The 61,783-nt window shown below is 44.2% G+C and overlaps 3 protein-coding genes and 1 long non-coding RNA gene across 4 annotated transcripts; 1 reads left to right on the top strand and 3 right to left on the bottom strand.

Annotated features, from left to right (window-relative positions):
• Window positions 1-13,639: 13,639 nt before the first annotated feature.
• Window positions 13,640-27,003, bottom strand: LOC136451253 (aquaporin TIP4-3-like). Its single transcript, XM_066451971.1, is given in 5 exon segments — window positions 13,640-13,858; window positions 13,861-13,887; window positions 13,890-14,081; window positions 24,747-24,908; window positions 26,967-27,003. Coding segments are annotated over 5 exon segments (621 nt in total). The 3' UTR covers window positions 13,640-13,655.
• A 2,788-nt stretch (window positions 27,004-29,791) lies between these two features.
• LOC136451254 (aquaporin TIP4-3-like) lies at window positions 29,792-42,832 on the bottom strand. Its single transcript, XM_066451972.1, is given in 5 exon segments — window positions 29,792-30,010; window positions 30,013-30,039; window positions 30,042-30,450; window positions 42,383-42,454; window positions 42,743-42,832. Coding segments are annotated over 5 exon segments (801 nt in total). The 3' UTR covers window positions 29,792-29,807.
• Window positions 42,833-42,861: 29 nt separating this feature from the next.
• On the top strand, window positions 42,862-43,354 carry LOC136553276 (uncharacterized). Its single transcript, XR_010783106.1, has 3 exons — window positions 42,862-42,950; window positions 43,025-43,150; window positions 43,241-43,354. It is a non-coding gene; the product is annotated as an uncharacterized lncRNA (long non-coding RNA).
• Window positions 43,355-49,942: 6,588 nt separating this feature from the next.
• LOC136451255 (aquaporin TIP4-3-like) lies at window positions 49,943-53,245 on the bottom strand. The gene is given in 4 exon segments (XM_066451973.1): window positions 49,943-50,161; window positions 50,164-50,190; window positions 50,193-50,552; window positions 53,191-53,245. Coding segments are annotated over 4 exon segments (645 nt in total). The 3' UTR covers window positions 49,943-49,958.
• Window positions 53,246-61,783: the final 8,538 nt, after the last annotated feature.

Below are 61,783 nucleotides of genomic sequence, written 5' to 3' on the forward strand. Positions count from 1 at the left end.
GGGCAGAAAAAGTTGGGTACCATACTGGAATTGCTGCAATGGAAGGCAAAGAATGGTGTATCTGACAAGGGATTTGGGGAGTTACTGAAAATCCAAAAGAAGATGCTTCCGAAGGATAACGAATTGCCCGCCACTACGTACGAAGCAAAACAAGTAGTCCGCCCTTTGGGATTAGAAATCCTGAAGATACATGCATGTCCTAATGACTGCATCCTCTACCGTGGCGAGGAGTACGAGAAGTTAGATGCATGCCCGGTATGTCATGCATCGCGGTATAAGATCAGGCGAGATGACCCTGGTGATGTTGAAGGCGAACGTCCCACGAAGAAAATCCCTGCCAAGATTATATGGTATGCTCCTATAATACCACGCTTGAAACATCTGTTCAGAAACAAAGACTGTGCAAAGTTGTTGCGATGGCACAAAGAAGACCGTAAGGTAGACAATATGTTGAGACACCTTGCTGATGGGTCCCAGTGGAGAGCAATCGATAGAGAATTCCCGGAGTTTGCAAATGATGTAAGAAACTTAAGGTTTGCTTTAAGTACGGATGGTATGAATCTTTTAGAGAGCAGAGCTGTAGTCATAGCACTTGGCCTATTACTCTATGTATCTACAACCTTCCTCCCTGGTTATGCATGAAGCGTAAGTTTATTATGATGCCAGTGCTCATCCAAGGCCCAAGGCAACCTGGCAACGACATCGATGTGTACCTGAGACCACTAGTTGAAGAACTTCTACTTTTGTGGAACAGACTAGGTGTACGTGTGTGGGATGAGCACAAACAGGAGCACTTTGACCTACGAGCATTATTGTTTGTAACAATCAATGATTGGCCTGCTCTAAGTAATCTTTTAGAACAATCAAACAAGGGATATAATGCATGCACGCACTGTTTCGATAACATTAAAGGTATATTCTTGAAAAAATGTCGAAAGGTCGTGTACCTTGGCCATCGTCGATTTCTTCCTACGAATCACCCCCTAAGAAAGAAATGTAAGCATTTTAAAGGTAAGGCAGACCACCAGATCAATGTCTTATCAGCTTTGAGTTGGTGTTCCCTCCTTCCTTCTTTAATATCATGACACACCTCTTAGTTCACCTGGTCAAGGAGATTAGCATTCTCGGTCCTATGTTCCTGCACAACATGTTCCCCTTCGAGAGGTTCATGGGAGTCCTAAAGAAATATGTTCACAACCATGCTCGATCAGAAGGAAGCATCGCCAAGGGCTATGGAACAGAGGAGGTCATTGAGTTTTGTGTTGACTTTATTCCCGACCTTGACCCGATTGGTGTTCCTGAATCGCGACACGAGGAGAGACTAAGTGGAAAGAGGACACTAGGGAAGAAACCATATATTGGTATGCAGGACAATTATTTTAATAAAGCACACTACACAGTTCTACAAAACTTCTCTTTGGTGGATCCGTATATCGAGACAAATAAAGAGTTGCTCCGATCTGAGTTTCTAGGGAAGTCTGAAGCTTAGATTACGCGTCAGCACATGGAAACTTTCAGCGACTGGTTGCGAAAAGAATGTCAGGGTGATAAGAGTATTGATGAGCAACTTTATTTGTTGGCTAGGCAGCCATCATGGCATATCCTCACATACAAAGGGTATGAGATAAATGAGAATACATTTTACACACTAGCCTAAGATAAAAGGAGCACCAACCAAAACAGTGGTCTCCGCATAGATGCCACCGACCCTAATGGAAATAAGCAAACATATTATGACCGCATAGAGGAGATATGGGAACAAAACTATGCACCTATTTTTAAGGTACCTTTGTTCAAGTGCCAATGGATAAAGGCGACTGGAGGCGGGGTAGCAGTCGACAACCAGTATGGAATGACAATCGTGGACCTCAACAATATTGGGTACAAAGACGAACCGTTTGTCCTTGCCAAGGATGTGAATCAGGTGTTCTATGTTAAGGACATGTCTACAAAACCAAAGAGAGGGAAAAACAACAATAACCCAATCAATGAGCCAAAGCGCCACATAGTTCTTTCAGGGAGAAGAAACATCGTCAGAATTGAAGACAAGTTAGACATATCAAAAGATTATGAAAAGGATGACCGAATTCCACCCTTCACAGTGAACAAAGACCCAAGTATCCAGCTAAATGATGAGGACACTCCATGGTTACGGCGCGATCATAACCAAAGGATATATGTTAAGAAGAAGTTCACTACTGTGCCCGCTTGATATATATAGTGATGTATTAGACCTATTATGTTATAATTGTGACTTTAGATTTTTTTGTCGTGTTTTCATATTTTCTACGGTTTAAATGAATTTTCTGCTAGACGGTGGATTTCCCGTGGAGAATGTGTGATGAAAAACCAATTGATGAACGTTAATAAGATGTGAAAACTAATTTCCTGTCGAAAAGCAACAGTTTTAATGATTTTAATTAAGTAGTATATTTTTGCATGGGGCAAATTGTACATATTATTTACACTATATCAAATATTTATACAGTAAAACAAAAGAGTTTAGTTTATAATTTTTTGTTGTGTATAATAATGCAAAATCAAGTCCAAGATTTTTTTTTATAATTTTTTTGGATAATATTTTATTTATTAGGCAATTAATAACTCTCTGCATATTTATATAAAAGAAATATATAAAAAAGGAAAAAACTTATGGAAATTGGTGAAAGCCAACTGCAGCCCCCCTTTACTCCTGGGTGGATCAACCACCCGGGACTAAAGGTGGAGCTGCAGTTTTCACGGACCGCCAAAATGCCATTTACTCCCGGGTCGTGGCTACACCCAGGACTAAAGCTCAGACCTTTAGTTCTGGTTCTAACTATCGCCTGAGACTAAAAAATCTTTAGTCCCAGTTGGTAGCTCCAACCGAGACTAAAGGTCCCCCTTTATAAACCACGCCCTAGTTCTCTTCCTCTCTGTCTCCGTCATGCCGTCGCCTCATCTTCTCCACCAGATTGATCCAACAGCGCCGCCGCCCCCAGGCGACCACCCTAGCCTCGCCTCGTCACGCGCGCACGCTGTCACCGGCCCCACGCGCACGCGCGCTTCTTCTCCGGCCGGCCAGCGCGCCTTGCTTGTCCTCGCTGGAGCGCGCGCCGTCCTCGTCTTCGGCCCCCACCTCGCTCGTGCTCAGCGGAGCACGCCGAGCCTTCCCCAGGCTGCCTCACCGAAGCTCATCCGAGCCTTCCCCGCGCGCGCTGCCTCACCGGAGCGTGGCCGAGCCTTCCCCGCGCGCGCTGCCTCACCGATGAGATGAATTCTGGTTGTTAAAAAGATGACATGGGAAGCTATAGTTATTATTTTCATGTTGTCCCAGATATGGAGAAAATATCAAAGTCAAGATTTGGATGGTACATCCAGGCTTTTCTCGACGTGCTGCATACCGAACTCATTTGGACCGCTTCCTTCAGTGTTATGCCTGCTATAATCCATGATACAATGTCCTGACAGTAAGGTTTTGAAAAAAAAATCAGCATACATCCCCTCAAAACATAAAGGATATAGAGTTCATGTTGAGATTTTACATACCTTAGGAAGTGACAAGAAATTAAGCCCATGTAATTCTGTCTATTTACTAAGTGTCAATCTTTTTTTCTTCGCTGGACAACCGGAGCACGCCCAAGCCTTCCCCACGCTGCCTCACTGCAGCTAGGTACAAATGGAAACCAAGGAAAGATGTTGTCTGTTCACAAGTTTTGGCTGCTGACATGTTTTGGAAACCAAGAAAAGATTATGCTATTTTCTCTTATATGTGCCTGTCAGTAGCATTTGTGTCATGTTACATTTGTGTCATGTTACGTCAACCAAAATAATGGACATGATTATGCTATTTTTTATCTCTTGTATATGTGCCTGTCAGTAGCATGAATCAATCATGAATGAACCGTCAAACAAGGCAACCCAAACGACGCTCAGCGCTGGTGAAACCCCGTCGGATCGGATCGACAAAGCGGTGACTTACGTGATCTTATAATTAATTTTTCCATGAAATGAAAAACTTAGAAAATAGTTAGAAAATTATAGAAAATCCGTACTAGTTGAACTTGCGGACCATGTTCATCTCGACTAGCATGTTCTCTGTCGAGCGGTAACGGACGTCAAGGAGGAGCTTTGATTCTACGAGGGAGAGCGACAACGGTCGTGGAAGACCGTGTTCCCTTTCTCGTAGAATCGGAGCTCTTCCTTGGCCAAGTACGGTGCCGTCCGGTGGAGAAATACTCGCCGAGATAATCACATAAGCAAGGTCAACTAGTACGGATGGTTATTTATTGAAACATGTTTTTGAGCTATAATTTGATGGATATTTGATAACTTCAGACCTACAAATGTCATCTACAAATGTTACTATCCTCGGCAATCTAAACACCCGCGAGCTCGCCGATATCAAGCAGGTCACTTAGAATTAATTTTTTCCATGAAATGAAATACTTAGAAATCATGCCTTTTATTTTTTAGAATTAATTTTTCCATGAAATGAAAAACTTAGAAAATAGTTAGAAAATTGTAGAAAATCCGTACTAGTTGAACTTGCGGACCGAGTTCATCTCGGCTAGCATGTTCTCTGCCGAGCGGTAACAGACGTCAAGGAGGAGCTTTGATTCTACAAGGGAGAGCAGCAACGGTCATGGAAGACCGTGTTCCCTTCCTCGTAGAATCAGAGCTCTTCCTTGGCCAAGTACGGTGCCGTCCGGTGGAGAAATGCTCACCGAGATGATCACGTAAGCAAGGTCAACTAGTACGGATGGTTATTTATTGAAACGTGCTTTATTTTTTATGGATATATCTAGTTGAGTAAAAGCTAGATGGCTGCCCCGAGAGACAACATAGATGAAGAAATGATGAATATTATCAATATCGGCACTCAATTTGTAAATGGTGACCAGTAGGATGTAAATGACGGGAGTCAATACCTGGCTCTTGAAGATAACCAAAAAAATATTGTGCAAGAAAATACTGGCGAGGTATATATATTTATATATATATTTGAATATCTATCATCTATTATGTGTACACATGATATTTATTTATTCTTTTTTTATACGTAGCCCTGTGGATCGACGACCACAACGGCGAAAAGCAAAAATATTCAAGGCCCAAAAAAGCCATTGAAGGGGCGCTACATAATATTGAAATTCAATATCGAGACAGGCGAACCACTTGGTCCACATGTAAGGAAATTCGTGCAACACTGTGGGTATCTTGTAAGGGACAGACTTCCGATTAGTGCCCATGAATGGAAGCAAAAGATCAATGAGCCTCATGTTAATTTTGTCTCTGATCTTGATAAGAATTTAATTTGGGATGATATCCTTCAACATTTCACGTTGCAAGTGGATGATTATGATGATATCAACGATGATAAATTGAAGGAGCTAGTTTGAAAGTGGGCTATGAAGAAGATGGCCACACAATTCCAGACTTGGAAGAAATCCCTATACATGAAATACGTCAAGAAGAACCTAACGCCCAATTTCAGTACTTGGGGCCCGCTCGCGAAGTTGAGGCCCTACTGGAATGATTTTGTATAGTACAAGACATCGAAAGAGGGTGAGGAACAGGTGAGAAGGAACCAAGAGAATGCCCGACAGAAGGTATACCACCATGGCATGGGATCTAGTGGCTACGCGACTGTCATTCCCAAGTGAAAAAATGGAAGCGGATATTCTTGCCAAGGGTATCACACCAGAATCACTCAATTGGCCCAAACGTGCGAAAAATTAGTTTTTCACTCATAGGGGAAGACTGGACCTAGAGACCAAGAAGCTGATTCATGGCCAAAAACTCAAAAGAGCAACACAAAGATTTTCTTATGCTCTACAAGCTAAAGCTATTGGTGCGTTCAAGCCCAATAAAGAGAAGGATGAACTGACGTATACCATCGGGACTGCTGAACACAGTGGCCGAACGAGAAGTTTAGGATGGAACATTTCTTGGGAGCATGGTTTCCCTAACGACAGAGATACCTACAGAAGCCGGTAGAGAAGGAAGGATGAGGAAGCAGCGCGGATCAGCAGGTTGGAGGAATATGTTCGTGAGTCACGGAAGGCGTTGCTTCAAGCACAGGAGCGCGAAAAAAACATGCAAGCTAGAATGCAAGACGAAATCATAAAGCAAGTGCAAATAGCAATGAGTGCCCAAAGGCAGGCATCAGATCCAGGAATCAACATTAATATTAGCCCCCCTGATCAGTTGAAAAGCAGCTGCGCTTCCACGGAGTTGTCAAATCAAGATGACGTAGTGCTACGTTTCCCTATGGATGACATCACTGCACCATTTACATCATGTGAGCTACATATTCCAAAAGAGAATGCCACAATCATGGTGGCTCTTGGTGTTTTTTCTCCTCTAGATCCTACCAAGACACCAAAAATCCATGGGGCAATAATACCATATGGATATGTTAGCGTCTCAGTGGATAGAGTTAACAACGGTTTTAGTAATCTGGCTCTTGACATTCCAGGAGGTGATGGGGAGAAGACTCTAGGAGAAGCAGAGAAGACATTCATACTATGGCGCAAGCGCTACGTCATTATTCCCGGGGTCTCTAGTCCACCGCCGCTTCCTCAATTGCCAGACAATAGGTGCGAACAAAAGTGAACGAAATTTTTTTTACTAATTTTCTATTGACATGCATGATTAAAAATAATAATTTTTTATACCTAATTATTCTTTTTTTTACTCACACAGCAGGGTCTTCGCCAACCTAAGTCCAATTATTCAATATCTAGATCATCATAGTGCTCCGGGCAATCAGGTGGCAACGCCGCCACCGCCACCACCTCCAAGGAGGTCTCCAACGCCTCAAGGAGGTCTCCAATGGCTCCAAGAAGGCCTCCAACGGCTTTCCCGCCTTCCTTGATGACTAAGAAGAAGCCAGCTCCTAAGAGGTCCGCTCCGCAAATGAAGCCGTTGGCCCACCAGCCGATAAAGAAGAAAGCCTCATCTAATCCAGTTATTCCCCAAAAACTTTCTTACGAGAAAAGTGAAAAGGAATTAAATGCTGCAGTACAAAAAGATGTGGATAGTTTTTTTTTGAAAAAGTGAAAAAGCAACGAGAAGCGAGGGAGAACCCTGAGAAACCGTACTTCTACCTACCTCTAGATCTTCTAAGAAAGAAGGTGGACCAGAAAAAGCGGAAATCTTAAAAGACCCTGCCAAAATTGGACTACGACCACTCTCTCACCAAGTCATTTGAGGCGGCACAGAAAAAGACTAGACCAGGGAAAGGTGTTGCACAACTCGGACAACAATCGCAACAATTAGTCCCCCCTCTTGTCATTCGTAATGAATATGGTTCGAACTTAGACTTAGTCGTCGATTTTGAGGAGCTGGCTCGGTTTTACGAGAAAACTGGTTTGGACCTTGCCCAAGTGCTCACTGAAGGACCATCTGCTCCGAAAGTGGATCTTTGCAAGAAATTCGAACATGGAAAGAATCCATACAACTCTGAGACCTTAGGTGAACTAGGTACGTAAATGTACCTACTAAACAAGTGGTACATGGTGGCGTGTGAACGAGAAGATGCATTTGTTCCTGTCAGAGTTAGAAACCAACATTACTTCCGTGGCGATGATGTTGTATATGTTGAGTTTATAGAATTACACCAACTATGCCACCTGGACTCTCTCAACAAAAGTCTCATTAGCTGCTATTGTCTATAAGTGTGATGATTTTCTACTATTAAAGTATATATATATAAAGCTACATGTATATATATAAATTATATATCCTCACACTATATTTTTATATATGCAGATATGAGATGGCAGAACTTAGAAAGAGAAAGGCTAATGATGTTGGTTTCGTTGATCCAAATGTCGTATTCAAACACCCTAACCCCCCGCCTCAATGAAAAGCTAAACTCGAGAAAAATCTCATGAGGTTCTTAGTGAACCAACAAAACAAGGACATATTCTTCCCCTACAACTTCAAGTGAGTGTTAAATAATTAATTTCGATCATATGGACATTTGTTCAATTATTTGCTTACTAGCTAAGCTATCTCCCATATATATATATGTTGACTCTAGCTAATGTCGATCATATTTGTGTATAAAAACATGTGTTTTTTTGTGCGTTTATTTCTTTTTTCTGTGTGGATTAACACACAGAAAAATTCGTTTTAATCTGGGCGAACACAATTTTTTTTATGCGTGTGAGACCCATAGAAAAATTGTTTCTGACGGTGAACCCACAGAAAAATTTGATTTTTCTGTCATTATATTTCTGTGGGTACTTTTCTGACGGTATTCGTATTTTTCTGTGTGTTTTCGCACACACAGAAAAAAGCGAGATTCCAGTAGTGTTTAGTCCCGGTTGGTCTTATCAACCGGGACTAAAGGTAACCGGGACTAAATGAGAGGCTCTTTAGTCCCGGATTCGTGCTCCCGGTTAGGAAACCGGAACTGAAGGAGTTTACCAACCAGGTGTAAAGCCTGTTTCTGTATCAGTGACCACGCCCTGCACGGGGCCCACGCCCTCCGCCAGCGCGTGCACCGGGGTGGCCAGCCCGCCGGTGAGCCACCTGAGCAGGAAGCACGCCGCGGAGGAGCCCAGCATCTGGGCGGCGATGTACATGGAGGAACAAGGGAGGAACAGGAACGGAACAGCGTGATGTGGCCGCCGACGGCCAGCGACAGCGTCACGGCCGGGTTGACGTGGCCGCCGGAGATGTGGAACTCCGCCGTCGCGATCACTGACACCACCAGCGCCACCGCCGTCAGGTCGCCTCCGGCGTTGCCACCCTTCGTCGTCCCTCCTGTATCACACGCATGATGCACGTACGTATGGATTGGACCATCCAGCAACTAATGCACGGCGGCAAACAGGTAATTATAGCACATGCATGCATGCATGCAGCGGATCCATGAGTTGCTCTGCACGTGTACAGTTCTTCCGATCGGCGATTGATTTGGTCGACGTCGGTAGTTTTGCGTGTGCATCATGCATGCAATTAAAACCGGCGATCCAATCTCAGACAAAACACACTTATACCTGGGGTAGTACGATGGCAGTGCGGCACTAGTACATATGGGGGCCAACCGGCCAAGTTTGGGTGCTATCACATCCACGTGTTTCATCTAAATATGTTTTTAGAGCTTGTTTGGATGCACTTGAACAACGTCAATCCACTTTAAATTGAGGTAGTGTCAGGTATCGATATTAAGGATATCTAAAGCAAGGAAGTTAGCGCCCATGCTGACTTCTCCGGATAGCTCGAGACGTATTAAAAGGTCTCATCCGATCCCAAAGCAAGGCTCGGCTAGCTGCACGTACGGTAAATAAATGAAAATTACACCTCGATCGCTTAATATAATTCGACGCTGTGACTGAGAGTAACTTGTGCAGCAGGTACGCACGCCGCCAGCATGTGGCGCAACAGTAACACGCTACCTACTTAATTAGCCCGGCCGACCGGTTTTACCTTTTGCAAACTAGTGTCAAGCACACATCTCTTTTCCATCAGTTTCCATGCATTGCATTGTTTGGAACCGACCCGGCCGGGCAACCCAGATCCGTATGTATCGTTGAGTTGCATTGGGTATATAGAGGAACAAACACTTTTGCCTTTTGGGGGTCACGCCATGTTGGTCTCTGATCCAGTCCACTATAGTCGCTACTGTCAACAGTGGGTCGCTACTACAGAATCAATTTGTAGCAACAGGCCCTTTTTTTTGTAGGGGTGGCTCCATCAACAGCCGCCCCTACAGTGGTCGTGCCCGGGACCCGCTGGGCCAGCCGCCCCTACAAATCGAACAGTAGGGGCGGAATTTGTAGGGGCGGCTGGTGAATGAGCCGCCCCTACAAAGCCCTAGTACAAAGGCCCGTCGCCCCCCTTCTTCCTCCTCGGGCAAGTTACTGTAGCCCGAGAGAGGAAGGAAGGGGGCCTTGGGCACCTCCTAAAAATTGCTCTTTCAAAGGGGGAGGTTTTGATCTCATTTCCTTTGTGGAGAGGTCGTAGAAGGTAAAAAAAATGCTATTTCAAACATTTTTTTGGAAGTTTTAATGGTTGGTTAGTGAGTAATTAGGGTTTTGCTTTTCTCTCTCTCTATGGTGCTTGAGCCATTTATGAAGCAAATTAGACCAAAGTATTGAAGGTTCTAGGGTAAATTAGTTAGTGGAATAAGATTACACCCTTATTTAGTAGGTCTTGCTTGATTTCAGTGGTTTATTAGTTAGTTTAATGGATGTGCCATGTAGATCTAGACCTAGAGCTAGGGTTTGATTTTTTTATTATTAATTACATTTTTCAATGAAGGATAGTGTGTAAAATATTAATTGTTGCTAATTATTGTCTTTGAAATTGTTTGTTATTGTAACAAAGATATTAAATTAGAGAACTACATATCTATATTTTTAGTTAGGTCATTAATTGTTCTCTAGAATGGTTTTTCAGGAAACTACTAGTTATATATCTATGAACATTTAGTAGGGCTCTTTTCTGGCTCCAGCTCCAGCTCAATCCTGCGGAGGAGCCCTGTCAAACATTTTAGTACGAAGAGTCATTTGGAGCCGGTTTTCAGTAAAAAAAGAGTAGTCGGAGCCGTTTTAGAGGAAGGCTCCTTCAGAATAGCTCCCGCTCCTCCGAACAAGGTCTAAACATACCCCGTGCAAATAGTGGATATAAACATATAGGAAAAGTTATAGCTAGCAAGTACAAGAAGATATAATGATTTCATGGAATACATATAGTCGTATAGGCGTATAGCTATCAACAATTTGGAACAAAGCTTTGTGCCGCACAAACATATTTATGTAAATGGTATTATTAATATTCATAGAAATCCAGACCGGGTCAGAAATGTCAGACCATACCTTTCTGAACAGTGGGTTTTGCTGGTAGCTGCTGCATATATCCTAGTCGGGAAAGCCGTGTACATTCCCAAGCGGAGGTGTGTAGTTTTTACATGTATCCTCTCAGTTCCTTTTTACATTTCGTAGTAGATTAGTCATAAATCAAATACTAGTATCTTTAGCTATCAACCTTTAAAAAATGATGTCATTTCACGACAAATAAATTATATATATTATGAAAGTATTTCTCATAATTAGTATGCATATTTTTTTTTAAATTGATGATCAAAATTAGAAATGTTTGAGTTACTATAAAACTAATAGCATGTAAACAGAGGGAGTACGTACTTGTACCTTGTAGTACGTGGTAGAGACGTGTTTAATTAGATGCTTTGAGTGTAGGCCCGGCAGGTAACGCGGAGGTGTACCTAGGGTGCCCCACTGTACAAATCCTAGTACGCAGTGAGTAAATAAATAAATGGAATTAAAGGGCGAGATGGATGGAGCTAAACAACAGTCAACGGCCAGTGGTTTGAGCTTCGGATTTTCACTGCTATGCTCTTCTTCACTGTCGTGTAGTACGGAGTAAGCGAGAGTGATTGCTTGCATGCATCCATGTGCTGCAGCTGCAGCCTGCACCGCGTGCGGATTGGCCTATGGGCCTCGGGTAGCTGACACCCGACAGACGCGGCCGATACGTACGAGCCAGCCCACTCCGGGCACTTATCGGCTCCTGGAAGGCCGATAGGTATACCTATCGGTCGGCGGCCAGCCGATATGCCTATCGGCCAGCGGATAGCCGACATACCCCGCCAATACGTACGAGCCAGCGGGGGCGGGTGGCGGCGGAGCCCGCGCGCCTGAGCGTGTCGTCGGCGGTGCCCGGGATCGGGGTGGAGGTGCCGCTGCCGCCCATGCAGCAGAAGCAGGCCGCCGGCAGCTGCACTGCCGGCTCCGGTTCCCTCCCTCGCCCGCCGCCGTCTACCACTGCCTGGCGGCGCTGCACCGGCTGGAGGGCGACGTGCACGCGCTGGCCGTGGCGCGGGGCGTGCTGTTCACGGCGTCCGACAGCGGTCGCGTCCGCGCGTGGGTGGCGCCCGGTTGCTTCAACCGCGGCTACCTCGACGTCGGCCGCGGCCGCGTCCCGGCGCTGGCGGCCTGCGGGGGCACGCTCGTCACGTCCCACGCCCGCGACCACCGCGTCCGTGTCTGGACCGTCTGCGCCGCCGCCGTGTGCGACCACGTCCGCGCCAAGAAGGCGGCCACGCTGCCCGCCAAGTCGTCGCTCCTCCTCCAGAACCCGTTCGGCAAGCGGCGGCAAGCTTTATTACAGCAGCAAAATGATTAAAAGAAAGCTCTGCAGTGGTGTCGTCTACGATTTGAACTTTTTCTCAAATTAAATAAAAGACAGCATGATGTGTGGGACCAATGTAACACGTGGACCAAGACAATAAAATTAAATAGTATTAAATTGTGGCAAAAATAATAAAGGAAAAAGAAAAACCATACTCCCTCCGTCCCAGAATAATTGCATTTCTGGGACTGGGCACGGAAACCAACACTACATGCCAAATTACGAAAATGCCCTTGCAGGGAGGCGTCGGGTGCGTCGCCACACGAGTACGACCGAAGGATCTCGTGAACGAGTGAACAGGACCTTCTGGAGCCTCCCACGCTTTCTTCCTTTGTTTCATATTTTATTGGGCCCACACGCTGGGCAAACGTTGCAGCGCTGCAACGTGTATGCAGGTGCAGATGCAGTAACCTGTGGCTGCTCAGTCTGTCACGCCGATGAGATAGCTGGCCTGTTGCCGTATGTGAAGGTGTTCGATTATTTCGGGAAAAAATTTGAATGCTAGACGCGTGATTATTTCGGGACGAGTACCTCTGGATGGATTCCAGAAGCCTCTCAGCCACTCACGCGAACACTCTTTGCCGCAGCTGCACCTGTGCCAGACTGCCAGTGACGTCAGCTGCACCTTTTCAGGGCAGAATGGTAATTTCCCAGCCACAGTAATTTCTTAGATGCACGTTCAAGATTTAAGTGGGCAAAAATACTGTAGCCGACAAAAATACTAGCACGAGTTTTTGAGTGGAAACCAAGCTAAAAAGTGCCCCTAAAATGTGGTCGAGAAGTGTTTCTAAGCCCAGTAACCATATATGCTAAAATATGGCTCAACTACGTGTTAATGTGTCATATTTTTCACATTTTAACTACTCCCTCCATTCTCTTTTATAAGACACAGGTTAACATGGCACGGTCTTCCAAATTACGCTTTGATCATTTATTTATTTTTATTTTATATTATTTATACTTATAAATTTATGATAATTAGATAGTAGAATATTTAATTACAAATCTAACTATATCAAGTTTGTGTTATAATAATTTAAAATTATTAGTTAAATTATTGGTCAAACATTTTAAAGTTTGGATCTCGATATGTGTGTGCCCTTATAAAAAATAATGGAGGTAGTAAAACATATTTGCTCTATGTGTCCATTTTAGCTAGCTAAAACAAAAAAAAAGTGCTCCTGTACCTTGTCTGTAAGACTGTAATTAAGCATGTATTAACGTGTATGCTTGGATTCGCTCAACCATGCAATTACTGGAAGTCTGGAACACACGTAGACCCACACGAAATTTTGCAGTTTCATGAGAAGAAGAAGCCTTCTCAAAGCTCAAACAAAAGAAAAGATGAAGAAAATCAAAGAAGAAACCCAAGCTCGCGTAAGTACACACACAAAAGACTGGACCGGCCGAGACAGCATGCATGCATGCATGCATGTAATAGGTTGGTCTCAATCACAATCAGTCGCCAGCTCAAATCAAATCACCCTCCAATGCATGATGCATGCTGATCATGGGTCGTCCTGGGGCAGCAGCTCGTGCGTGCGAGCGGCCGCCATGAAGCAGCACTCGTACACGAGCACGGCGAGCGGGCCGACCCAGTACACCCAGTGATGCGTCCAGACGCCCGTGGCGACGGCGGGCCCGAAGAACGACCTCGCCGGGTTCATGGACGCGCCGGACAGGACGGCACCGGCGACGGAGTTGGCCCCAGGCCGGTGAGCAGCGGACCGGCGACCGGGGCTTCCGCGGGTCAAGGATGGTGGCGTAGATGACGAGGAGGAGGCTGAAGGTGAAGACGGTCTCCGCCACCACGCCCTGCACGGGGCCCACGCCCTCCGCCAGCGCGTGCACCAGGGTGGCCAGCCCGCCGGTGAGCCACCTGAGCAGGAAGCACGCCGCGGAGGAGCCCAGCATCTGGGCGGCGATGTACAGGGAGGAACAGGAACGGAACAGCTTGATGTGGCCGCCGACGGCCAGCGACAGCGTCACGGCCGGGTTGACGTGGCCGCTGGAGATGTGGAACCCCGCCGTCGCGATCACTGACACCACCAGCGCCACCGCCGTCAGGTCGCCTCCGGCGTTGCCACCCTTCGTCGTCCCTCCTGTATCACACGCATGATGCACGTACGTATGGATTGGACCATCCAGCAACTAATGCACGGCGGTAAACAGGTAATTAAAGCACATGCATGCAGCGGATCCATGAGTTTGCTCTGCACGTGTACAGTTCTTCCGATCGGCGATTGATTTGGTCGAAGTCCGGAGTTTTGCATGTGCATCGTGCGTGCAATTAAGACCCGCTATCTATATTGTGAGGCAAAACACACTTACACCTGGGGTAGTACGTACGATGGCAGTGTGGCACTAGTACATATGGGGGCCAACCGGCCAAGTTCGGGTGTTATCACACCATGTATTTCATTTTCATCTAAAATATGTTTTAGAGCTTGTTAGGATGCACTTGCGCCACATCAATCCACTTCAAATTGAGGCAGATACAAGTGCATCCAAACAAGCTCTTTTGTGGTGAATGTAACCGATCATGTTTGATCCAAGTGCATCCAAACAAGCTCTTTGTGGTGAACGTAACTGTTTATGTTTGATCTAGAATGCAGAGCTATTGGGTATGGTTTTTATGGACTAATATGTCCACAATACGTATGGATAGACCGGATCAAACGTTAGGTCTGGTCAGGTTCAGGTTGAGGCACGGAAAATGGTTGAGGTCGAGTATGACTATTCCTCGGATTCCCGCCCCCCCCCCCCCCCCTTTGGGTCAGGTTTTTTGGGTTGGGCCACGATCCAAAATCATGGCCTAAACTGACATGATGCGCTAGTGGATCGGGCCAGATATTGGATTTTTTTAGTCAGGTCGGGTTGGGTTGGTTGGTTGGGGTGGCCCATGAATATGTCTACTTAGGTAGTTGCTATATTTCACATGAATAAATTTTTTGGCAACAATCTTAATTATATTACACAGTCATTTAGTATATAACTATAATTAAAATGACATCTCACAAGCGACAATTCATAGTTTTTTTTTCTATAGCCAAACAATAACAAAATTGCATATTGCCTAAAAAACAACAAAAATCAAGAACCTATGATATAGGAGAAGTGTGGTTTATAGATTGCCTTTTCACTCAGTTCTGGACGTTCTTAGGAGAGAAAGAGAGAGCACCTCCCGCGAGCTTTGGGGCCTGCAATGATTGGCCCAAAACTTTTGGAACCCACGACACTTTGACTTAGTTAGTACTATAATTGAGATAGGCAAAAAAGAACATGTACATCAAAATTACTGGGGCGTTTTCTTTCATTTACGTTGTGAACTGAAAATTGGACGATTTCAGGGTAGAACTAAGGCTCTATTTAGTAGGGCTCTTTTCTGGCTCCAGCTCCAGCTCAATCCTGCGTAGGAGCCCTGTCAAACGATTTAGTCCGAAGAGTCATTTGGAGCCGGTTTTCAGTAAAAAAAGAGTAGCCGAGGCCGTTTTAGAGGAAGGCTCCTCCAGAACAGCTCCCACTCCTCCGAACGAGCCCTACTAAACAAGGTCTAAACATACCCCGTGCAAATAGTGAATATAAACATATAGGAAAAGTTATAGCTAGTAAGTACAAGAATATATAATGATTTCTTGGAATACGTATAGGTGTATAGCTATCAACAATTTGGAACAAAGTTTTATGCCGCACAAACATATTTATGTACACAGTACTGATGGAAATGGTATTATTAATATTCATAGAAATCCAGACCGGGTCAGAAATGTCATACCATACCTTTCTAAACAGTAGGTTTTGCTTGTTGCTGCTGCAAATATCCCAGTCGGGAAAGCCGTGTACATTCCCGAGCGAAGGTGTGTATTTTTTACATGTATCCTCTCAGTTCTTTTTTACATTTCGTAGTAGATTTGTCATAAATCAAATACTCGTATCTTTAACTATCAACCTTTAAAAAATGATGTCATTTCACGACAAATAAATTATATATATTACGAAAGTATTTGTCATAATTAGTATGCATATTTTTTTTTTGAAATTGATGATCAAAATTAGAAATGTTTGAGTTACTATAAAACTAATAACATGTAAACAGAGGGAGTACGTACTTGTACATTGTAGTACGTGATAGAGACGTGTTTAATTAGATTCTTTGCGTGTAGGCCTGGCAGATAACGCGGAGGTGTACCTAGATAGCCCACTGTACAAATCCTAGTACGCAGGAAGTAAATAAATAAATGGAATTAAAGGGCGAGACGGATGAAGCTAAACGACAGTCAACGGCTAGTGGTTTGAGCTTCAGTGCTTCACTGTGCCGCTGTTAAAACCTCTGCACTGCTCTTCTTCGCTGAAGAAATAAAGGCCATGGTAATCGCCTATCGGTCATTGGATAGCCGACATCCCCGCCGTACGTACGAGGCAGCGCACTCTGGGTACTTGTCGGCTTCTGGATGGCCGATATGTGCCCTATCGGTCAGCGGATGGCCGAGAGCCTGCGCCGGCAGGAACGAGCCAGCCCACTCCGGGTGCTTGTCGGCGCCTGGAAGTCCGATAGCTGCCCCTACTAGGTTTTCTGTTCTTTTTAATCAAATACTACATTTACAACTAATCATTAAAAAATATTATTTAAAAAAAATCCACAATAAGCTAGCTACTGTAGCTTGTACTAGGTGACTGCACTGAATCCCTCCGCGTGGCTGCGAAACTTGAATGCCTTGCGCAGGATGCAGGTCGATCGCCGGCGCCATCGCCGCCGGCCGGCTGGTCATCGCTACCTCGGGCACTAGCACCTACTGCAGGTTAATTTCATCGCCGTGCATTGTGTGGTGTGATGCTGGCCACGGCAGCAGAAACGACAGTGTCGTCGACACGGGCAGGCAGCAAGAGGCGGCGGCGATACGGCCGGCGGGCGATCGACTTGTGATTGGAGAACACCGTGCATGATCCATCTCGTTGTCGCGAATTAATTAATCAGCAGGTGCAGGCCTTGTACCAATGCAACAAACATTGCCGTATGCCTCTGCAATCTGCAGGCACTACGATCCACGAGGAATTCAGGCCGGATGCACGTAGCCGTACAACGTGCTCTCTGTGTTACTGTTTATGCATGCATCGACGATGTGCGCGTGGCAAATAGCAATGATCAGTCAGGTTTACTTCTGTGTACTAGCAAGCTATTAGTTGGTGTTCCCTCCTTCCTTCTTTAATATCATGACACACCTCTTAGTTCACCTGGTCAAGGAGATTAGCATTCTCGGTCCTATGTTCCTGCACAACATGTTCCCCTTCGAGAGGTTCATGGGAGTCCTAAAGAAATATGTTCACAACCGTGCTCGATCAGAAGGAAGCATCGCCAAGGGCTATGGAACAGAGGAGGTCATTGAGTTTTGTGTTGACTTTATTCCCGACCTTGACCCGATTGGTGTTCCTGAATCGCGACACGAGGAGAGACTAAGTGGAAAGGGGACACTAGGGAAGAAACCATATATTGGTATGCAGGACAATTATTTTAGGCAGCTTTATATACTGGTTGCGAAAAGAATGTCAGGGTGATAAGAGTATTGATGAGCAACTTTATTTGTTGGTTAGGCAGCCATCGTGGCATATCCTCACATACAAAGGGTACGAGATAAATGAGAATACATTTTACACACTAGCCTAAGATAAAAGGAGCACCAACCAAAACAGTGGTCTCCGCATAGATGCCACCGACCCTAATGGAAATAAGCAAACATATTATGACCGCATAGAGGAGATATGGGAATAAAACTATACACCTACTTTTAAGGTACCTTTGTTCAAGTGCCAATGGATAAAGACGACTGGAGGCGGGGTAGCAGTCGACAACCAGTATGGAATGACAACCGTGGACCTCAACAATATTAGGTACAAAGACGAACCGTTCGTCCTTGTCAAGGATGTGAATCAGGTGTTCTATGTCAAGGATATGTCTACAAAACCAAAGAGAGGGAAAAACAACAATAACCCAATCAATGAGCCAAAGCGCCACATAGTTCTTTCAGGGAGAAGAAACATCGTCAGAATTGAAGACAAGTTAGACATATCAGAAGATTATGAAAAGAATGACCGAATTCCACCCTTCACAGTGAACAAAGACCCAAGTATCCAGCTAAATGATAAGGACACTCCATGGTTACGACGCGATCATAACCAAAAGATATATGTTAAGAAGAAGTTCACTACTGTGCCCGCTTGATATATATAGTGATGTATTAGACCTATTATGTAATAATTGTGACTTCAGATTTTTTTGTCGTGTTTTCATATTTTCTATGGTTTAAATGAATTTTCTGCTAGACGGTGGATTTCCCGTGGAGAATGTGTGATGAAAAACCAATTGATGAACGTTAATAAGATGTGAAAACTAATTTCCTGTCGAAAAGCAATAGTTTTAATGATTTTAATTAAGTAGTATATTTTTGCATGGGGCAAATTGTACATATTATTTACACTATATCAAATATTTATACAGTAAAACAAAAGAGTTTAGTTTATAATTTTTTGTTGTGTATAATAATGCAAAATCAAGTCCAAGAATTTTTTTTATAATTTTTTTGGATAATATTTTATTTATTAGGCAATTAATAACTCTCTGCATATTTATATAAAAGAAATATATAAAAAAAGGAAAAAACTTATGGAAATTGGTGAAAGCCAACTGCAGCCCCCCTTTACTCCCGGGTGGATCAACCACCCGGGACTAAAGGTGGAGCTGCAGTTTTCACGGACCGCCAAAATGCCATTTACTCCCGGGTCGTGGCTACACCCAGGACTAAAGCTCAGACCATTAGTTCTGGTTCTAACTATCGCCCGAGACTAAAAAATCTTTAGTCCCAGTTGGTAGCTCCAACCGGGACTAAAGGTCCCCCTTTATAAACCACGCCCTAGTTCTCTTCCTCTCTATCTCCGTCATGCCGTCGCCTCTCTTCTCCACCAGATTGATCCAGCAGCGCCGCCGCCCCCAGGCGACCACCCTAGCCTCGCCTCGTCACGCGCGCACGCTGTCACCGGCCCCACGCGCACGCGCGCTTCTTCTCCGGCCGGCCAGCGCGCCTTGCTCGTCCTCGCTGGAGCGCGCGCCGTCCTCGTCTTCGGCCCCCACCTCGCTCGTGCTCAGCGGAGCACGCCGAGCCTTCCCCGGGCTGCCTCACCGAAGCTCATCCGAGCCTTCCCCGCGCGCGCTGCCTCACCGGAGCGTGGCCGAGCCTTCCCCGCGCGCGCTGCCTCACCGATGAGATGAATTCTGGTTGTTAAAAAGATGACATGAGAAGCTATAGTTATTATTTTCATGTTGTCCCAGATATGGAGAAAATATCAAAGTCAAGATTTGGATGGTACATCCAGGCTTTTCTCGACGTGCTGCATACCGAACTCATTTGGACCGCTTCCTTCAGTGTTATGCCTGCTATAATCCGTGATACAATGTCCTGACAGTAAGGTTTTGAAAAAAAATCAGCATACATCCCCTCAAAACATAAAGGATATAGAGTTCATGTTGAGATTTTACATACCTTAGGAAGTGACAAGAAATTAAGCCCATGTAATTTTGTCTATTTACTAAGTGTCAATCTTTTTTTCTTCGCTGGACAACCGGAGCACGCCCAAGCCTTCCCCACGCTGCCTCACTGCAGCTAGGTACAAATGGAAACCAAGGAAAGATGTTGTCTGTTCACAAGTTTTGGCTGCTGACATGTTTTGGAAACCAAGAAAAGATTATGCTATTTTCTCTTATATGTGCCTGTCAGTAGCATTTGTGTCATGTTACATTTGTGTCATGTTACGTCAACCAAAATAATGGACATGATTATGCTATTTTTTATCTCTTGTATATGTGCCTGTCAGTAGCATGAATCAATCATGAATGAACCGTCAAACAAGGCAACCCAAACGACGCTCAGCGCTGGTGAAACCCCGTCGGATCGGATCGACAAAGCGGTGACTTACGTGATCTTATAATTAATTTTTCCATGAAATGAAAAACTTAGAAAATAGTTAGAAAATTATAGAAAATCCGTACTAGTTGAACTTGCGGACCGTGTTCATCTCGACTAGCATGTTCTCTGTCGAGCGGTAACGGACGTCAAGGAGGAGCTTTGATTCTACGAGGGAGAGCGACAACGGTCGTAGAAGACCGTGTTCCCTTCCTCGTAGAATCGGAGCTCTTCCTTGGCCAAGTACGGTGCCGTCCGGTGGAGAAATACTCGCCGAGATAATCACATAAGCAAGGTCAACTAGTACGGATGGTTATTTATTGAAACATGTTTTTGAGCTATAATTTGATGGATATTTGATAACTTCAGACCTACAAATATCATCTACAAATGTTACTATCCTCGGCAATCTAAACACCCGCGAGCTCGCCGATATCGAGCAGGTCACTTAGAATTAATTTTTTCCATGAAATGAAATACTTAGAAATCATGCCTTTTATTTTTTAGAATTAATTTTTCCATGAAATGAAAAACTTAGAAAATAGTTAGAAAATTGTAGAAAATCCGTACTAGTTGAACTTGCGGACCGAGTTCATCTCGGCTAGCATGTTCTCTGCCGAGCGGTAACGGACGTCAAGGAGGAGCTTTGATTCTACGAGGGAGAGCAGCAACGGTCATGGAAGACCGTGTTCCCTTCCTCGTAGAATCAGAGCTCTTCCTTGGCCAAGTACGGTGCCGTCCGGTGGAGAAATGCTCACCGAGATGATCACGTAAGCAAGGTCGACTAGTACGGATGGTTATTTATTGAAACGTGCTTTATTTTTTATGGATATATCTAGTTGAGTAAAAGCTAGATGGCTGCCCCGAGAGACAACATAGATGAAGAAATGATGAATATTATCAATATCGGCACTCAATTTGTAAATGGTGACCAGTAGGATGTAAATGACGGGAGTCAATACCTGGCTCTTGAAGATAACCAAAAAAATATTGTGCAAGAAAATACTGGCGAGGTATATATATTTATATATATATTTGAATATCTATCATCTATTATGTGTACACATGATATTTATTTATTCTTTTTTTATACGTAGCCCTGTGGATCGACGACCACAACGGCGAAAAGCAAAAATATTCAAGGCCCAAAAAAGCCATTGAAGGGGCGCTACATAATATTGAAATTCAATATCGAGACAGGCGAACCACTTGGTCCACATGTAAGGAAATTCGTGCAACACTGTGGGTATCTTGTAAGGGACAGACTTCCGATTAGTGCCCATGAATGGAAGCAAAAGATCAATGAGCCTCATGTTAATTTTGTCTCTGATCTTGATAAGAATTTAATTTGGGATGATATCCTTCAACATTTCACGTTGCAAGTGGATGATTATGATGATATTAACGATGATAAATTGAAGAAGCTAGTTTGAAAGTGGGCTATGAAGAAGATGGCCACACAATTCCAGACTTGGAAGAAATCCCTATACATGAAATACGTCAAGAAGAACCTAACGCCCAATTTCAGTACTTGGGGCCCGCTCGCGAAGTTGAGGCCCTACTGGAATGATTTTGTATAGTACAAGACATCGAAAGAGGGTGAGGAACAGGTGAGAAGGAACCAAGAGAATGCCCGACAGAAGGTATACCACCATGGCATGGGATCTAGTGGCTACGCGACTGTCATTCCCAAGTGAAAAAATGGAAGCGGATATTCTTGCCAAGGGTATCACACCAGAATCACTCAATTGGCCCAAACGTGCGAAAAATTAGTTTTTCACTCATAGGGGAAGACTGGACCTAGAGACCAAGAAGCTGATTCATGGCCAAAAACTCAAAAGAGCAACACAAAGATTTTCTTATGCTCTACAAGCTAAAGCTATTGGTGCGTTCAAGCCCAATAGAGAGAAGGATGAACTGACGTATACCATCGGGACTGCTGAACACAGTGGCCGAACGAGAAGTTTAGGATGGAACATTTCTTGGGAGCATGGTTTCCCTAACGACAGAGATACCTACAGAAGCCGGTAGAGAAGGAAGGATGAGGAAGCAGCGCGGATCAGCAGGTTGGAGGAATATGTTCGTGAGTCACGGAAGGCGTTGCTTCAAGCACAGGAGCGCGAAAAAAACATGCAAGCTAGAATGCAAGACGAAATCATAAAGCAAGTGCAAATAGCAATGAGTGCCCAAAGGCAGGCATCAGATCCAGGAATCAACATTAATATTAGCCCCCCTGATCAGTTGAAAAGCAGCTGCGCTTCCACGGAGTTGTCAAATCAAGATGACGTAGTGCTACGTTTCCCTATGGATGACATCACTGCACCATTTACATCATGTGAGCTACATATTCCAAAAGAGAATGCCACAATCATGGTGGCTCTTGGTGTTTTTTCTCCTCTAGATCCTACCAAGACACCAAAAATCCATGGGGCAATAATACCATATGGATATGTTAGCGTCTCAGTGGATAGAGTTAACAACGGTTTTAGTAATCTGGCTCTTGACATTCCAGGAGGTGATGGGGAGAAGACTCTAGGAGAAGCAGAGAAGACATTCATACTATGGCGCAAGCGCTACGTCATTATTCCCGGGGTCTCTAGTCCACCGCCGCTTCCTCAATTGCCAGACAATAGGTGCGAACAAAAGTGAACGAAATTTTTTTCACTAATTTTCTATTGACATGCATGATTAAAAATAATAATTTTTTATACCTAATTATTCTTTTTTGTACTCACACAGCAGGGTCTTCGCCAACCTAAGTCCAATTATTCAATATCTAGATCATCATAGTGCTCCGGGCAATCAGGTGGCAACGCCGCCACCGCCGCCACCTCCAAGGAGGTCTCCAACGCCTCAAGGAGGTCTCCAATGGCTCCAAGAAGGCCTCCAACGGCTTTCCCGCCTTCCTTGATGACTAAGAAGAAGCCAGCTCCTAAGAGGTCCGCTCCGCAAATGAAGCCGTTGGCCCACCAGCCGGTAAAGAAGAAAGCCTCATCTAATCTAGTTATTCCCCAAAAACTTTCTTACGAGAAAAGTGAAAAGGAATTAAATGCTGCAGTACAAAAAGATGTGGATAGTTTTTTTTCGAAAAAGTGAAAAAGCAACGAGAAGCGAGGGAGAACCCTGAGAAACCGTACTTCTACCTACCTCTAGATCTTCTAAGAAAGAAGGTGGACCAGAAAAAGCGGGAATCTTAAAAGACCCTGCCAAAATTGGACTACGACCACTCTCTCACCAAGTCATTTGAGGCGGCACAGAAAAAGACTAGACCAGGGAAAGGTGTTGCACAACTCGGACAACAATCGCAACAATTAGTCCCCCCTCTTGTCATTCGTAATGAATATGGTTCGAACTTAGACTTAGTCGTCGATTTTGAGGAGCTGGCTCGGTTTTACGAGAAAACTGGTTTGGACCTTGCCCAAGTGCTCACTGAAGGACCATCTGCTCCGAAAGTGGATCTTTGCAAGAAATTCGAACATGGAAAGAATCCATACAACTCTGAGACCTTAGGTGAACTAGGTACGTAAATGTACCTACTAAACAAGTGGTACATGGTGGCGTGTGAACGAGAAGATGCATTTGTTCCTGTCAGAGTTAGAAACCAACATTACTTCCGTGGCGATGATGTTGTATATGTTGAGTTTATAGAATTACACCAACTATGCCACCTGGACTCTCTCAACAAAAGTCTCATTAGCTGCTATTGTCTATAAGTGTGATGATTTTCTACTATTAAAGTATATATATATAAAGCTACATGTATATATATAAATTATATATCCTCACACTATATTTTTATATATGCAGATATGAGATGGCAGAACTTAGAAAGAGAAAGGCTAATGATGTTGGTTTCGTTGATCCAAATGTCGTATTCAAACACCCTAACCCCCCGCCTCAATGAAAAGCTAAACTCGAGAAAAATCTCATGAGGTTCTTAGTGAACCAACAAAACAAGGACATATTCTTCCCCTACAACTTCAAGTGAGTGTTAAATAATTAATTTCGATCATATGGACATTTGTTCAATTATTTGCTTACTAGCTAAGCTATCTCCCATATATATATATGTTGACTCTAGCTAATGTCGATCATATTTGTGTATAAAAACATGTGTTTTTTTGTGCGTTTATTTCTTTTTTCTGTGTGGATTAACACACAGAAAAATTCGTTTTAATCTGGGCGAACACAATTTTTTTTATGCGTGTGAGACCCATAGAAAAATTGTTTCTGACGGTGAACCCACAGAAAAATTTGATTTTTCTGTCATTATATTTCTGTGGGTACTTTTCTGACGGTATTCGTATTTTTCTGTGTGTTTTCGCACACACAGAAAAAAGCGAGATTCCAGTAGTGTTTAGTCCCGGTTGGTCTTATCAACCGGGACTAAAGGTAACCGGGACTAAATGAGAGGCTCTTTAGTCCCGGATTCGTGCTCCCGGTTAGGAAACCGGAACTGAAGGAGTTTACCAACCAGGTGTAAAGCCTGTTTCTGTATCAGTGACCACGCCCTGCACGGGGCCCACGCCCTCCGCCAGCGCGTGCACCGGGGTGGCCAGCCCGCCGGTGAGCCACCTGAGCAGGAAGCACGCCGCGGAGGAGCCCAGCATCTGGGCGGCGATGTACATGGAGGAACAAGGGAGGAACAGGAACGGAACAGCGTGATGTGGCCGCCGACGGCCAGCGACAGCGTCACGGCCGGGTTGACGTGGCCGCCGGAGATGTGGAACTCCGCCGTCGCGATCACTGACACCACCAGCGCCACCGCCGTCAGGTCGCCTCCGGCGTTGCCACCCTTCGTCGTCCCTCCTGTATCACACGCATGATGCACGTACGTATGGATTGGACCATCCAGCAACTAATGCACGGCGGCAAACAGGTAATTATAGCACATGCATGCATGCATGCAGCGGATCCATGAGTTGCTCTGCACGTGTACAGTTCTTCCGATCGGCGATTGATTTGGTCGACGTCGGTAGTTTTGCGTGTGCATCATGCATGCAATTAAAACCGGCGATCCAATCTCAGACAAAACACACTTATACCTGGGGTAGTACGATGGCAGTGCGGCACTAGTACATATGGGGGCCAACCGGCCAAGTTTGGGTGCTATCACATCCACGTGTTTCATCTAAATATGTTTTTAGAGCTTGTTTGGATGCACTTGAACAACGTCAATCCACTTTAAATTGAGGTAGTGTCAGGTATCGATATTAAGGATATCTAAAGCAAGGAAGTTAGCGCCCACGCTGACTTCTCCGGATAGCTCGAGACGTATTAAAAGGTCTCGTCCGATCCCAAAGCAAGGCTCGGCTAGCTGCACGTACGGTAAATAAATGAAAATTACACCTCGATCGCTTAATATAATTCGACGCTGTGACTGAGAGTAACTTGTGCAGCAGGTACGCACGCCGCCAGCATGTGGCGCAACAGTAACACGCTACCTACTTAATTAGCCCGGCCGACCGGTTTTACCTTTTGCAAACTAGTGTCAAGCACACATCTCTTTTCCATCAGTTTCCATGCATTGCATTGTTTGGAACCGACCCGGCCGGGCAACCCAGATCCGTATGTATCGTTGAGTTGCATTGGGTATATAGAGGAACAAACACTTTTGCCTTTTGGGGGTCACGCCATGTTGGTCTCTGATCCAGTCCACTATAGTCGCTACTGTCAACAGTGGGTCGCTACTACAGAATCAATTTGTAGCAACAGGCCCTTTTTTTTTGTAGGGGTGGCTCCATCAACAGCCGCCCCTACAGTGGTCGTGCCCGGGACCCGCTGGGCCAGCCGCCCCTACAAATCGAACAGTAGGGGCGGAATTTGTAGGGGCGGCTGGTGAATGAGCCGCCCCTACAAAGCCCCAGTACAAAGGCCCGTCGCCCCCCTTCTTCCTCCTCGGGCAAGTTACTGTAGCCCGAGAGAGGAAGGAAGGGGGCCTTGGGCACCTCCTAAAAATTGCTCTTTCAAAGGGGGAGGTTTTGATCTCATTTCCTTTGTGGAGAGGTCGTAGAAGGTAAAAAAAATGCTATTTCAAACATTTTTTTGGAAGTTTTAATGGTTGGTTAGTGAGTAATTAGGGTTTTGCTTTTCTCTCTCTCTATGGTGCTTGAGCCATTTATGAAGCAAATTAGACCAAAGTATTGAAGGTTCTAGGGTAAATTAGTTAGTGGAATAAGATTACACCCTTATTTAGTAGGTCTTGCTTGATTTCAGTGGTTTATTAGTTAGTTTAATGGATGTGCCATGTAGATCTAGACCTAGAGCTAGGGTTTGATTTTTTTATTATTAATTACATTTTTCAATGAAGGATAGTGTGTAAAATATTAATTGTTGCTAATTATTGTCTTTGAAATTGTTTGTTATTGTAACAAAGATATTAAATTAGAGAACTACATATCTATATTTTTAGTTAGGTCATTAATTGTTCTCTAGAATGGTTTTTCAGGAAACTACTAGTTATATATCTATGAACATTTAGTAGGGCTCTTTTCTGGCTCCAGCTCCAGCTCAATCCTGCGGAGGAGCCCTGTCAAACATTTTAGTACGAAGAGTCATTTGGAGCCGGTTTTCAGTAAAAAAAGAGTAGTCGGAGCCGTTTTAGAGGAAGGCTCCTTCAGAATAGCTCCCGCTCCTCCGAACAAGGTCTAAACATACCCCGTGCAAATAGTGGATATAAACATATAGGAAAAGTTATAGCTAGCAAGTACAAGAAGATATAATGATTTCATGGAATACATATAGTCGTATAGGCGTATAGCTATCAACAATTTGGAACAAAGCTTTGTGCCGCACAAACATATTTATGTAAATGGTATTATTAATATTCATAGAAATCCAGACCGGGTCAGAAATGTCAGACCATACCTTTCTGAACAGTGGGTTTTGCTGGTAGCTGCTGCATATATCCTAGTCGGGAAAGCCGTGTACATTCCCAAGCGGAGGTGTGTAGTTTTTACATGTATCCTCTCAGTTCCTTTTTACATTTCGTAGTAGATTAGTCATAAATCAAATACTAGTATCTTTAGCTATCAACCTTTAAAAAATGATGTCATTTCACGACAAATAAATTATATATATTATGAAAGTATTTCTCATAATTAGTATGCATATTTTTTTTTGAATTGATGATCAAAATTAGAAATGTTTGAGTTACTATAAAACTAATAGCATGTAAACAGAGGGAGTACGTACTTGTACCTTGTAGTACGTGGTAGAGACGTGTTTAATTAGATGCTTTGAGTGTAGGCCCGGCAGGTAACGCGGAGGTGTACCTAGGGTGCCCCACTGTACAAATCCTAGTACGCAGTGAGTAAATAAATAAATGGAATTAAAGGGCGAGATGGATGGAGCTAAACAACAGTCAACGGCCAGTGGTTTGAGCTTCGGATTTTCACTGCTATGCTCTTCTTCACTGTCGTGTAGTACGGAGTAAGCGAGAGTGATTGCTTGCATGCATCCATGTGCTGCAGCTGCAGCCTGCACCGCGTGCGGATTGGCCTATGGGCCTCGGGTAGCTGACACCCGACAGACGCGGCCGATACGTACGAGCCAGCCCACTCCGGGCACTTATCGGCTCCTGGAAGGCCGATAGGTATACCTATCGGTCGGCGGCCAGCCGATATGCCTATCGGCCAGCGGATAGCCGACATACCCCGCCAATACGTACGAGCCAGCGGGGGCGGGTGGCGGCGGAGCCCGCGCGCCTGAGCGTGTCGTCGGCGGTGCCCGGGATCGGGGTGGAGGTGCCGCTGCCGCCCATGCAGCAGAAGCAGGCCGCCGGCAGCTGCACTGCCGGCTCCGGTTCCCTCCCTCGCCCGCCGCCGTCTACCACTGCCTGGCGGCGCTGCACCGGCTGGAGGGCGACGTGCACGCGCTGGCCGTGGCGCGGGGCGTGCTGTTCACGGCGTCCGACAGCGGTCGCGTCCGCGCGTGGGTGGCGCCCGGTTGCTTCAACCGCGGCTACCTCGACGTCGGCCGCGGCCGCGTCCCGGCGCTGGCGGCCTGCGGGGGCACGCTCGTCACGTCCCACGCCCGCGACCACCGCGTCCGTGTCTGGACCGTCTGCGCCGCCGCCGTGTGCGACCACGTCCGCGCCAAGAAGGCGGCCACGCTGCCCGCCAAGTCGTCGCTCCTCCTCCAGAACCCGTTCGGCAAGCGGCGGCAAGCTTTATTACAGCAGCAAAATGATTAAAAGAAAGCTCTGCAGTGGTGTCGTCTACGATTTGAACTTTTTCTCAAATTAAATAAAAGACAGCATGATGTGTGGGACCAATGTAACACGTGGACCAAGACAATAAAATTAAATAGTATTAAATTGTGGCAAAAATAATAAAGGAAAAAGAAAAACCATACTCCCTCCGTCCCAGAATAATTGCATTTCTGGGACTGGGCACGGAAACCAACACTACATGCCAAATTACGAAAATGCCCTTGCAGGGAGGCGTCGGGTGCGTCGCCACACGAGTACGACCGAAGGATCTCGTGAACGAGTGAACAGGACCTTCTGGAGCCTCCCACGCTTTCTTCCTTTGTTTCATATTTTATTGGGCCCACACGCTGGGCAAACGTTGCAGCGCTGCAACGTGTATGCAGGTGCAGATGCAGTAACCTGTGGCTGCTCAGTCTGTCACGCCGATGAGATAGCTGGCCTGTTGCCGTATGTGAAGGTGTTCGATTATTTCGGGAAAAAATTTGAATGCTAGACGCGTGATTATTTCGGGACGAGTACCTCTGGATGGATTCCAGAAGCCTCTCAGCCACTCACGCGAACACTCTTTGCCGCAGCTGCACCTGTGCCAGACTGCCAGTGACGTCAGCTGCACCTTTTCAGGGCAGAATGGTAATTTCCCAGCCACAGTAATTTCTTAGATGCACGTTCAAGATTTAAGTGGGCAAAAATACTGTAGCCGACAAAAATACTAGCACGAGTTTTTGAGTGGAAACCAAGCTAAAAAGTGCCCCTAAAATGTGGTCGAGAAGTGTTTCTAAGCCCAGTAACCATATATGCTAAAATATGGCTCAACTACGTGTTAATGTGTCATATTTTTCACATTTTAACTACTCCCTCCATTCTCTTTTATAAGACACAGGTTAACATGGCACGGTCTTCCAAATTACGCTTTGATCATTTATTTATTTTTATTTTATATTATTTATACTTATAAATTTATGATAATTAGATAGTAGAATATTTAATTACAAATCTAACTATATCAAGTTTGTGTTATAATAATTTAAAATTATTAGTTAAATTATTGGTCAAACATTTTAAAGTTTGGATCTCGATATGTGTGTGCCCTTATAAAAAATAATGGAGGTAGTAAAACATATTTGCTCTATGTGTCCATTTTAGCTAGCTAAAACAAAAAAAAAGTGCTCCTGTACCTTGTCTGTAAGACTGTAATTAAGCATGTATTAACGTGTATGCTTGGATTCGCTCAACCATGCAATTACTGGAAGTCTGGAACACACGTAGACCCACACGAAATTTTGCAGTTTCATGAGAAGAAGAAGCCTTCTCAAAGCTCAAACAAAAGAAAAGATGAAGAAAATCAAAGAAGAAACCCAAGCTCGCGTAAGTACACACACAAAAGACTGGACCGGCCGAGACAGCATGCATGCATGCATGCATGTAATAGGTTGGTCTCAATCACAATCAGTCGCCAGCTCAAATCAAATCACCCTCCAATGCATGATGCATGCTGATCATGGGTCGTCCTGGGGCAGCAGCTCGTGCGTGCGAGCGGCCGCCATGAAGCAGCACTCGTACACGAGCACGGCGAGCGGGCCGACCCAGTACACCCAGTGATGCGTCCAGACGCCCGTGGCGACGGCGGGCCCGAAGAACGACCTCGCCGGGTTCATGGACGCGCCGGACAGGACGGCACCGGCGACGGAGTTGGCCCCAGGCCGGTGAGCAGCGGACCGGCGACCGGGGCTTCCGCGGGTCAAGGATGGTGGCGTAGATGACGAGGAGGAGGCTGAAGGTGAAGACGGTCTCCGCCACCACGCCCTGCACGGGGCCCACGCCCTCCGCCAGCGCGTGCACCAGGGTGGCCAGCCCGCCGGTGAGCCACCTGAGCAGGAAGCACGCCGCGGAGGAGCCCAGCATCTGGGCGGCGATGTACAGGGAGGAACAGGAACGGAACAGCTTGATGTGGCCGCCGACGGCCAGCGACAGCGTCACGGCCGGGTTGACGTGGCCGCTGGAGATGTGGAACCCCGCCGTCGCGATCACTGACACCACCAGCGCCACCGCCGTCAGGTCGCCTCCGGCGTTGCCACCCTTCGTCGTCCCTCCTGTATCACACGCATGATGCACGTACGTATGGATTGGACCATCCAGCAACTAATGCACGGCGGTAAACAGGTAATTAAAGCACATGCATGCAGCGGATCCATGAGTTTGCTCTGCACGTGTACAGTTCTTCCGATCGGCGATTGATTTGGTCGAAGTCCGGAGTTTTGCATGTGCATCGTGCGTGCAATTAAGACCCGCTATCTATATTGTGAGGCAAAACACACTTACACCTGGGGTAGTACGTACGATGGCAGTGTGGCACTAGTACATATGGGGGCCAACCGGCCAAGTTCGGGTGTTATCACACCATGTATTTCATTTTCATCTAAAATATGTTTTAGAGCTTGTTAGGATGCACTTGCGCCACATCAATCCACTTCAAATTGAGGCAGATACAAGTGCATCCAAACAAGCTCTTTTGTGGTGAATGTAACCGATCATGTTTGATCCAAGTGCATCCAAACAAGCTCTTTGTGGTGAACGTAACTGTTTATGTTTGATCTAGAATGCAGAGCTATTGGGTATGGTTTTTATGGACTAATATGTCCACAATACGTATGGATAGACCGGATCAAACGTTAGGTCTGGTCAGGTTCAGGTTGAGGCACGGAAAATGGTTGAGGTCGAGTATGACTATTCCTCGGATTCCCGCCCCCCCCCCCCCCCCTTTGGGTCAGGTTTTTTGGGTTGGGCCACGATCCAAAATCATGGCCTAAACTGACATGATGCGCTAGTGGATCGGGCCAGATATTGGATTTTTTTAGTCAGGTCGGGTTGGGTTGGTTGGTTGGGGTGGCCCATGAATATGTCTACTTAGGTAGTTGCTATATTTCACATGAATAAATTTTTTGGCAACAATCTTAATTATATTACACAGTCATTTAGTATATAACTATAATTAAAATGACATCTCACAAGCGACAATTCATAGTTTTTTTTTCTATAGCCAAACAATAACAAAATTGCATATTGCCTAAAAAACAACAAAAATCAAGAACCTATGATATAGGAGAAGTGTGGTTTATAGATTGCCTTTTCACTCAGTTCTGGACGTTCTTAGGAGAGAAAGAGAGAGCACCTCCCGCGAGCTTTGGGGCCTGCAATGATTGGCCCAAAACTTTTGGAACCCACGACACTTTGACTTAGTTAGTACTATAATTGAGATAGGCAAAAAAGAACATGTACATCAAAATTACTGGGGCGTTTTCTTTCATTTACGTTGTGAACTGAAAATTGGACGATTTCAGGGTAGAACTAAGGCTCTATTTAGTAGGGCTCTTTTCTGGCTCCAGCTCCAGCTCAATCCTGCGTAGGAGCCCTGTCAAACGATTTAGTCCGAAGAGTCATTTGGAGCCGGTTTTCAGTAAAAAAAGAGTAGCCGAGGCCGTTTTAGAGGAAGGCTCCTCCAGAACAGCTCCCACTCCTCCGAACGAGCCCTACTAAACAAGGTCTAAACATACCCCGTGCAAATAGTGAATATAAACATATAGGAAAAGTTATAGCTAGTAAGTACAAGAATATATAATGATTTCTTGGAATACGTATAGGTGTATAGCTATCAACAATTTGGAACAAAGTTTTATGCCGCACAAACATATTTATGTACACAGTACTGATGGAAATGGTATTATTAATATTCATAGAAATCCAGACCGGGTCAGAAATGTCATACCATACCTTTCTAAACAGTAGGTTTTGCTTGTTGCTGCTGCAAATATCCCAGTCGGGAAAGCCGTGTACATTCCCGAGCGAAGGTGTGTATTTTTTACATGTATCCTCTCAGTTCTTTTTTACATTTCGTAGTAGATTTGTCATAAATCAAATACTCGTATCTTTAACTATCAACCTTTAAAAAATGATGTCATTTCACGACAAATAAATTATATATATTACGAAAGTATTTGTCATAATTAGTATGCATATTTTTTTTTTTGAAATTGATGATCAAAATTAGAAATGTTTGAGTTACTATAAAACTAATAACATGTAAACAGAGGGAGTACGTACTTGTACATTGTAGTACGTGATAGAGACGTGTTTAATTAGATTCTTTGCGTGTAGGCCTGGCAGATAACGCGGAGGTGTACCTAGATAGCCCACTGTACAAATCCTAGTACGCAGGAAGTAAATAAATAAATGGAATTAAAGGGCGAGACGGATGAAGCTAAACGACAGTCAACGGCTAGTGGTTTGAGCTTCAGTGCTTCACTGTGCCGCTGTTAAAACCTCTGCACTGCTCTTCTTCGCTGAAGAAATAAAGGCCATGGTAATCGCCTATCGGTCATTGGATAGCCGACATCCCCGCCGTACGTACGAGGCAGCGCACTCTGGGTACTTGTCGGCTTCTGGATGGCCGATATGTGCCCTATCGGTCAGCGGATGGCCGAGAGCCTGCGCCGGCAGGAACGAGCCAGCCCACTCCGGGTGCTTGTCGGCGCCTGGAAGTCCGATAGCTGCCCCTACTAGGTTTTCTGTTCTTTTTAATCAAATACTACATTTACAACTAATCATTAAAAAATATTATTTAAAAAAAATCCACAATAAGCTAGCTACTGTAGCTTGTACTAGGTGACTGCACTGAATCCCTCCGCGTGGCTGCGAAACTTGAATGCCTTGCGCAGGATGCAGGTCGATCGCCGGCGCCATCGCCGCCGGCCGGCTGGTCATCGCTACCTCGGGCACTAGCACCTACTGCAGGTTAATTTCATCGCCGTGCATTGTGTGGTGTGATGCTGGCCACGGCAGCAGAAACGACAGTGTCGTCGACACGGGCAGGCAGCAAGAGGCGGCGGCGATACGGCCGGCGGGCGATCGACTTGTGATTGGAGAACACCGTGCATGATCCATCTCGTTGTCGCGAATTAATTAATCAGCAGGTGCAGGCCTTGTACCAATGCAACAAACATTGCCGTATGCCTCTGCAATCTGCAGGCACTACGATCCACGAGGAATTCAGGCCGGATGCACGTAGCCGTACAACGTGCTCTCTGTGTTACTGTTTATGCATGCATCGACGATGTGCGCGTGGCAAATAGCAATGATCAGTCAGGTTTACTTCTGTGTACTAGCAAGCTATTAGTTGGTGTTCCCTCCTTCCTTCTTTAATATCATGACACACCTCTTAGTTCACCTGGTCAAGGAGATTAGCATTCTCGGTCCTATGTTCCTGCACAACATGTTCCCCTTCGAGAGGTTCATGGGAGTCCTAAAGAAATATGTTCACAACCGTGCTCGATCAGAAGGAAGCATCGCCAAGGGCTATGGAACAGAGGAGGTCATTGAGTTTTGTGTTGACTTTATTCCCGACCTTGACCCGATTGGTGTTCCTGAATCGCGACACGAGGAGAGACTAAGTGGAAAGGGGACACTAGGGAAGAAACCATATATTGGTATGCAGGACAATTATTTTAGGCAGCTTTATATACTGGTTGCGAAAAGAATGTCAGGGTGATAAGAGTATTGATGAGCAACTTTATTTGTTGGTTAGGCAGCCATCGTGGCATATCCTCACATACAAAGGGTACGAGATAAATGAGAATACATTTTACACACTAGCCTAAGATAAAAGGAGCACCAACCAAAACAGTGGTCTCCGCATAGATGCCACCGACCCTAATGGAAATAAGCAAACATATTATGACCGCATAGAGGAGATATGGGAATAAAACTATACACCTACTTTTAAGGTACCTTTGTTCAAGTGCCAATGGATAAAGACGACTGGAGGCGGGGTAGCAGTCGACAACCAGTATGGAATGACAACCGTGGACCTCAACAATATTGGGTACAAAGACGAACCGTTCGTCCTTGTCAAGGATGTGAATCAGGTGTTCTATGTCAAGGATATGTCTACAAAACCAAAGAGAGGGAAAAACAACAATAACCCAATCAATGAGCCAAAGCGCCACATAGTTCTTTCAGGGAGAAGAAACATCGTCAGAATTGAAGACAAGTTAGACATATCAGAAGATTATGAAAAGAATGACCGAATTCCACCCTTCACAGTGAACAAAGACCCAAGTATCCAGCTAAATGATAAGGACACTCCATGGTTACGACGCGATCATAACCAAAAGATATATGTTAAGAAGAAGTTCACTACTGTGCCCGCTTGATATATATAGTGATGTATTAGACCTATTATGTAATAATTGTGACTTCAGATTTTTTTGTCGTGTTTTCATATTTTCTATGGTTTAAATGAATTTTCTGCTAGACGGTGGATTTCCCGTGGAGAATGTGTGATGAAAAACCAATTGATGAACGTTAATAAGATGTGAAAACTAATTTCCTGTCGAAAAGCAATAGTTTTAATGATTTTAATTAAGTAGTATATTTTTGCATGGGGCAAATTGTACATATTATTTACACTATATCAAATATTTATACAGTAAAACAAAAGAGTTTAGTTTATAATTTTTTGTTGTGTATAATAATGCAAAATCAAGTCCAAGAATTTTTTTTATAATTTTTTTGGATAATATTTTATTTATTAGGCAATTAATAACTCTCTGCATATTTATATAAAAGAAATATATAAAAAAAGGAAAAAACTTATGGAAATTGGTGAAAGCCAACTGCAGCCCCCCTTTACTCCCGGGTGGATCAACCACCCGGGACTAAAGGTGGAGCTGCAGTTTTCACGGACCGCCAAAATGCCATTTACTCCCGGGTCGTGGCTACACCCAGGACTAAAGCTCAGACCATTAGTTCTGGTTCTAACTATCGCCCGAGACTAAAAAATCTTTAGTCCCAGTTGGTAGCTCCAACCGGGACTAAAGGTCCCCCTTTATAAACCACGCCCTAGTTCTCTTCCTCTCTGTCTCCGTCATGCCGTCGCCTCTCTTCTCCACCAGATTGATCCAGCAGCGCCGCCGCCCCCAGGCGACCACCCTAGCCTCGCCTCGTCACGCGCGCACGCTGTCACCGGCCCCACGCGCACGCGCGCTTCTTCTCCGGCCGGCCAGCGCGCCTTGCTCGTCCTCGCTGGAGCGCGCGCCGTCCTCGTCTTCGGCCCCCACCTCGCTCGTGCTCAGCGGAGCACGCCGAGCCTTCCCCGGGCTGCCTCACCGAAGCTCATCCGAGCCTTCCCCGCGCGCGCTGCCTCACCGGAGCGTGGCCGAGCCTTCCCCGCGCGCGCTGCCTCACCGATGAGATGAATTCTGGTTGTTAAAAAGATGACATGAGAAGCTATAGTTATTATTTTCATGTTGTCCCAGATATGGAGAAAATATCAAAGTCAAGATTTGGATGGTACATCCAGGCTTTTCTCGACGTGCTGCATACCGAACTCATTTGGACCGCTTCCTTCAGTGTTATGCCTGCTATAATCCGTGATACAATGTCCTGACAGTAAGGTTTTGAAAAAAAATCAGCATACATCCCCTCAAAACATAAAGGATATAGAGTTCATGTTGAGATTTTACATACCTTAGGAAGTGACAAGAAATTAAGCCCATGTAATTTTGTCTATTTACTAAGTGTCAATCTTTTTTTCTTCGCTGGACAACCGGAGCACGCCCAAGCCTTCCCCACGCTGCCTCACTGCAGCTAGGTACAAATGGAAACCAAGGAAAGATGTTGTCTGTTCACAAGTTTTGGCTGCTGACATGTTTTGGAAACCAAGAAAAGATTATGCTATTTTCTCTTATATGTGCCTGTCAGTAGCATTTGTGTCATGTTACATTTGTGTCATGTTACGTCAACCAAAATAATGGACATGATTATGCTATTTTTATCTCTTGTATATGTGCCTGTCAGTAGCATGAATCGATCATGAATGAACCGTCAAACAAGGCAACCTAAACGACGCTCAGCGCTGGTGAAACCCCGTCGGATCGGATCGACAAAGCGGTGACTTACGTGATCTTATAATTAATTTTTCCATGAAATGAAAAACTTAGAAAATAGTTAGAAAATTGTAGAAAATCCGTACTAGTTGAACTTGCGGACCGTGTTCATCTCGACTAGCATGTTCTCTGCCGAGCGGTAACGGACGTCAAGGAGGAGCTTTGATTCTACGAGGGAGAGCGACAACGGTCATGGAAGACCGTGTTCCCTTCCTCGTAGAATTGGAGCTCTTCCTTGGCCAAGTACGGTGCCGTCCGGTGGAGAAATACTCGCCGAGATAATCACGTAAGCAAAGTCAACTAGTACGGATGGTTATTTATTGAAACATGTTTTTGAGCTATAATTTGATAGATATTTGATAACTTCAGACCTACAAATGTCATCTACAAATGTTACTATCCTCGGCAATCTAAACACCCGCGAGCTCGCCGATATCGAGCAGGTCACTTAGAATTAATTTTTTCCATGAAATGAAATACTTAGAAATCATGCCTTTTATTTTTTAGAATTAATTTTTCCATGAAATGAAAAACTTAGAAAATAGTTAGAAAATTGTAGAAAATCCGTACTAGTTGAACTTGCGGACCGTGTTCATCTCGGCTAGCATGTTCTCTACCGAGCGGTAACGGACGTCAAGGAGGAGCATTGATTCTACGAGGGAGAGCAGCAACGGTCATGGAAGACCGTGTTCCCTTCCTCGTAGAATCAGAGCTTTTCCTTGGCCAAGTACGGTGCCGTCCGGTGGAGAAATGCTCACCGAGATGATCACGTAAGCAAGGTCAACTAGTACGGATGGTTATTTATTGAAATGTGTTTTATTTTTTATAGATATATCTAGTTGAGTAAAAGCTAGATGGCTGCCCCGAGAGACAACATAGATGAAGAAATGATGAATATTATCAACATCGGCACTCAATTTGTAAATGGTGACCAGTAGGATGTAAATGACGGGAGTCAATACCTGGCTCTTGAAGATAACCAAAAAAATATTGTGCAAGAAAATACTGGCGAGGTATATATATTTATATATATATTTGAATATCTATCATCTATTATGTGTACACATGATATTTATTTATTCTTTTATTATACGTAGCCCTGTGGATCGACGACCACAACGGCGAAAAGCAAAAATATTCAAGGCCCAAAAAAGCCATTGAAGGGGCGCTACATAATATCGAAGTTCAATATCGAGACAGGCGAACCACTTGGTCCACATGTAAGGAAATTCGTGCAACACTATGGGTATCTTATAAGGGACAGACTTCCGATTAGTGCCCATGAATGGAAGCAAAAGATCAACGAGCCTCATGTTAGTTTTGTCTCTGATCTTGATAAGAATTTAATTTGGGATGATATCCTTCAACATTTCACGTTGCAAGTGGATGATTATGATGATATCAACGATGATGAATTGAAGGAGCTAGTTTGAAAGTGGGCTATGAAGAAGATGGCCACACAATTCCAGACTTAGAAGAAATCCCTATACATGAAATGCGTCAAGAAGAACCTAACGCCCAATTTCAGTACTTGGGGCCCGCTCGCGAAGTTGAGGCCCTACTGGAATGATTTTGTATAGTACAAGACATCGAAAGAGGGTGAGGAACAGGTGAGAAGGAACCAAGAGAATGCCCGACAGAAGGTATACCACCATGGCATGGGATCTAGTGGCTACGCGACTGTCATTCCCACAGTGAAAAAAATGGAAGCGGATATTCTTGCCAAGGGTATCACACCAGAATCACTCAATTGGCCCAAATACGCGAAGAATTGGTTTTTCACTTATGGGGAAAGACTGGACCTAGAGACCGGGAAGCTGATTCATGGCCAAAAACTCGAAAGAGCAACACAAAGATTTTCTTATGCTCTACAAGCTAAAGCTATTGGTACATCCAGGCCCAATAGAGAGAAGGATGAACTGACGTATACCATCGGGACTACTGAACACAATGGCCGAACGAAAAGTTTAGGATGGAACATTTCTTGGGAGCATGGTTTCCCTAACGATAGAGATACCTATAGAAGCCGGTAGAGAAGGAAGGATGAGGAAGCAGCGCGGATCAGCAGGTTGGAGGAATATGTTCGTGAGTCACGGAAGGCGTTGCTTCAAGCACAGGAGCGCGAAAAAACATGCAAGCTAGAATGCAAGACAAAATCATAAAGCAAGTGCAAATAGCAATGAGTGCCCAAAGGCAGGCATCAGATCCAGGAATCAACATTAATATTAGCCCCCCTAATCAGTTGAAAAGCAGCTGCGCTTCCACGGAGTTGTCAAATCAAGATGACGTAGTGCTACGTTTCCCTGTGGATGACATCACTGCACCGTTTACATCATGTGAGCTACATATTCCAAAAGAGAATGCCACAATCATGGTGGCTCTTGGTGTTTTTTCTCCTCTAGATCCTACCAAGACACCAAGAATCCATGGGGCAATAATACCATATGGATATGTTAGCGTCTCAGTGGATAGAGTTAACAACGGTTTTAGTAATCTGGCTCTTGACATTCCAGGAGGTGATGGGGAGAAGACTCTAGGAGAAGCAGAGAAGACATTCATACTATGGCGCAAGCGCTACGTCATTATTCCCGGGGTCTCTAGTCCACCGCCGCTTCCTCAATTGCCAGACAATAGGTGCGAACAAAAGTGAACGAAATTTTTTTCACTAATTTTCTATTGACATGCATGATTAAAAATAATAATTTTTTATACCTAATTATTCTTTTTTGTACTCACACAGCAGGGTCTTCGCCAACCTAAGTCTAATTATTCAATATCTAGATCATCATAGTGCTCCGGGCAATCAGGTGGCAACGCCGCCACCGCCGCCACCTCCAAGGAGGTCTCCAACGCCTCCAAGGAGGTCTCCAATGGCTCCAAGAAGGCCTCCAACGGCTTTCCCGCCTTCCTTGATGACTAAGAAGAAGCCAGCTCCTAAGAGGTCCGCTCCGCAAATGAAGCCGTTGGCCCACCAGCCGGTAAAGAAGAAAGCCTCATCTAATCCAGTTATTCCCCAAAAACTTTCTTACGAGAAAAGTGAAAAGGAATTAAATGCTGCAGTACAAAAAGATGTGGATAGTTTTTTCGAAAAAGTGAAAAAGCAACGAGAAGCGAGGGAGAACCCTAAGAAATCGTACTTCTACATACCTCTAGATCTTCTAAGAAAGAAGGTGGACCAGAAAAAGCGGGAATCTTAAAAGACCCTGTCAAAATCGAACTACGACCACTCTCTCACCAAGTCATTTGAGGCGGCACAGAAAAAGACTAGACCAGGGAAAGGTGTTGCACAACTCGGACAACAATCACAATAATTAGTCCCCCCTCTTGTCATTCGTAATGAATATGGTTCGAACTTAGACTTAGTCGTCGATTTTGAGGAGCTGGCTCGGTTTTACGAGAAAACTGGTTTGGACCTTGCCCAAGTGCTCACTGAAGGACCATCTGCTCCGAAAGTGGATCTTTGCAAGAAATTCGAACATGGAAAGAGTCCATACAACTCTGAGACCTTAGGTGAACTAGGTACGCAAATGTACCTACTAAACAAGTGGTACATGGTGGCGTGTGAATGAGAAGAGGCATTTGTTCCTGTCAGAGTTAGAAACCAACATTACTTCCGTGGCGATGATGTTGTATATGTCGAGTTTGTAGAATTACACCAACTATGCCACCTGGACTCTCTCAACAAAAGTCTCATTAGCTGCTATTGTCTATAAGTGTGATTATTTTCTACTATTAAAGTGTATATATATAAAGCAACATGTATATATATAAATTATATATCCTCACACTATATTTTTATATATGCAGATATGAGATGGCAGAACTTAGAAAGAGAAAGGCTAATGATGTTGGTTTCGTTGATCCAAATGTCGTATTCAAACACCCTAACCCCCCGCCTCAATGGAAAGCTAAACTCGAGAAAAATCTCATGAGGTTCTTAGTGAACCAACAAAACAAGGACATACTCTTCCCCTACAACTTCAAGTGAGTGTTAAATAATTAATTTCGATCATATGGACATTTGTTCAATTATTTGCTTACTAGCTAAGCTATCTCCCATATATATATATGTTGACTCTAGCTAATGTCGATCATATTTGTGTATAAAAACATATGCAGCAATCACTGAATATTGATGGTCATCGATATGGCCAATAGTCGGTTGAGCATCTTAGACTCGTTAAGAAAAGAGCAAACAGAGTACCAAGACATGATAGATATTATCCAAGGGTAATTTGGTCTCTCTAGCAACTATATATACCCCGATCTCTTAACTGCAACAATTATTAAAGGCCAAATTAATTTTTTATTTTATTGGGCGTAGTGTTTGGAAAAATTTCATTGAGGAACACCACATGAAACATTGCAAAGCGCCACTGGATGTAATCGCACACAAAGTAAGTACTAGCTATATATATATATATATATATATATATATATATATAAAATTCAATTAACACCATGCATGCTTTCAATTCACCAGATCTTTTTTCTCGTAAAAGTGGGTTCTGAGGCAAGAATAGGGGGAACAACTACTGCAGATACTATGTTTGCGAGTTCATCATGTCGTACGCAAAAAGAACTCATAAAGAGATCCTCAAAGTACGTTATATAAATATATTCATATATTCACAATTTCTTTTGTTGCTCATATATATAAGTAATCACGTGACCAACACACACATATATATATATTAATACTTTTCCTTTAACTTTTATTGAAGACTCTATGGTTGAAGGAAAAAGTCATATGACGTAACCAACTGAAAGTAATTCAAGAGACCATAGCAGGATTTCTTAATGACCAGGTCCTCAACCCCGCCGACGAGTTCTACAATAACGTCAACGAAACATGGAAACCAAACCAGATGGAGTGAATTTGTCATCCCAAGGATATGATAGAATATACAATGCAAGCTTTATTTATAATATATATATTATCTGTACATAAAATAACGTACAATATATGTATATGCATGTAATATATACGTTAGTTTCATACTTTAGTTTGTACAAAATGTTCGAACATTATAAACATGTAGAATACGTATATTAATAGCAGCGTAGAATGCGTATTCGAAAACCAAAACGAATCATCAATTGAAAATAGAAACAAAAAAGAGAAAAAAAAAAGAAACCTTAAGTCCCGGTTGGTAATACCAACCGAGACTAATGGGCCGCCCCACGTGGCCAGGCCAGGAGGCCTCTTTCACTACTGGAAACTCGAATTGTTCTGTGGGTGACGAATTTTTCTGTGCGTTTTTTTGGAACGCACAGAAAAATTGTAATTTTTCTGTGGGTTTCAAAATATCCCGACAGAAAAATACGAAAACCCACAGAATAATTGTATGATTTTTCTGTGCGTGACAATATACACACGGAAAAAAATCAGCACCCACAGAAAAATAAAATTTATTCTGTCGGTTATTTTAAAACGCACAGGAAAAAAGGTACACACGCATGGAAAAAAAACGAAGAAGCCCTAACCCTAACCCGCCGCGGACTCGCCCGCTCGGCTCCTCACGCACGCACACTCCCCTTCTTCTTTCCCGCCGCACCCTCCCCTCCCCTCCCTAGCCGGATCCCGCCCCTCCCCTCCCTCCCCTTCTTCCTCGGCGCGGTACCTTCTTCCCGAGATCCGGCGCTCAACTGTAGTGGTGTGATACTGGGATCCTTGCCAATAAGGTAAAACTCTAATCTTTTGACGCTTTGCAGTGATATAGAGGAGCTGGGAGTTATTTCTCACCAGGTATGCGCCCACCCCTTTGTTCTGCCTTCGACAATTATTGTCTAGTAACAGTTATTTCTCAATCTATCTTGGGTTAGCGTTTCACATTACTTAATTCTCTGTTGTACTGAAATGCTATGTATGTGTAGTCATTTCCATTGTCACAAGACCGTTACTGAACTGTACCTGCATCTATTTTTGTCTACAGATTTTTTTAGACATCTTTCTCATATAAGAAAACTTGCCCATTCTACCATGTTAGCTTTCTGTTATTGCATTCATGTGACAAACCACTCAAGATTACTCAACTTCTCACATGGAATATTATGGGTTCAACTTCTAGAAGAATGTTCTTCTCCTCTATTGTTAGTTCAAACCGTTGTCTCTTTCCATTGAGCAGTACCTTGTGAGTTCTCAGCAGGCACAGCATTCCAGCCATCCCAAGAATCTGATTGCTTAGCATCTGAATTGCCCACTGGTGTTGCAGCCAGATTACCCCAGAATCATTCGCAGCACTAGCATTTTGTTCCCAACTTGAGTTCATTGTTGTGCCATTTTCCCATGAGCTGTCTTTCTGAATGTTTTGCTCTCCAACTTAAGTATTATACAACACCTCAGAATATCTAATTAACCCAATCAAACTAGAATAGACACTGATCCTAAACAAGGCAAGATCTACCAATCCCCAGAAGTCCTCCAGGCATCACCATTGCTTACAGCATCATCTTTTTCAACAATGATTTCTAACGCCAGTCCTTGTTACCAGAATCAGTTGTCTCTTTCCATTGAGCAGTACCTTGTGAGTTCTCAGCAGACACAGCATTCCAGCCATCCCAAGAATCTGATAAGTCATTTCGGACTATGTACGTTATTTCCTCCACCAAATCTTGTTCCCTTCTTCCAAGTCAGTATTTCAATGCTACTTCTATTAATAACAGGTACCTATTGGTATCTCCCAGGACGAGAAACAGGTACCTGCAAGTTTCTGAAAGTTTTAGCAAGGATGTTTTCAATCTGGATTAATAACAGTGCACCTGAAACTTAGGTTGTCTGTCTTTTGAATAAAATGCAACTGCAAGCTGAAAGTCACTCATTGAAGGGGGAGCCTCGCATTTCAGTGTCTGTTCCTCCAACAAGAAGTGATATTCTGCATGCCCGTGATTTGTCGGAGGTATATCTGCTATTATCTAGCTGTTTCAACTGTTTTTGTAGGTTTGCTGTCATTGTTAACTGGTTTAATTTCTGTTTGGCTTCTACAAAGGACGTTGCTATAGCTTATGGATTCAACAATGTGCCAAAATCAAAGCCGAAGTGCATGGCAATAGGAGGAAGGCAACCATTAAACAGGTTCTCAGATAAAATTCGTGCCGAGGTACTTTAGGTATTTGATATGTCTTTTGTGGCATCTTGCTGATATTTGATGTCTTTGTGTTTTTATCTGTTCATCAGTTTTGGCACTTATATCTAGCATGAATCTTTTGATAGCTTTCGGAGTGAAACTCAATCAGCTGTAACTGAAAATCGTAACTTTTGATCATTTAATTTCTTGTGTGGTGCTGTACATTCTTCTGTCAATTAATAAAATGGATTGTAGTTTCAAAAAAATGATTGTACCAAAATGAATTAGAACAAAAGTACAAGATCAATTGGAATGCGCCTTATCTCAATGCTGCTAGACTCCATGCTGTTTACTCTTCTGTTACTTGATTCATTCACTTGCTTACCACATCCACTCAGTGAATTCTATCTATTTGCTCAGTTTTCATTTTCTTGAGGTTTACCTTGTAAAAAAATTATGTTCAGTCTGCAAGAATGCAGTGACCTGCAATCTGTGTTTGTGTTTTGCCTATACTTATCTCTTACTGCCATTTTCTATGCTTGTGTTCTCTTGGCTTAAACCTTTTTTTAGTTCAAAATAAACTCAATTTGGTTGCACTGCAGATAAATGCCGATGGCGTGAAGAGGAACTTTTATCCTGGAGACAAGCTACCCCTGTGGCACGACGAGCTGGAGCCCCATAACTCTTTGCTTGATATTCTTGCTGCTGGGAACCCTGATCCCATGGTGCAGTGAATTTGCCCTCCACTTCCTTTGTGAACTTCACTGGTTGAACAAGAAAAAATAGTTTGGTTTCTTTTTCGATATCCATATTTGTGAATTCATTGTAGTATTCATATTTGTGTATTATTTAAATGAAACCTTGTTGATCATGCACAGAAATTACTGTATGGAAAATATATATTTTAATATGTTGTTGCGACTGTTTTAAAATAATTTTTTTGTGTGTTTAACTCTTTTTTCCTGTGAGGCTGGCTACACAGAATTTTTTTAATCTGGGCGAAATGAATTTTTCTGTGAGTTTACCAAGACCGACAGAAAAAACATGTGTTTTTTTGTGCGTTTATTTCTTTTTTCTGTGTGGATTAACACACAGAAAAATTCGTTTTAATCTGGGCGAACACAATTTTTCTATGCGTGTGAGACCCATAGAAAAATTGTTTCTGACGGTGAACCCACAGAAAAATTTGATTTTTGTGTCATTATATTTCTGTGGGTATTTTTCTGACGGTATTCGTATTTTTCTGTGTGTTTTCGCACACACAGAAAAAGCGAGATTCCAGTAGTGTTTAGTCCCGGTTGGTCTTATCAACCGGGACTAAAGGTGACCGGGACTAAATGAGGGGCTCTTTAGTCCCGGATTCGTGCTCCCGGTTAGGACACCGGAACTGAAGGAGTTTACCAACCAGGTGTAAAGCCTGTTTCTGTATCAGTGACCACGCCCTGCACGGGGCCCACGCCCTCCGCCAGCGCGTGCACCGGGGTGGCCAGCTCGCCGGTGAGCCACCTGATCAGGAAGCACGCCGCGGAGGAGCCCAGCATCTGGGCGGCGATGTACATGGAGGAACAAGGGAGGAACAGGAACGGAACAACGTGATGTGGCCGCCGACGGCCAGCGACAGCGTAACGGCCGGGTTGACGTGGCCGCCGGAGATGTGGAACTCCGCCGTCGCGATCACTGACACCACCAGCGCCACCGCCGTCAGGTCGCCTCCGGCGTTGCCACCCTTCGTCGTCCCTCCTGTATCACACGCATGATGCACGTACGTATGGATTGGACCATCCAGCAACTAATGCACGGCGGCAAACAGGTAATTAAAGCACATGCATGCATGCATGCAGCGGATCCATGAGTTGCTCTGCACGTGTACAGTTCTTCCGATCGGCGATTGATTTGGTCGACGTCGGTAGTTTTGCATGTGCATCATGCATGCAATTAAAACCGGCGATCCAATCTCAGACAAAACACACTTATACCTGGGGTAGTACGATGGCAGTGCGGCACTAGTACATATGGGGGCCAACCGGCCAAGTTTGGGTGCTATCACATCCACGTGTTTCATCTAAATATGTTTTTAGAGCTTGTTTGGATGCACTTGAACAACGTCAATCCAACGTCAATCCACTTTAAATTGAGGTAGTGTCAGGTATCGATATTAAGGATATCTAAAGCAAGGAAGTTAGTGTCCACGCTGACTTCTCCGGATGGCTCGAGACGTATTAAAAGGTCTCGTCCGATCCCAAAGCAAGGCTCGGCTAGCTGCACGTACGGTAAATAAATGAAAATTACACCTCGATCGCTTAATATAATTCGACGCTGTGACTAAGAGTAACTTGTGCAGCAGGTACGCACGCCGCCAGCATGTGGCGCAACAGTAACACGCTACCTACTTAATTAGCCCGGCCGACCGGTTTTACCTTTTGCAAACTAGTGTCAAGCACACATCTCTTTTCCATCAGTTTCCATGCATTGCATTGTTTGGAACCGACCCGGCCGGGCAACCCAGATCCGTATGTATCGTTGAGTTGCATTGGGTATATAGAGGAACAAACACTTTTGCCTTTTGGGGGTCACGCCATGTTGGTCTCTGATCCAGTCCACTATAGTCGCTACTGTCAACAGTGGGTCGCTACTACAGAATCAATTTGTAGCAACAGGCCCTTTTTTTGTAGGGGTGGCTCCATCAACAGCCGCCCCTACAGTAGTCGTGCCCGGGACCCGCTGGGCCAGCCGCCCCTACAAATCGAACAGTAGGGGCGGAATTTGTAGGGGCGGCTGGTGAATGAGCCGCCCCTACAAAGCCCTAGTACAAAGGCCCGTCGCCCCCCTTCTTCCTCCTCGGGCAAGTTACTGTAGCCCGAGAGAGGAAGGAAGGGGGCCTTGGGCACCTCCTAAAAATTGCTCTTTCAAAGGGGGAGGTTTTGATCTCATTTCCTTTGTGGAGAGGTCGTAGAAGGTAAAAAAAATGCTATTTCAAACATTTTTTTGGAAGTTTTAATGGTTGGTTAGTGAGTAATTAGGGTTTTGCTTTTCTCTCTCTCTATGGTGCTTGAGCCATTTATGAAGCAAATTAGACCAAAGTATTGAAGGTTCTAGGGTAAATTAGTTAGTGGAATAAGATTACACCCTTATTTAGTAGGTCTTGCTTGATTTCAGTGGTTTATTAGTTAGTTTAATGGATGTGCCATGTAGATCTAGACCTAGAGCTAGGGTTTGATTTTTTTATTATTAATTACATTTTTCAATGAAGGATAGTGTGTAAAATATTAATTGTTGCTAATTATTGTCTTTGAAATTGTTTGTTATTGTAACAAAGATATTAAATTAGAGAACTACATATCTATATTTTTAGTTAGGTCATTAATTGTTCTCTAGAATGGTTTTTCAGGAAACTACTAGTTATATATCTATGAACATTTAGTAGGGCTCTTTTCTGGCTCCAGCTCCAGCTCAATCCTGCGGAGGAGCCCTGTCAAACATTTTAGTACGAAGAGTCATTTGGAGCCGGTTTTCAGTAAAAAAAGAGTAGTCGGAGCCGTTTTAGAGGAAGGCTCCTTCAGAATAGCTCCCGCTCCTCCGAACAAGGTCTAAACATACCCCGTGCAAATAGTGGATATAAACATATAGGAAAAGTTATAGCTAGCAAGTACAAGAAGATATAATGATTTCATGGAATACATATAGTCGTATAGGCGTATAGCTATCAACAATTTGGAACAAAGCTTTGTGCCGCACAAACATATTTATGTAAATGGTATTATTAATATTCATAGAAATCCAGACCGGGTCAGAAATGTCAGACCATACCTTTCTGAACAGTGGGTTTTGCTGGTAGCTGCTGCATATATCCTAGTCGGGAAAGCCGTGTACATTCCCAAGCGGAGGTGTGTAGTTTTTACATGTATCCTCTCAGTTCCTTTTTACATTTCGTAGTAGATTAGTCATAAATCAAATACTAGTATCTTTAGCTATCAACCTTTAAAAAATGATGTCATTTCACGACAAATAAATTATATATATTATGAAAGTATTTCTCATAATTAGTATGCATATTTTTTTTTAAATTGATGATCAAAATTAGAAATGTTTGAGTTACTATAAAACTAATAGCATGTAAACAGAGGGAGTACGTACTTGTACCTTGTAGTACGTGGTAGAGACGTGTTTAATTAGATGCTTTGAGTGTAGGCCCGGCAGGTAACGCGGAGGTGTACCTAGGGTGCCCCACTGTACAAATCCTAGTACGCAGTGAGTAAATAAATAAATGGAATTAAAGGGCGAGATGGATGGAGCTAAACAACAGTCAACGGCCAGTGGTTTGAGCTTCGGATTTTCACTGCTATGCTCTTCTTCACTGTCGTGTAGTACGGAGTAAGCGAGAGTGATTGCTTGCATGCATCCATGTGCTGCAGCTGCAGCCTGCACCGCGTGCGGATTGGCCTATGGGCCTCGGGTAGCTGACACCCGACAGACGCGGCCGATACGTACGAGCCAGCCCACTCCGGGCACTTATCGGCTCCTGGAAGGCCGATAGGTATACCTATCGGTCGGCGGCCAGCCGATATGCCTATCGGCCAGCGGATAGCCGACATACCCCGCCAATACGTACGAGCCAGCGGGGGCGGGTGGCGGCGGAGCCCGCGCGCCTGAGCGTGTCGTCGGCGGTGCCCGGGATCGGGGTGGAGGTGCCGCTGCCGCCCATGCAGCAGAAGCAGGCCGCCGGCAGCTGCACTGCCGGCTCCGGTTCCCTCCCTCGCCCGCCGCCGTCTACCACTGCCTGGCGGCGCTGCACCGGCTGGAGGGCGACGTGCACGCGCTGGCCGTGGCGCGGGGCGTGCTGTTCACGGCGTCCGACAGCGGTCGCGTCCGCGCGTGGGTGGCGCCCGGTTGCTTCAACCGCGGCTACCTCGACGTCGGCCGCGGCCGCGTCCCGGCGCTGGCGGCCTGCGGGGGCACGCTCGTCACGTCCCACGCCCGCGACCACCGCGTCCGTGTCTGGACCGTCTGCGCCGCCGCCGTGTGCGACCACGTCCGCGCCAAGAAGGCGGCCACGCTGCCCGCCAAGTCGTCGCTCCTCCTCCAGAACCCGTTCGGCAAGCGGCGGCAAGCTTTATTACAGCAGCAAAATGATTAAAAGAAAGCTCTGCAGTGGTGTCGTCTACGATTTGAACTTTTTCTCAAATTAAATAAAAGACAGCATGATGTGTGGGACCAATGTAACACGTGGACCAAGACAATAAAATTAAATAGTATTAAATTGTGGCAAAAATAATAAAGGAAAAAGAAAAACCATACTCCCTCCGTCCCAGAATAATTGCATTTCTGGGACTGGGCACGGAAACCAACACTACATGCCAAATTACGAAAATGCCCTTGCAGGGAGGCGTCGGGTGCGTCGCCACACGAGTACGACCGAAGGATCTCGTGAACGAGTGAACAGGACCTTCTGGAGCCTCCCACGCTTTCTTCCTTTGTTTCATATTTTATTGGGCCCACACGCTGGGCAAACGTTGCAGCGCTGCAACGTGTATGCAGGTGCAGATGCAGTAACCTGTGGCTGCTCAGTCTGTCACGCCGATGAGATAGCTGGCCTGTTGCCGTATGTGAAGGTGTTCGATTATTTCGGGAAAAAATTTGAATGCTAGACGCGTGATTATTTCGGGACGAGTACCTCTGGATGGATTCCAGAAGCCTCTCAGCCACTCACGCGAACACTCTTTGCCGCAGCTGCACCTGTGCCAGACTGCCAGTGACGTCAGCTGCACCTTTTCAGGGCAGAATGGTAATTTCCCAGCCACAGTAATTTCTTAGATGCACGTTCAAGATTTAAGTGGGCAAAAATACTGTAGCCGACAAAAATACTAGCACGAGTTTTTGAGTGGAAACCAAGCTAAAAAGTGCCCCTAAAATGTGGTCGAGAAGTGTTTCTAAGCCCAGTAACCATATATGCTAAAATATGGCTCAACTACGTGTTAATGTGTCATATTTTTCACATTTTAACTACTCCCTCCATTCTCTTTTATAAGACACAGGTTAACATGGCACGGTCTTCCAAATTACGCTTTGATCATTTATTTATTTTTATTTTATATTATTTATACTTATAAATTTATGATAATTAGATAGTAGAATATTTAATTACAAATCTAACTATATCAAGTTTGTGTTATAATAATTTAAAATTATTAGTTAAATTATTGGTCAAACATTTTAAAGTTTGGATCTCGATATGTGTGTGCCCTTATAAAAAATAATGGAGGTAGTAAAACATATTTGCTCTATGTGTCCATTTTAGCTAGCTAAAACAAAAAAAAAGTGCTCCTGTACCTTGTCTGTAAGACTGTAATTAAGCATGTATTAACGTGTATGCTTGGATTCGCTCAACCATGCAATTACTGGAAGTCTGGAACACACGTAGACCCACACGAAATTTTGCAGTTTCATGAGAAGAAGAAGCCTTCTCAAAGCTCAAACAAAAGAAAAGATGAAGAAAATCAAAGAAGAAACCCAAGCTCGCGTAAGTACACACACAAAAGACTGGACCGGCCGAGACAGCATGCATGCATGTAATAGGTTGGTCTCAATCACAATCAGTCGCCAGCTCAAATCAAATCACCCTCCAATGCATGATGCATGCTGATCATGGGTCGTCCTGGGGCAGCAGCTCGTGCGTGCGAGCGGCCGCCATGAAGCAGCACTCGTACACGAGCACGGCGAGCGGGCCGACCCAGTACACCCAGTGATGCGTCCAGACGCCCGTGGCGACGGCGGGCCCGAAGAACGACCTCGCCGGGTTCATGGACGCGCCGGACAGGACGGCACCGGCGACGGAGTTGGCCCCAGGCCGGTGAGCAGCGGACCGGCGACCGGGGCTTCCGCGGGTCAAGGATGGTGGCGTAGATGACGAGGAGGAGGCTGAAGGTGAAGACGGTCTCCGCCACCACGCCCTGCACGGGGCCCACGCCCTCCGCCAGCGCGTGCACCAGGGTGGCCAGCCCGCCGGTGAGCCACCTGAGCAGGAAGCACGCCGCGGAGGAGCCCAGCATCTGGGCGGCGATGTACAGGGAGGAACAGGAACGGAACAGCTTGATGTGGCCGCCGACGGCCAGCGACAGCGTCACGGCCGGGTTGACGTGGCCGCTGGAGATGTGGAACCCCGCCGTCGCGATCACTGACACCACCAGCGCCACCGCCGTCAGGTCGCCTCCGGCGTTGCCACCCTTCGTCGTCCCTCCTGTATCACACGCATGATGCACGTACGTATGGATTGGACCATCCAGCAACTAATGCACGGCGGTAAACAGGTAATTAAAGCACATGCATGCAGCGGATCCATGAGTTTGCTCTGCACGTGTACAGTTCTTCCGATCGGCGATTGATTTGGTCGAAGTCCGGAGTTTTGCATGTGCATCGTGCGTGCAATTAAGACCCGCTATCTATATTGTGAGGCAAAACACACTTACACCTGGGGTAGTACGTACGATGGCAGTGTGGCACTAGTACATATGGGGGCCAACCGGCCAAGTTCGGGTGTTATCACACCATGTATTTCATTTTCATCTAAAATATGTTTTAGAGCTTGTTAGGATGCACTTGCGCCACATCAATCCACTTCAAATTGAGGCAGATACAAGTGCATCCAAACAAGCTCTTTTGTGGTGAATGTAACCGATCATGTTTGATCCAAGTGCATCCAAACAAGCTCTTTGTGGTGAACGTAACTGTTTATGTTTGATCTAGAATGCAGAGCTATTGGGTATGGTTTTTATGGACTAATATGTCCACAATACTTATGGATAGACCGGATCAAACGTTAGGTCTGGTCAGGTTCAGGTTGAGGCACGGAAAATGGTTGAGGTCGAGTATGACTATTCCTCGGATTCCCGCCCCCCCCCCCCCCCTTTGGGTCAGGTTTTTTGGGTTGGGCCACGATCCAAAATCATGGCCTAAACTGACATGATGCGCTAGTGGATCGGGCCAGATATTGGATTTTTTTAGTCAGGTCGGGTTGGGTTGGTTGGTTGGGGTGGCCCATGAATATGTCTACTTAGGTAGTTGCTATATTTCACATGAATAAATTTTTTGGCAATAATCTTAATTATATTACACAGTCATTTAGTATATAACTATAATTAAAATGACATCTCACAAGCGACAATTCATAGTTTTTTTTTTCTATAGCCAAACAATAACAAAATTGCATATTGCCTAAAAAACAACAAAAATCAAGAACCTATGATATAGGAGAAGTGTGGTTTATAGATTGCCTTTTCACTCAGTTCTGGACGTTCTTAGGAGAGAAAGAGAGAGCACCTCCCGCGAGCTTTGGGGCCTGCAATGATTGGCCCAAAACTTTTGGAACCCGCGACACTTTGACTTAGTTAGTACTATAATTGAGATAGGCAAAAAAGAACATGTACATCAAAATTACTGGGGCGTTTTCTTTCATTTACGTTGTGAACTGAAAATTGGACGATTTCAGGGTAGAACTAAGGCTCTATTTAGTAGGGCTCTTTTCTGGCTCCAGCTCCAGCTCAATCCTGCGTAGGAGCCCTGTCAAACGATTTAGTCCGAAGAGTCATTTGGAGCCGGTTTTCAGTAAAAAAAGAGTAGCCGAGGCCGTTTTAGAGGAAGGCTCCTCCAGAACAGCTCCCACTCCTCCGAACGAGCCCTACTAAACAAGGTCTAAACATACCCCGTGCAAATAGTGAATATAAACATATAGGAAAAGTTATAGCTAGTAAGTACAAGAATATATAATGATTTCTTGGAATACGTATAGGTGTATAGCTATCAACAATTTGGAACAAAGTTTTATGCCGCACAAACATATTTATGTACACAGTACTGATGGAAATGGTATTATTAATATTCATAGAAATCCAGACCGGGTCAGAAATGTCATACCATACCTTTCTAAACAGTAGGTTTTGCTTGTTGCTGCTGCAAATATCCCAGTCGGGAAAGCCGTGTACATTCCCGAGCGAAGGTGTGTATTTTTTACATGTATCCTCTCAGTTCTTTTTTACATTTCGTAGTAGATTTGTCATAAATCAAATACTCGTATCTTTAACTATCAACCTTTAAAAAATGATGTCATTTCACGACAAATAAATTATATATATTACGAAAGTATTTGTCATAATTAGTATGCATATTTTTTTTTTGAAATTGATGATCAAAATTAGAAATGTTTGAGTTACTATAAAACTAATAACATGTAAACAGAGGGAGTACGTACTTGTACATTGTAGTACGTGATAGAGACGTGTTTAATTAGATTCTTTGCGTGTAGGCCTGGCAGATAACGCGGAGGTGTACCTAGATAGCCCACTGTACAAATCCTAGTACGCAGGAAGTAAATAAATAAATGGAATTAAAGGGCGAGACGGATGAAGCTAAACGACAGTCAACGGCTAGTGGTTTGAGCTTCAGTGCTTCACTGTGCCGCTGTTAAAACCTCTGCACTGCTCTTCTTCGCTGAAGAAATAAAGGCCATGGTAATCGCCTATCGGTCATTGGATAGCCGACATCCCCGCCGTACGTACGAGGCAGCGCACTCTGGGGTACGTACGAGGCAGCGCACTCTGGGTACTTGTCGGCTTCTGGATGGCCGATATGTGCCCTATCGGTCAGCGGATGGCCGAGAGCCTGCGCCGGTAGGAACGAGCCAGCCCACTCCGGGTGCTTGTCGGCGCCTGGAAGTCCGATAGCTGCCCCTACTAGGTTTTCTGTTCTTTTTAATCAAATACTACATTTACAACTAATCATTAAAAAATATTATTTAAAAAAAATCCACAATAAGCTAGCTACTGTAGCTTGTACTAGGTGACTGCACTGAATCCCTCCGCGTGGCTGCGAAACTTGAATGCCTTGCGCAGGATGCAGGTCGATCGCCGGCGCCATCGCCGCCGGCCGGCTGGTCATCGCTACCTCGGGCACTAGCACCTACTGCAGGTTAATTTCATCGCCGTGCATTGTGTGGTGTGATGCTGGCCACGGCAGCAGAAACGACAGTGTCGTCGACACGGGCAGGCAGCAAGAGGCGGCGGCGATACGGCCGGCGGGCGATCGACTTGTGATTGGAGAACACCGTGCATGATCCATCTCGTTGTCGCGAATTAATTAATCAGCAGGTGCAGGCCTTGTACCAATGCAACAAACATTGCCGTATGCCTCTGCAATCTGCAGGCACTACGATCCACGAGGAATTCAGGCCGGATGCACGTAGCCGTACAACGTGCTCTCTGTGTTACTGTTTATGCATGCATCGACGATGTGCGCGTGGCAAATAGCAATGATCAGTCAGGTTTACTTCTGTGTACTAGCAAGCTATTAGTTGGTGTTCCCTCCTTCCTTCTTTAATATCATGACACACCTCTTAGTTCACCTGGTCAAGGAGATTAGCATTCTCGGTCCTATGTTCCTGCACAACATGTTCCCCTTCGAGAGGTTCATGGGAGTCCTAAAGAAATATGTTCACAACCGTGCTCGATCAGAAGGAAGCATCGCCAAGGGCTATGGAACAGAGGAGGTCATTGAGTTTTGTGTTGACTTTATTCCCGACCTTGACCCGATTGGTGTTCCTGAATCGCGACACGAGGAGAGACTAAGTGGAAAGGGGACACTAGGGAAGAAACCATATATTGGTATGCAGGACAATTATTTTAGGCAGCTTTATATACTGGTTGCGAAAAGAATGTCAGGGTGATAAGAGTATTGATGAGCAACTTTATTTGTTGGTTAGGCAGCCATCGTGGCATATCCTCACATACAAAGGGTACGAGATAAATGAGAATACATTTTACACACTAGCCTAAGATAAAAGGAGCACCAACCAAAACAGTGGTCTCCGCATAGATGCCACCGACCCTAATGGAAATAAGCAAACATATTATGACCGCATAGAGGAGATATGGGAATAAAACTATACACCTACTTTTAAGGTACCTTTGTTCAAGTGCCAATGGATAAAGACGACTGGAGGCGGGGTAGCAGTCGACAACCAGTATGGAATGACAACCGTGGACCTCAACAATATTGGGTACAAAGACGAACCGTTCGTCCTTGTCAAGGATGTGAATCAGGTGTTCTATGTCAAGGATATGTCTACAAAACCAAAGAGAGGGAAAAACAACAATAACCCAATCAATGAGCCAAAGCGCCACATAGTTCTTTCAGGGAGAAGAAACATCGTCAGAATTGAAGACAAGTTAGACATATCAGAAGATTATGAAAAGAATGACCGAATTCCACCCTTCACAGTGAACAAAGACCCAAGTATCCAGCTAAATGATAAGGACACTCCATGGTTACGACGCGATCATAACCAAAGGATATATGTTAAGAAGAAGTTCACTACTGTGCCCGCTTGATATATATAGTGATGTATTAGACCTATTATGTAATAATTGTGACTTCAGATTTTTTTGTCGTGTTTTCATATTTTCTATGGTTTAAATGAATTTTCTGCTAGACGGTGGATTTCCCGTGGAGAATGTGTGATGAAAAACCAATTGATGAACGTTAATAAGATGTGAAAACTAATTTCCTGTCGAAAAGCAATAGTTTTAATGATTTTAATTAAGTAGTATATTTTTGCATGGGGCAAATTGTACATATTATTTACACTATATCAAATATTTATACAGTAAAACAAAAGAGTTTAGTTTATAATTTTTTGTTGTGTATAATAATGCAAAATCAAGTCCAAGAATTTTTTTTATAATTTTTTTGGATAATATTTTATTTATTAGGCAATTAATAACTCTCTGCATATTTATATAAAAGAAATATATAAAAAAAGGAAAAAACTTATGGAAATTGGTGAAAGCCAACTGCAGCCCCCCTTTACTCCCGGGTGGATCAACCACCCGGGACTAAAGGTGGAGCTGCAGTTTTCACGGACCGCCAAAATGCCATTTACTCCCGGGTCGTGGCTACACCCAGGACTAAAGCTCAGACCTTTAGTTCTGGTTCTAACTATCGCCCGAGACTAAAAAATCTTTAGTCCCAGTTGGTAGCTCCAACCGGGACTAAAGGTCCCCCTTTATAAACCACGCCCTAGTTCTCTTCCTCTCTGTCTCCGTCATGCCGTCGCCTCTCTTCTCCACCAGATTGATCCAGCAGCGCCGCCGCCCCCAGGCGACCACCCTAGCCTCGCCTCGTCAGGCGCGCACGCTGTCACCGGCCCCACGCGCACGCGCGCTTCTTCTCCGGCCGGCCAAGCGCGCCTTGCTCGTCCTCGCTGGAGCGCGCGCCGTCCTCGTCTTTGGCCCCCACCTCGCTCGTGCTCAGCGGAGCACGCCGAGCCTTCCCCGGGCTGCCTCACCGAAGCTCATCCGAGCCTTCCCCGCGCGCGCTGCCTCACCGGAGCGTGGCCGAGCCTTCCCCGCGCGCGCTGCCTCACCGATGAGATGAATTCTGGTTGTTAAAAAGATGACATGAGAAGCTATAGTTATTATTTTCATGTTGTCCTAGATATGGAGAAAATATCAAAGTCAAGATTTGGATGGTACATCCAGGCTTTTCTCGACGTGCTGCATACCGAACTCATTTGGACCGCTTCCTTCAGTGTTATGCCTGCTATAATCCGTGATACAATGTCCTGACAGTAAGGTTTTGAAAAAAAATCAGCATACATCCCCTCAAAACATAAAGGATATAGAGTTCATGTTGAGATTTTACATACCTTAGGAAGTGACAAGAAATTAAGCCCATGTAATTTTGTCTATTTACTAAGTGTCAATCTTTTTTTCTTCGCTGGACAACCGGAGCACGCCCAAGCCTTCCCCACGCTGCCTCACTGCAGCTAGGTACAAATGGAAACCAAGGAAAGATGTTGTCTGTTCACAAGTTTTGGCTGCTGACATGTTTTGGAAACCAAGAAAAGATTATGCTATTTTCTCTTATATGTGCCTGTCAGTAGCATTTGTGTCATGTTACATTTGTGTCATGTTACGTCAACCAAAATAATGGACATGATTATGCTATTTTTTATCTCTTGTATATGTGCCTGTCAGTAGCATGAATCGATCATGAATGAACCGTCAAACAAGGCAACCTAAACGACGCTCAGCGCTGGTGAAACCCCGTCGGATCGGATCGACAAAGCGGTGACTTACGTGATCTTATAATTAATTTTTCCATGAAATGAAAAACTTAGAAAATAGTTAGAAAATTGTAGAAAATCCGTACTAGTTGAACTTGCGGACCGTGTTCATCTCGACTAGCATGTTCTCTGCCGAGCGGTAACGGACGTCAAGGAGGAGCTTTGATTCTACGAGGGAGAGCGACAACGCTCATGGAAGACCGTGTTCCCTTCCACATAGAATTGGAGCTCTTCCTTGGCCAAGTACGGTGCCGTCCGGTGGAGAAATACTCGCCGAGATAATCACGTAAGCAAGGTCAACTAGTACGGATGGTTATTTATTGAAACATGTTTTTGAGCTATAATTTGATAGATATTTGATAACTTCAGACCTACAAATGTCATCTACAAATGTTACTATCCTCGGCAATCTAAACACCCGCGAGCTCGCCGATATCGAGCAGGTCACTTAGAATTAATTTTTTCCATGAAATGAAATACTTAGAAATCATGCCTTTTATTTTTTAGAATTAATTTTTCCATGAAATGAAAAACTTAGAAAATAGTTAGAAAATTGTAGAAAATCCGTACTAGTTGAACTTGCGGACCGTGTTCATCTCGGCTAGCATGTTCTCTACCGAGCGGTAACGGACGTCAAGGAGGAGCATTGATTCTACGAGGGAGAGCAGCAACGGTCATGGAAGACCGTGTTCCCTTCCTCGTAGAATCAGAGCTTTTCCTTGGCCAAGTACGGTGCCGTCCGGTGGAGAAATGCTCACCGAGATGATCACGTAAGCAAGGTCAACTAGTACGGATGGTTATTTATTGAAATGTGTTTTATTTTTTTATAGATATATCTAGTTGAGTAAAAGCTAGATGGCTGCCCCGAGAGACAACATAGATGAAGAAATGATGAATATTATCAACATCGGCACTCAATTTGTAAATGGTGACCAGTAGGATGTAAATGACGGGAGTCAATACCTGGCTCTTGAAGATAACCAAAAAAATATTGTGCAAGAAAATACTGGCGAGGTATATATATTTATATATATATTTGAATATCTATCATCTATTATGTGTACACATGATATTTATTTATTCTTTTTTTATACGTAGCCCTGTGGATCGACGACCACAACGGCGAAAAGCAAAAATATTCAAGGCCCAAAAAAGCCATTGAAGGGGCGCTACATAATATCGAAATTCAATATCGAGACAGGCGAACCACTTGGTCCACATGTAAGGAAATTCGTGCAACACTGTGGGTATCTTGTAAGGGACAGACTTCCGATTAGTGCCCGTGAATGGAAGCAAAAGATCAACGAGCCTCATGTTAGTTTTATCTCTGATCTTGATAAGAATTTAATTTGGGATGATATCCTTCAACATTTCACGTTGCAAGTGGATGATTATGATGATATCAACGATGATGAATTAAAGGAGCTAGTTTGAAAGTGGGCTATGAAGAAGATGGCCACACAATTCCAGATTTGGAAGAAATCCCTATACATGAAATACGTCAAGAAGAACCTAACGCCCAATTTCAGTACTTGGGGCCCGCTCGCGAAGTTGAGGCCCTACTGGAATGATTTTGTATAGTACAAGACATCGAAAGAGGGTGAGGAACAGGTGAGAAGGAACCAAGAGAATGCCCGACAGAAGGTATACCACCATGGCATGGGATCTAGTGGCTACGCGACTGTCATTCCCAAGTGAAAAATGGAAGCAGATAATCTTGCCAAGGGTATCACACTAGAATCACTCAATTGGCCCAAACGCGCGAAGAATTGGTTTTTCACTCATGGGGGAAGACTGGACCTAGAGACCGGGAAGCTGATTCATGGCCAAAAACTCGAAAGAGAAACACAAAGATTTTCTTATGCTCTACAAGCTAAAGCTATTGGTGCGTCCAGGCCCAATAGAGAGAAGGATGAACTGACGTATACCATCGGGACTACTGAACACAGTGGCCAAACGAAAAGTTTAGGATGGAACATTTCTTGGGAGCATGGTTTCCCTAATGACAGAGATACCTACAGAAGCCGGTAGAGAAGGAAGGATGAGGAAGCAGCGCGGATCAGCAGGTTGGAGGAATATGTTCGTGAGTCACGGAAGGCGTTGCTTCAAGCACAGGAGCGCGAAAAAAACATGCAAGCTAGAATGCAAGACGAAATCATAAAGCAAGTGCAAATAGCAATAAGTGTCCAAAGGCAGGCATCAGATCCAGGAATCAACATTAATATTAGCCCCCCTGATCAGTTGAAAAGCAGCTGAGCTTCCACGGGGTTGTCAAATCAAGATGACGTAGTGCTACGTTTCCCTGTGGATGACATCACTGCACCGTTTACATCATGTGAGCTACATATTTCAAAAGAGAATGCCACAATCATGGTGGCTCTTGGTGTTTTTTCTCCTCTAGATCCTACCAAGACACCAAGAATTCATGGGGCAATAATACCATATGGATATGTTAGCGTCTCAGTGGATAGAGTTAACAACGGTTTTAGTAATCTGGCTCTTGACATTCCAGGAGGTGATGGGGAGAAGACTCTAGGAGAAGCAGAGAAGACATTCATACTATGGCGCAAGCGCTACGTCATTATTCCTGGGGTCTCTAGTCCACCGCCGCTTCCTCAATTGCCAGACAATAGGTGCGAACAAAAGTGAACGAAATTTTTTTCACTAATTTTCTATTGACATGCATGATTAAAAATAATAATTTTTTATACCTAATTATTCTTTTTTGTACTCACACAGCAGGGTCTTCGCCAACCTAAGTCCAATTATTCAATATCTAGATCATCATAGTGCTCCGGGCAATCAGGTGGCAACGCCGCCACCGCCGCCACCTCCAAGGAGGTCTCCAACGCCTCCAAGGAGGTCTCCAATGGCTCCAAGAAGGCCTCCAACGACTTCCTCGCCTTCCTTGATGACTAAGAAGAAGCCAGCTCCTAAGAGGTCCGCTCCGCAAACGAAGCCGTTGGCCCACCAGCCGGTAAAGAAGAAAGCCTCATCTAATCCAGTTATTCCCCAAAAACTTTCTTACGAGAAAAGTGAAAAGAAATTAAATGCTGCAGTACAAAAAGATGTGGATAGTTTTTTCGAAAAAGTGAAAAAGCAACGAGAAGCGAGGGAGAACCCTGAGAAATCGTACTTCTACATACCTCTAGATCTTCTAAGAAAGAAGGTGGACCAGAAAAAGCGGGAATCTTAAAAGACCCTGTCAAAATCGGACTACGACCACTCTCTCACCAAGTCATTTGAGGCGGCACAGAAAAAGACTAGACCAGGGAAAGGTGTTGCACAACTCGGACAACAATCACAACAATTAGTCCCCCCTCTTGTCATTCGTAATGAATATGGTTCGAACTTAGACTTAGTCGTCGATTTTGAGGAGCTGGCTCGGTTTTACGAGAAAACTGGTTTGGACCTTGCCCAAGTGCTCACTGAAGGACCATCTACTCCGAAAGTGGATCTTTGCAAGAAATTCGAACATGGAAAGAGTCCATACAACTCTGAGACCTTAGGTGAACTAGGTACGGAAATGTACCTACTAAACAAGTGGTACATGGTGGCGTGTGAACGAGAAGAGGCATTTGTTCCTGTCAGAGTTAGAAACCAACATTACTTCCGTGGCGATGATGTTGTATATATCGAGTTTGTAGAATTACACCAACTATGCCACCTGGACTCTCTCAACAAAAGTCTCATTAGCTGCTATTGTCTATAAGTGTGATTATTTTCTACTATTAAAGTGTATATATATAAAGCTACATGTATATATATAAATTATATATCCTCACATTATATTTTTATATATGCAGATATGAGATGGCAGAACTTAGAAAGAGAAAGGCTAATGATGTTGATTTCGTTGATCCAAATGTCGTATTCAAACACCCTAACCCCCCGCCTCAATGGAAAGCTAAACTCGAGAAAAATCTTATGAGGTTCTTAGTGAACCAACAAAACAAGGACATACTCTTCCCCTACAACTTCAAGTGAGTGTTAAATAATTAATTTTGATCATATGGACATTTGTTCAATTATTTGCTTACTAGCTAAGCTATCTCCCATATATATATATGTTGACTCTAGCTAATGTCGATCATATTTGTGTATAAAAACATATGCAGCAATCACTGAATATTGATGGTCATCGATATGGCCAATAGTCGGTTGAGCATCTTAGACTCATTAAGAAAAGAGCAAACAGAGTACCAAGACATGATAGATATTATCCAAGGGTAATTTGGTCTCTCTAGCAACTATATATACCCCGATCTCTTAACTGCAACAATTATTAAAGGCCAAATTAATTTTTTATTTTATTGGGCGTAGTGTTTGGAAAATTTTCATTGAGGAACACCACATGAAACATTGCAAAACGCCACTGGATGTAATCGCACACAAAGTAAGTACTAGCTACATATATATATATATATATATATATATATATATATATATATATATATATATATATATATATATATATAATTCAATTAACACCATGCATGCTTTCAATTCACCAGATCTTTTTTCTCGTAAAAGTGGGTTCTGAGGCAAGAATAGGGGGAACAACTACTGCAGATACTATGTTTGCGAGTTCATCATGGCGTACGCAAAAAGAACTCATAAAGAGATCCTCAAAGTACGTTATATAAATATATTCATATATTCACAATTTCTTTTGTTGCTCATATATATAAGTAATCACGTGACCAACACACACACACACACATATATATATATATATATATATATATATATATATTAATACTTTTCCTTTAACTTTTATTGAAGACTCTATGGTTGAAGGAAAAAGTCATACGACGTAACCAACTGAAAGTAATTCAAGAGACCATAGCATGATTTCTTAATGACCAGCTCCTCAACCCCGCCATCGAGTTCTACAATAACGTCAACGAAACATGGAAACCAAACCAGATGGAGTGAATTTGTCATCCCAAGGATATGATAGAATATACAATGCAAGCTTTATTTGTAATATATATATTATCTGTACATAAAATAACGTACAATATATGTATATGCATGTAATATATACGTTAGTTTCATACTTTAGTTTGTACAAAATGTTCGAACATTATAAACATGTAGAATACGTATATTACTAGCAGCGTAGAATGCGTATTCGAAAACCAAAACGAATCATCAATTGAAAATAGAAACAAAAAAGAGAAAAAAAAGAAACCTTTAGTCCCGGTTGGTAATACCAACCGAGACTAATGGGCCGCCCCACGTGGCCAGGCCAGGAGGCCTCTTTCACTACTGGAAACTCGAATTGTTCTGTGGGTGACGAATTTTTTTGTGCGTTTTTTTGGAACGCACAGAAAAATTGTAATTTTTCT

This window comes from Miscanthus floridulus, chromosome 5 (assembly GCF_019320115.1).
Source record: "Miscanthus floridulus cultivar M001 chromosome 5, ASM1932011v1, whole genome shotgun sequence".
In the NCBI taxonomy this organism is placed as follows: domain Eukaryota; kingdom Viridiplantae; phylum Streptophyta; class Magnoliopsida; order Poales; family Poaceae; genus Miscanthus; species Miscanthus floridulus.